The sequence below is a fragment of the Silurus meridionalis genome, chromosome 8 (assembly GCF_014805685.1).
Source record: "Silurus meridionalis isolate SWU-2019-XX chromosome 8, ASM1480568v1, whole genome shotgun sequence".
NCBI classification, from domain to species: domain Eukaryota; kingdom Metazoa; phylum Chordata; class Actinopteri; order Siluriformes; family Siluridae; genus Silurus; species Silurus meridionalis.
Genome location: NC_060891.1, coordinates 8,936,920 through 9,009,008, shown reverse-complemented (window position 1 = coordinate 9,009,008; position 72,089 = coordinate 8,936,920). Strand labels below are relative to the sequence as shown.

Genomic DNA, 72,089 nt, shown 5'->3' with positions numbered 1-72,089 from the left:
GACAAAGAGCGACTGGAGGAACGTGTTGCTCAGTTTGAGCCCATGTTGGATTTTAAAGAAAACAAGAGGATGAAAGAGAGAAAACTAAACTTGACATAGAGGAGAGGAACAACTTACAGCTTCAGACCAACAGGGGGCTCCAGGATACCCAGAATCTCTGTGCGGAAGAAAAGAAGACTTCAGAGAATAAGACAGATCGTTATATGAGAGTCCAAGAGCGATGGGAGGAAATTGTTGCTCAGCTGAGACAAGAGAAAACATTCAAAAGAAAACGAGAAATAGAAAAAAGAAGACAAGAGAAACAGAGAGTCTGAACATGCCTTTTTCCTCTTTCTGTTTCTCTTATTGCTATTTATGATAGTAACACTTATAGTGAATAGTATAAAGCTGAGTGTAAAGCTATTGTATCTTGTAGATCGTTTCGTCTTTTGATCATTTTTTATTTCTGTCTTGTCAAATATACTGATTTTAATCTTTTACTACAGTGAGACGCAATAAACACTATTAAATAAATAAAGATTTTGAATTTCAATCATGTCTAATGTCTCTTCATCACAGAGAGCATTCAATGATGGTATTTTTTTTTCTTGAAATCCACTTCAGTAAAGTCAGTGATGCTTGATGTTCCTTGAAGAAAAAGAATTTGACAGAAACTGAAGTTGAGGTATTTTCTTGCAGCTTTAGTGCTTTGTTCATTTTGAGCTCTGAAAGCAATATAGCTGACAGTTAATGTGGAGCAGAACCTGATTCACTTAAACATCTGTACTTTATAATTAATCGCATGGATTGGCACAAGAAAGTGGATGATCTTTCAGCAGTCATTCTGACAGGGTTTATACTGGATTCATACTGGAACACCTGAACACTACTGCTGGATGGAGCAGTGGGTGCGTGCACGAGCGGCGGTTGGTGAATGGAGGGTGGAGCCTGGGGGAAACGAGCGGTGAGAAGCAGATCTGTGGCTGATGGGACTAATCAGTGTGCTCTTTTTCAGTGACTGGTGATGAGGAGAAAAAAGGAGAAAGACACGAGCAGAGCTGAGCACGTGTGTGTGTGGGTGTTTTCTCCCTTTTCTCCCTCTATACCCACTCCATTGGTGAAGTCATATCCTCACATGGGTTTTCTTATCACTGCTATGCAGATGACACTCAACTCATCTTTTCTTTCCCTCCATCAGATACCACAGCTTCCGCTCGGATCTCAGCATGCTTGTCAGACATATCTTTATGGATGAGGGCTCACCAACTTAAACTCAACCCCAGCAAAACAGAACTGCTGGTCATCCCAAGTGATTCATCTCCAGGTCAAGATCTACAAATAACACTTCATGACTCTCTGCTCTCCCCTTCAGCCACTGCTCGTAACCTTGGGGTAACTATGGACAATGAACTGTCTTTTTTCCCACATATCGCTAATGTTGCTCGTTCTTGTCGATTTCTTCTCTATAACATCCGAAGGATTCGACCATTTCTGTCCATACAGGCTGCCCAGTTGCTTGTTCAGTCTCTTGTCATTTCAAGACTGGACTACTGCAACTCTCTGCTGGCAGGTCTTCCCCTGAACACTATTCGTCCACTGCAAATGATCCAAAACGCAGCTGCACGACTTGTGTTCAATCAGCCCAAGTTTTCCCACACCACCCCACTGCTGCGCTCCCTTCACTGGCTTCCAGTAGCTGCACGTATCAGATTCAAAAAACACTGATGCTTGCCTACAAGGCCAAAAATGGACCAGCGCCATCTTACCTCAGTGACCTCATCACATCTCGCACTGCACCACGCTGTCTGAGATCCTCCAGCACTGCTCGACTGGTACCACCTTCTCTCAGAATGAGAGGTAAGTACAATTTAAGGCTCTTCTCTGTTCTGGCACCAAAGTGGTGAAATGAACTTCCCCTAGATGTCCGTACAGCAGAGTCCCTGATTATCTTTAAGCGACGACTGAAGACCTACCTCTTCCTGAAATACCTAAATTAGCACTTTCCAAGTTTGTAGAATTCGAGTTATATTTATATTGAGTTTGTATTCTTGCATACCAGTGTAGATTTATTCACTACTAGAGATTTAAAGCACGTTTGTACGTCGCTCTGGATAAGGGCGTCTGCTAAATGCCGCAAATGTAAATGTAAATGTAAATGTGTTTGTGTGTGTGTGTGTGCGCGTGTGGGTAACAGTAGTATACGGAAAAGCACAGTTTAATACTGTATGCTCATGTGTGTATCAGTGTTCTGATTTAATTAACAGCAACGTTGGTGTAGGTCACAAGAGTGTTTGTGTGTGTGTGTGTGTGTGTGCGCGTGTGGGTAACAGTAGTATACGGAAAAGCACAGTTTAATACTGTATGCTCATGTGTGTATCAGTGTTCTGATTTAATTAACTGCAACGTTGGTGTAGGTCACAAGAGTGTGTGTGTGTGTGTGTGTGTGTGTGTGTGTGTGTGTGTGTGTATTGGTTCCCCACTGCAAAGTGCAAGTTAAATGCAGTGATGTAAAGTGTTTGAGTAAATGTACTTCATTACTGTACTTGAGTAACTATAAGTGACTTCCTGTCTGATGAACTGTTCTGTATTGGTCCTGTTTACTTTAATAGTAAGGAATGTAGACCTGAGATCCTGATTATTGGTCTTTTATTACCCATAAGGCAGTGGTTTTTAACATTTTTTAAATCATGACTCATTGTTTACATCAAGAAAACACAGTGCATGTAGGGGTACGGCCTCAGGAGCCCTGCAGTAAGTGTGCTGTGTGCATGTGACTGATGAATGTGCAGGTAGAAATTCAAATGAAACTGCATTCAATCTGGTTGATTATTAAGCAAGTTATTTTTTAACTACATTTAAGTTCCCTGTTATAAGATAACTTGCAATTTTGTAAATTCCAACTTTATTTCCATTAATTCCTGTTAATACCTAAATATTCCTGATAATTCATATGGGAAGCTTCCAGTCTTGAAAATTCCTGCAACCACATTCCTAGGAAATACATGAGCTGTTCCTTGGTCTTGGGCACAGGAATATTTTGCCTGCCTTTTTTTTTTTCTTTTAAGTTTTACATTGTTCTGATATCAGATGCCCCAAGAAATTGCAGTTTAGACACAGAAGCTTAGTGTATGTAAGGATCCTCTATAATTATTTGGAGAAAGAGTCTGGTGTCATTATGCCATGGCTTGGGAAGTCGGGATGTTGTTAATAAATGTGAACTGATTTAATGTCATACAGTGTGTCTGTGTTCTACATTACAGTGGGGTCTCAGGTTTGGTTCCCAGCGTGTTGTTTCCTTACATTTTTTTATCCAGGGCCCAAAATCTTTCCACTGATCTCTCACACATTTAGAAAGTGATCTATGCAGAGCTGAACATCTCACCATGAATAGTGAACAACCTCATGCATGTTTGTGAGTTTTACTTAGAATCTACTTCGACTTCACTTCTGTGTTCATTCCTACCTCATTTATTTCGTCAGTCTGATTAGAGAGCAAACAGAGTGTAAGTGACTCTTCACTGCAAGAAAGAAAAGAAGTTTGCAAATGCTGTTAAATCGGTAGAGCAACCATCCAGGTCTGGATTTGTTTTAACACACTAGAAATAGTGAGTTCTGTCCCGTCCCTACCTGTGTTTTTCTTGTTCTGACTTCTGCTTCGAATTCCTACATGTTCTATGAAAACCAATTTACAGTCCTTTTCTTATTCTTCTTTGTCTTCTATTTGTTTCAGTATTTCTTTGACATACAACATACAATACAATACAATAAAATACAGGTGTGAACCTACCTGTCATGATGAGTGTATTTGTAAATTTTCCGCTGGGTGGCAGTAATGGCACCCTTACCGGTAAGCTGTAGAAGAACTCATGTAGAAGTGATGATGTTACAGTGCAGTTGTTGCATGTGCAGACTTGTGATGGAGTAAAAGAGATGTTCCTCACTAAGAGTTTTCTACACTGAAGTAAGAAACATACAGAGAGAGAAGACAATTGTGTCTTGTTGTTGGTGATGTATTTTATTTAAACAGTGTATTTTCAGTCTGTGGTAATGTTTTTTTCTGCAGACTTTCCTGATGCCCCCAAACTGATTATGATGATGGTGACATCATGGCCAAGTATTTTGTCTCATGACGGCTCTTTGACGTAGTTTCTTGTCTTTGACTTGTTTGCCGCAAGTTCCGTGTTTGTTTTTCTCTCAGCGTTTTCGAACAAACTTTACTATTTAAAAAAGCGGCGCTGGAAACATCCCGGACGGACGCTCACTCGTCCAAGGTACATTCCCGGGTTGAACCTAACCCTCCCAGCACCTCAACTCCGCGTGTTTCTCTGCCCAGGCACAGCGCACCTACAACGCGGCCCGCCCAGGTATCGTTCACTCTGGCACCGGTGCACCACGGACCCTGGATGCTGCAGCACCGGAAGACACGAGCCAAGCCCCGGTCGAGGACGTCTCCCCCGCCACCACCACCGGCCTTTGAGATCTCGACCGAGAACCGCTTCGCCCCTCTCCGCGAGAGGGAACGTCATACTGTGATTCTTGGAGATTCCATCGTCCGGCATGTCCGCGCTAACGGAGCCAAAGGTAAGGTGCACACTCGCTGTTTTCCTGGTGCTCGTGTTTTCGATGTCGCTGCGTAGGTACCCGCGATCCTGAACGAGAACTTCATAGCGGTTGTTCTCCATGTTGGAGAGAACGACACCAGGCTGAGGCAAACGGAGATCTTAAAGAGGGATTTCAGGATCCTGGTGGAGACGGTACGCAGCACATCACCCACAACGAGGATCATAGTGTCAGGACCTCTTCCCACTTACCAGCGAGGGGCTAAAAAGTTTAGTAGACTCTTTGCACTAAATGAATGGTTACAGTCATGGTGTCGAGATCACAAACTTCTCTTTATTAATAACTGGAACTGTTTCTGGGAGCGTCCGAGGTTCTTCCTCCCTGATGGCCTGCACCCCAGCAGAGTTGGAGCAGCAGTGCTATCAGATAACGTCTCTAGGATACTTCACACCATCTAACTGGTAAGACATCAGGAAATTTACGACTATGAGAACATTTATACAACAAATCAAATAGTTACAAGTTCACACACAGCCCAGTTTATAGAAACCGTATCTATTCCTCGTGTAGTAAAACCAAGAATTAAATACACAAGATCCAGAAATAATCTTTTTGCAGTTAAAACTGAAAAATACCAGATAAGCAAACACCAAAACGTTCTAAAGTTTGTTTTTTTAAACATTAGATCACTTGCACCCAAAGCTACAGACAGGCGTTAAAAGCTGCTAGAGCTGAACACCTGAGCAAACTCATAGAAAACAACAAAAACAATCCCAGGTTCCTTTTCAGTACAGTAGCTAAATTAACTACAAATCAGGTATCTGAAAAATGTGTTCCATCACAGTTTAGTAGTGAGGACTTTATGAATTTCTTCACTGAAAAAATAGATAACATTAGAAAAACAATTGTGGCGGTCCAACCTCTGACAGCATCTCCTGACACAATCTCACCTACAACTCCACAACTCCACTGTTTTACATGTACAGGACAGGAAGAGCTGTATAATGTTATTACCAAAGCTAAATTAACAACATGTCAGTTTTATCCCATTCCAACTATTCTATTAAAGGAAGTGTTACATACAGCTGGTGAGCCTCTTCTCAATATTATTAACTCCTCACTATCTTTAGGTCACGACCCTAAATCCCTCAAGTTAGCAGTTATTAAGCCCCTCATTAAGAAACCTAATTTGATCCAAATACCATATCGAATTGTTCCACCTGCTTTACTTCACTCCTACTGCTGTAGCGCCCTCTACCTCCACCCCAACCATTATACAGCCTGCACTTTTTTGTAATTTAAAAATACCTTTATATGTCATTATCATCATTATGATTAAGTTCATAATATACAATGTGTCTTTATAACCTGGTAGTCAAAGTCCATCTCCTTCAGCTAGTGATTTGTCTGCATCCAGTCCTTCATCTGCATCCGGTCCTTCATCTGCATCCAGTCCTTCATCTGCATCCAGTCCTTCATTTGCATCCAGTCCCGCTGTTTCTTTCAGTTCTGCTTCTTTAATCATTTCTTGCTGGTGTTTTGAGCGACTCATTTTACTGTTTATTTTTGTGGATTTACTTCTATTATAATCTATCGTTATTTATGATTAGGTTGTTGTTTTAATCCCAATTAGGGACTTTTTTTTTATCATTATACTTGATTATATCTATTGTCAAATAACCTTTATTAATATATACATAGTTTTGTAATATTTGTATTTTTGTGTGTTTGCCTGCTGAACCCATTATCATCTTCATTATTATTATTATTATTATTAAGTAAATAAAACAGAACAGAAATACAAAACATGTCCCATATAATAAACTTTTGTTAAAAGTGTTAAAGGTTAAATAAGTGCATTAAGAAAATAAATATACATCCATTTTATGCCCCTTTATTAGAAAAATTAGTCAAAGTGGGATTCGAACCGGCATCATTCACATCAGAGATTCTCCCTGGGAAGCAGATAAAAAGGCAGTTTGTTATCAAATACAGTGGAACCCGGTTATGTCGATGTCCTAGGGGGTTGCCAAAAAGCATCGAGACAACTGATGATCGAGATAAACGAAAATCAATATGGCGGCAGTATATTAACGTGCTTGAAATTTCTTTATGTTCATCATGTGCGTTAATAAATGAGAATGTGCATGCACGTGTTTTTGGACACGTGTTTTTTACACAACAGCGTTGCCGCGATGTGTTTGATGAAGGCATGCTATAAAAATGTACATACATGTTTGTTAACTGTCAGGAATCCACCTGCCACGCCCCCTTCAGCGCCCTCTTTGGCGTGGCAGGTGTTTTCTCGGCCGCTTTCTCTAAAGCTCCCGGCTTTAATCGCGCACATACGGTGCTCGTTTAGCATCATCACCAGCTCCTATTTAAACTTCCACACTCTCACCGTCCGTTATTGTTGGTATATGTTGGTTCACGGCGGTTGTTGTTATCGCTCATGCGTATCCCGGTGCGTGCCTTCCCACCGGCACTCTCTCAACGGCTGCGCTTTTCTTCCCAAAGCGCATCGCGGATTCCCCCCGATCCTGCCGTTGTTAATTCTATGCTTTTGCTGCTCATCCCATGTTCCGCGCCGCGCTTGGTAGGAGGTATTCGCCTCCCGTTCATCGCATAACATTTAACAAAGGCATATGTAACTAACTAACAGCAGAGATTCACCAGTATACAATACAACACCTGTAGCATCTGTAAGGCTTGATTTTTCCGCCACTTTCACGAGTTCTTTGGCTGCACAGTGCCGATCGACAGAACTGACGTTAAATGGCAAATTTTTCCCCCCTTGTGCTCGAGATATCAGGGTTCGGCGACATAAAAAAGTCGACATAACCGATAAAAAATGCTTGGACAAATGCTTAGAGAATTTGGCGGCTCTACTTCAAAAACGTCGACTTAAAAGGGTTGTCGAGTAAACCGAGGTCGAGATAAGTGGGTTCCACTGTATATACATCAATCTGCCAAAAACCATAACAAATGTCCATCATCTTTCCATTTCCTTGCTTTTTCTTCCATTTTTATTTTTTTTTCTCTTTTTCCTCTATTCCCTTCTTCCCCTTCTTTTTCCCTCTTCCCACCCCTTAACAGACTATTGATCCCCAGCTTCACACAGCTCACATCCTCAACTGTCAGTCTCACACTGCCCTCTAGCGGCACTATCAGGACATGCTTTATGCTCCATTCTGTACTAATGTGACTTCTGTTTGTGTTTTAAGGCAGTGATTCACAATCTTTTTCTGCCATTTACCACTTCAGAGGGGTGGGTTTTTAAACCCACCTGTCCTCCGTTACCTCAAAAAAGGATAATGAAATTCTTCAAGTTGAAAATGTCTAATTTATTGAACTATCCAATTCTAAATGAACATCAACTAGCATCAAAAACAAAAATAGAGAAAATAAAGGTGTAGTTGTGTTATCTCTTGGACTTTGTCACTTTGCAGTCTGTGCAAAAAAAGAGCAAATTCATTTCATAAATCTTTTCAAAACAGGGTTGTAAACTTGATACTGTCACTCTCAAGTCATGTTTAATATTGAGCTGAGATCTGTATTTAGTTTTCAGTGTAGCAACATCTAAAGAGTCTCAGAGATAAGATGTGGCAAAAGGAACAGGATAAAACAAAACACAGTTATATTTTCTTTAAGGCTGAATTTTTGGTTTAAGCTCCTACCATCTACCTTTTTTGTCTGCTTGTGCTGAATTACCTGTTTGTTTGTTTTTTGGTCAATGTCACAAATAAATGAAGAACAAATAAATAAATAAATTAACCCTGCCGTTCATTGCGCCCCACCTGTCATATCTTTGCGTCCCACACTTTGAGAACCACTGAGCTAGGCTAATTAACTGGCTAACTAATCTTAGCTTCAATAGTTTTCATCCTCGTTTTAAATATTCTGCATTTAGTGCGCTATAAATAAACTGTAAGTGTCTTAATAACGAATGTATTTGTCAAATATTCTAAGAAACTAGCTAACACAAAAACAGCGCTAGCAAACACGGCATTATATGCTAATTAGCCTCATTAGCATGAGGCTAATGATGATGTCTCCTACACCATTAGCCAAAATGTCCATTTCTGCTCACTGCAACATTTATGGAAATATTATCCCGTTTCTATTCTTATTTTTTTGTCAAATTTAGACTCAATACATTTGTCCACACAGTGTAGATCATGCGCAGGATGTAGAATCACTGAAAGCATTTTAAATGGGATTCATTGGTCTGTTTTGTGTACATGCAGGATTCATTTTTATTTTTTATCTTATTGATATTTGAAGTTAGTTTTGTATTAAAATAATATTTCTATAGTGTTTGTGATTTAAGTATATAGCATGATTAGCATGTTTTCTACTAACGTCCTGTATTAGATCTGTTTGATATGAATTGTGTGTTGACATGGCGTGTCTCTCCTGAAGGTTGTCCGTTACAAGACGGGGACAAAAGGATATGGATACGTCCAATTTGAGTCTCCAGAGGCGGCGAATTTGGCAAAAGAGAAATTTAATGGCAAACTTCTTAATGGCCATAAAGTGTAAGCTATTAATATAAAGTGTGGGTTTGGTCATATGAGGGCATTTTAGTCAGCATCAGGGGGTAATTTTTCTGGTGTCGGCATAAAGACTAACATCAGTGTGTAAGAGCAGTGTCTCTGTTGTGTTACAGCTCCATCCAACACTTTAAGTCTCGTAAGGAGCGCGAGACTGAGAGGAATCACCACACCCAGGTCTTCATTAACAAGCAGAAGACCTTACTGAGACCAGAACACCAGGATAACCCTGTCCATGCAGAGGATGAAGAATGTGCAGGTGAAGACTGTACCCTAAACATCTACCACCCTGTGCTGTCCACATTAAAATGAGTTGATGCTGAAGTTCAATATTGCAGTTAAATGGATTACTGGCTGAAAAGGTTAAAGACCCTCCTCTAGCTGGTTCCCTCAAGAGCCTCCTGCTAGCAGTGATGATGATCTGATAAAACAAAATGAAATGAAGTGTTAACAGCTGTGTGTGTCTTTGTGTTACAGACTCAGAATATGACTCCCTTCACACCAAGCCAGAAGGTAGAGCCAAATAAAGAAAATGCCCCAGCAGTAAACACAGTTCCTGCTGTAGAAGAGCTTACAACTGTGGATGAGAAACCAGCTCTACCTCAAGTTCCAGCTGAGGAACAGAGTCCAGCTCCACCTCATGTTCCAGCTGTAGAACAAAGTCCAGCTCTACCTCAAGTTCCAGCTGTAGAACAGAGTCCAGCTCCACCTCATGTTCCAGCTGTAGAACAGAGTCCAGCTCTACCTCAAGTTCCAGCTGTAGAACAGAGTCCAGCTCCACCTCATGTTCCAGCTGTAGAACAGAGTCCAGCTCCACCTCATTTTCCAGCTGTAGAACAGAGTCCAGCTCCACCTCATGTTCCAGATGTGCAGGATGTATCCATGGCTGCACCACCTCAGAAGCACTTAACTATTTACATGTTGGAGTCTGCAGATTTTGAAATGCAGATCCAGATGGCACGTAAATCCACCCAGCTGAAGCGAATAAAATTTCATGGATGCTGATTGGGAGTGAAAACAATTTTAAAATCATGAACATGATTTCTGATCCTGATCTTCTGCGAGCAAAAGTGAGCAAACACACACACACACACACACACACACACACACACAGTAATATTATATTTAGGAATTATTTGTAATAAGTGGTTGTAGTAATGAGTGTATTATTATGTTAAATAATATTATATTAATATGATGATTTAGTTTTGGTCATGTGGTAACAAAACCCCACCCACCAATTCCTCATTTACATCTATTCATAATCACACACATCACTCCTCTATTCACTCTTTATATGCACGTGACACACCTGTAATAGAAGTGTATATGTGTTTGTGTGCAGGTGGATGAAATGAACATGATCCTAAAAACAGGAGAAGCAGGAGTCAAGTCGGTGAGTATCCACACACACACACACACACACACACACACGCACACGCACACACATGTATGATTTGTAGACTAAAACTCCTCTGCATTTTTTTTTCAGGAAACAAAGATGCTCTTTGGCACAAAGAAAAAGAGGAAGAACAAGAAGAAAAAAATATATTTATAATAATAATAATAATAATAATAGCAATAATAATAATAATAATAATTTTAAAAATATTATATTAATATTGCATGTTATTATATTTTTTATGTTTATATACTTCTTTTTTTCTTTTTTTATTAATATATTATTTAGGATAATAAATAAAGACAATCCACAATGTAAATGTTTTCGAGTGTTTTGAATCGTGATTATTATACATTTTATAAGAACATTAAGAGGAACTTGTCAAGTGATTGTGATACACATGCATGAAAGAAGAACATTTTAATAAATATTTTCCTGAAACCAGCAACAAATTAACATCACACTTTTAAAACTTTATTTAAACATATTTATAAATATCAAAGCTTTTAATGTATCAATATTTTTTAAACTATAATAGCTCTTTTTTAGCCAGTGACATACAGTGCAGTATTATAGCCTGATTATTTTAATTTATTTCATAGAGATTTTATACAAATAGTTTGTAATTCTTCTTTCTAATTTTATTCTGCAGTTCCTACTGCTGTAACTGTATAATAAAGGCATTTAAAACATTATAAATATATAAACCATTAAATAAAAAGCATTAACGTCCAGCTGGTTCAGCATCTCCATCATGAATTCCACTGATGCTTCTTCTGCTTTAGAGCCACGTACCTTTTTATTTCACTAATTCTCCAGGGCAGACCCCCGAGTAGATGTCAGATGTCTGTGTAGCAATGTTGTAGCACTGGTATCACACCACTGTCTGCGCTACTGGACCAGTTCTAGGTTCTAAGGAGTGGGGGAGCAAAAATCACTACACCAGAGACCGTTACTTTAAATACAAAAGGCCATCTATTTACTGTATGCAAAACACATGAAATATACAGAACCATGAAAATGTAAAAAAAGAAAATATACCCTGCAGGTTCTCAATATTGAGGTAAGTATAAAATATTCAAGAAATAAAAATAAAAATAAATTGTGTTTCACTCTCTTTTTGTTATTCAGTTCACCTAGGCACTTTTAATTAGACTAATCTAAGTTAGACCGGTCTTTTCCTAGGTTGAACCTATTTTTGAATCCCTATTTTTTTCTTCCTGAATAAACCCTTTTTCCTTTTCTTTACAGGCAAGAAAATACCTTCAATTCAAACAATCAAATCAATATTAACCATAAACATTATAAATCATATTTCAAATCACATTTCAAATCACATTTCAACATTTGAACTCAATGTGAAATTAGAAGTGTGTGTCTTTAATTCAGTTCGAGTTCAATGGGAGTTAAATTATTCAGTTCAATGAAGAGTTTCAGTTCGATTCAGTCCGCAAATAATAGTTCAATCAGAGTTCAATTCGATCCAAAACAATTTCTTATACTCCTACCGCTCTGGCAGCGAGTCACTGTACTCAAAAGGTTTCCTCACTGATGTGATGAAGAAGATGATTTGCAAATCTGGGTCTGGCTCGCCATCTTGAATCCGTCCGCACGTGTGCACACCTGCACACTGCAGATCAATCCTCGCTCGAGAGAGCTTCAAATTAAGCACATAAAAACCTGACCTGTATAACAGGTCATAAGCACAAAAATAATTTTAACTCTTCAAATCACACAATTAAATGTTCCACAGTCTCTGAGTTGTAAAGTTACTGCTATGGTGCTTTTCACTCCAAAAATGGCGGCGGAGCGGTCTCCATTAACTCACCGCTCCGTCTCCACATAAATACATAACACATCTTTCATTTACAAAGCATACATTCACTTTTATAACATTCACAGTTTTCATAAACCAAAAATTTTAACTGGTAAACAACTTATGGCAAAACATTTCCTTGTAAACAGCTACGTTTTACTATTAACTCTCTGCTAGAGAAAGTAAAACATGTGACACAGAAAAGTGCAAAAACAACTTAAACTCACCAAAACCGTTGTGGCTTAGTTCTCATAAAATCCCTGTCAATCCCTGATCAGGTAAGTTATGTTTTTTAATTGCAAAATCAACTTTACACTCTTTTCTCTGCTTAATAAACATCATTCTCTCCAATCTCTCTTCTGCTCTCTCCGCAGGTCTCTGCTGCAGCGTCGCTGACATGACGCTCTAATGTCACTAGTCTCTTAAAGGGGTAGTGAACTGAATTTTCTGTCTGCATACTTTTAATCTTTGAACGTTAAATTGCTGTTTTAACATTTTTAACATTTTTAATTCTGATGAATAAACTTCATTAAATGAATCACTTAACTTTTCAAACTTATTTATGCATCTTTTAACTATTTATTCTTATTTAGGTCATATTTCTAACAGGGTTACATCTGCCCTCAAATCTGCCCTTCCCAAGTGATGTTATTGGAGTAAACATGAATAAACCTCTACCTTTTCCCAACTTATTTCCTTAATCCTTTTTTAAAGGAAAGAACAGTATGTACAAATAAAATCCACCCTCCTATAAAATCTACAGCTTTAAACCCAACTTGTAATCTCATTGAACTGAAGCATTGATTTACTTAAATCATAGTACATTTGTATAATTTTTTATGTATTATTAGTGCAGTTGCAGGTAAATGTAGAGCTGCTACTAGATGAAAAGGATTAGAGGTGATGTAGGGCTTTTGTGTGTGTTTTCAGAAGAATCCAGACTCTGGTGAGGACTATGAGGTCTGTGTTGATGATCACTAAATTGACTGAAGATCACGTTCATGTTCTTAGTGGTTTTTGATGAGGAACATAATCAGGATGGCCCCCACTCTGTTCTGATTGAGTTTATAATTGTTTACATCATAAACATATAAAGTTTATATATATACAGTGAGGAAAATAAGTATTTGAACACCCTGCTATTTTGCAAGTTCTCCCACTTAGAAATCATGGAGGGGTCTGAAATTTTGACAATTCCTCACTGTATATATATATATATATATATATATATATATATATATATATATATATATATATATATATATATATAAATAATTAGGATGATAATAATAATGATGATAATGGGTTCAGCAGGTTCACAGAATAATTCACGAGTCACTGTTCTATGTACAATAAAACATTTTATTTTTAATGACTGAAAATGCTACAAAAATGTCAAACGATAAAGTATAATTGATGCAAACACACCAAGGTACAAATACAAATACAAAACAATAGATACAAATAGCAGTAAATCCACAAAATTAAAATCATAACACAACTATATAATATTAGCAAAAATAATTATAAGGACTGGATGCAGATAAAGGACTGAATGCAGATGAAGGACTGAATGCAGATGAAGGACTGGATGCAGATGAAGGACTGGATGCAGATGAAGGACTGGATGCAGATGAATCACTGGCTAAAGGAGATGGACTTTGACTACCAGGCTGTAAAGTGACATATTGTAAATTATTAACTAAAGAATAATAATGATGATGATAATGACATATGAAGGTCTTTTTCAATTACATGAATCTGCATTGGTACATTTACATTAGGTTTGGCTGCTGAATTGTTGCTAAAGGATCCAGCAAACTGTGACTTTGTAAACTAAAAAAGAGGCGACAGAACAGACTGACATTCATGTAAAATCATACGTGTGCTGGAAAAGTAAAGATCTGATTTCCCTTTTGAAGAAAACACAAAATCTTCTATCCAATAAAAGACAATATGACTAAAATATAAAAATAAAGAATGAGCATTGATAATGTAAGTGCAGGCTGTATAATGGTGGGGGTGGAGGTAGGGGGCGCTACAGCAGTAGGAGTGGAGTAAAACAGGTGGAACACTTGCAGCAGGTGAAACACTTACGACCTGGTAAAAGAACAATAAAGAGTGTGGAACACAGGTTTTATTTACCTTTTAGTCTTGATGTTTTTTACAGATCTAAATAAGAAGAAACATTGAAAATCTAACATTCACACATTAACATGTTTAATCCACAATCATCTCTGTACACTAGTGAGAGTCTGAGGGCAGAAGTGAGGTGATATGAAGATCATGAGCTCTTCTACAGCTTACTGGTAAGTGTGCCATTGCTGCCACCTAGCGGATAATTAACAAATACACTCTCAAATACAGGTTGATTCACACCTGTATTGTATTGTATTGTATGCTCAAAGAAACACTGAAACAAATAGAAGACAGTAAAAGAAAAAGGGGAAAAAGAAAATTACTGTAAATTGGTTTTCATAGAACATGTAGGAATTTGAAGCAGAAGGCAGAACAAGAAAAACACAGGTAGGAACCGAACCTTAGACCCCACTGTAATGTAGAACACAGACACACTGTATGACATTAAATTAGTTCACGTTTATTAACAACATCCCGACTTCCCAAGCCATGGCAAAATGACACAAGACTCTTTCTCCAAATAATTATAGAGGATCCTCACATACACAAAGCTTCTGTGTCTAAACTGCAATTTGTACAACAGGTAAAATTCTTGAACAATGAACAATGAAAAACTTTAAAAAATTAAATTAAAAAAAGGCAGGCAAAATATCCCTGTGCCCAAGACCAAGGAACAGCTCATGTATTGTCTAGGAATGTGGTTGCAGGAATTTTCAAGACTAGAAACTTTCCATGGGAATTATCAGGAATATTTAGGTATTAACAGGAATTAATGAAAATAAAGTTGGAATTTACAAAATTGCAAGTTATTCTATAACAGGGACTTAAATGTAGTTAAAAAATAACTTGCTTGATAATCAACCAGATTAAATGCAGTTTCAGTTGAATTTCTACCTGCACATTCATCAATCACATGCACACAGCACACTTACTGCAGGGCTCCTGAGACCGTACCCCTACATGCACTGTGTTTTCTTCATGTAAACAATTAATCATGATTTTAAAAAGGTTAAAAACCACTGCCTTATGGGTAATAAAAGACAAATAATTAGGATCTCAGGTCTACATTCCTTACTATTGAAGTAAACAGGACCAATACAGAACAGTTCATCAGACAGGAAGTCACTTATAGTTACTCAAGTACAGTAATGAAGTACATTTACTCAAACACTTTACATCACACACAGACACACAGACACACAGACACAGACACACACACACACACACACACACACACACACACACACACACTCTTGTGACCAACACCAATGTTTCAGATTATTAAATCAGAACACTGATACACACATGAGCACACACTATTAAACTGTGCTTTTCAGTGGACTGCTGTTAACCCTGCCCCCCACAGATCTGCTTCTCACCGCTCGTTTTACCCCCGGCTCCACCCTCCATATACCGACCGCCGCTCGTGCACGCACCCACTGCTCCATCCAGCAGTAGTGTTCAGGTGTTGTGAAGTGAATCCAGTGTTAACCCTGTCAGGATGACTGCTGAAAGATCATCCACTTTGCTGACGTCCTTAGAATCGTCTCCTGGACAGAGGTTTAAATTTTTCTGCCAATCCATGCGATTAATTATGAAGTACAGATGTTTAATTGAATCAGGTTCTGCCCCACATTTATTAGCTATATTTCTTTCAGAGCTCAAAATGAACAAAGCACTAAACCTGCAAGAAAATACCTCAACATCACTGAATTTACTAAAGTGGATTTCAGGAAAGAAAATGAAGTGATTGAATGCTCTCTGTGATGAAGAGACATTAGACATGATTGGAATTGAAAATCTTTATTCATTTAAATAAAACTTTAAATTAAAATTCAATATAAAATGAAGATGGTGAAACAACATGCACACTAAAGTACATGATACGTTTGAATTTCACCATCTTCCTCTATTCCTGAATCATTTTCCATCTCTTCGAGTTGCTTCAACAGATCTTCGAAGCTGTCGACGTCAAAGACTGGTACAGAATCCAGGATCTCTGTGCTGTTGTGGGGGTCTTCAGTATGATTCTGGGCTCCAGACTGGTTAAAAAAGTCACAATCCTCATTTAAAATGGAAAAGATGTCGTTGTTTAGCAAAGTGATTTCATCCTCGTCCTCGAGCTGAACCTCACTGCTTGTACAGTCAGACCCATAGCAGGTGCTGTAAACAGAAGTGCACAATTTTAGCTGCATATTAAAGTAAATGAGTGGTGATTATGGCGATTATTTAAGATGCAGAGTAAAACTACATTTGCATGTCATTCTTCTGAAACTGTTCCAATGCAGTTTACTAACTCACTTGGTCTGGCAGAAAGTCGACTCAGAAACAGAAGGGAAAAGAGGAGGATCAAAGCAAATGTCTTTAGGAGACAGCCGTTCTTGGTGGCTAAGGCCGGGGAACTGATCACTAACTTCAGACACGAGGTCATGGACTGGTACTTCTTCTGGCATGTTCATGACTATGTGGTGGTTTGGTTGATGATCAGGTCTCCTCTGTGAGTCACTACTCTGCAAACTGCCTTTTCTCCTTCCCTTCTTTGGAAGCGGTTTATAAACCCAATCTACATGATAGAAAAGAAGAATTTAAAAAGTAAGAAGCAACATAAAAACAATAAAAAGAGTCAGAATTGATGCGTTTGTTTTGTTATTTTGCCATTTGTCCATAAAGAAAGTTCACCTACCAGGAAACAACTGTTCATGTTCCTGTTTAAGCCTCCATGATTCAGTGTAGTAGGGTTTCTTCTGTTCTTCACTCAGTTTGTTCCACTGGATCCCAAGCTGCATGCTGATCTCTGCAGAGCTGCTATTTGGATTGGCCTTGGAAAAGATGGGCCGCTGTTTCCTCGCCCAAACCATGTAGGCATTCATTGGCCTTCTGATGTTGCCTTTTTTATCTCTGCACTTGGCAATGTTAAATTTATCTACAAAATAAAAAACAAACTTTAAGTTAAACAGAAATCATTATAAACTTCTAGTTAAAACAGTGAACAGAGTCATGCAATACTGCACCAGTCTTAAACACACACAATGTTGTTAGTACAAATATTTTATAAGTGCTGCATTACTCAGTTAGTACAAAATCATTTTATATTTCCTGCATGACAGATTCATATTTAATGTGGTTTTAGGAACTAAATGATAACTATATTTCATTGTCTCTGTACAATGACAATAAAGTTGAATAAAGTTGACAGCAGGAGAAGCAGCTGTAGCTGTTACCCGTCTTATTATCTGTCATTATTTCTCCTTCTTTCTTCTGAAAGTTGTTCTTCCTGGCTGAAAAATCTTTTTTGGCGTCTTGGAGAGCGGATTGTTCAAAACCTTGACGCTTATCACTAAAAACAATTAAAAACATTTCAGCTGTTTGTTTGCGCTTCATTACTGTGGTCATTAAATGTTTGTGTTGAACTGCAGCACAACAAAGTTGTCATGACAATAAAGCGCTTCCAGGGCGCCATTTCATTGGTGCGTTTACCAAGAAATATGACCAATCAGGGATGTCGACGTCACAAAAGAGGCGGGGCTTCAATTATTCAAACGCGGAAGATGACAACAGGTGGCGTTAAGACAAGGAAGTGGTGTGTGATTGTAAACCCTTTACGAGTTCCTGTAGCGCTCCTCTGTTTATACACAGTAGGGTATTAAAATATTTAGAATTATATTATTTAATAGAAACCACATGTTTGCAGTTTGGAATGTGATTTTGATAGAAATGTGGGGTTTAAGTAGTTTGTACTGCATGTGTTGACGTGTTGTTGTGTTATACTTAAAGTGACCATAGGGGGAGTAGAAGTGCATTGAAAATAGAGAATGAGAGAACACGTGATTAGCGTGTCAGATGTGTTATGAGCTATTAGAAAAGAAATCATTCATTCATGCTACCTGGCCTCTCTTCCTTGTTTCCTGACAACACTGCACTTTTAACAAAGACTTTATTTCATTTTCCTTAGATTATTCATTATACTTACCTTCTCTGAACTCTGAACACAAACAGATTTTTTACTTAAACACATGGTAGTATTTATAGTCTATCATTCTTCAATTATAATCATCTACTTATTAAGACGTTTGTACGCAAGAAATTATCATAAGAATAAAAGAATCACAAGGTAAATTAAACTATAATAAATATTTTTTATCGAATACATTCAAGTCCAAAAATGTATTTAAAAAAGAAAAAACATTAATGAAAGATGTGATTGATTTTGATCTGCCGCCAGTTTTTTTACAAGCACTTAGTGTTTTCTCAACTGGTCCACGACTACACCATAATATGTTTGAGATTTTTATATTGGTATTAAAATAAGAAACTAAACTCCTATAAAATCATCTCAGCAGTATTAAAATCAAGATTTGGTCATTTCTGTAAAAAGCTTGGTGTGGAATGGACGTCTCTGTTCACCTGTGTACAGCAGCACATGGGGAGGACAACAAATAATGACAAGAAACAAAAAAGTGACAAACTTCATTTGGATTTGACTTTTCCTCCATCACCCTTATAGCTGACATGCCATCATTATACACACACAATGAATGTAACACTGATTTGAGGTGATCCATGAAAAAAAACACTTTCTATTAGTCAGTTCTATAAATGTTAGTTTTAAGACTAATGAGGCATAAAAACAATTGAAATGGTTACACGTGAGATTCGTAACACCACTTCCACAAATACAAAGTGCCCTAGTGTAACATTTGATCAGTTCACAGCAAAAACAACTTCCTCCTTTCTGCAAAATCTTGATATTCAAATCCTTGTTTGGTCAATTATTCCCTGGTTCTCCTACAGCTGATGTTCTACTGTATACACAACACATCATCTACAGGAATCTTTGATATCCCCAGGCCTGAGGTGAGATACTGAACAGGAACGAGTGAGATGAGACTTTTGCTTAAACTGTTGCTCAGAGACGAGTCCATAACATCATCTCTTCATCTTCTTCCTCTTGATCTCTTTATCTCGAGTCCTCACAGGGGACGAGCTGCTTGGAGGAGACCGAGTCCTCACAGGGGAAGAGCTGCTTGAAGAAGACCGAGTCCTCACAGGGGATGAGCTGCTTGGGGGAGACCGAGTCCTCACAGGGGACGAGCTGCTTGGAGGAGACCGAGTCCTCACAGGGGACAAGCTGCTTGGAGGAGACAGAGTCCTCACAGGGGACAAGCTGCTTGGTGGAGACTGATGCCGTGTCCTGTCCCCGTCCTTCTGTGTTTGAAGAGACAAACACACAGTGAGACGCGTCTCGTAAAAGGAATCTATAATCAATATTACATTCACCACCAGCTTGTGTGTTTAAACCTGAATAAATCCTCTATTAAACCATTAAAAACATTTTTAACAAGTTATCACAATTTATATTTGAGTGAATATTTGAACACCTTGTCTTTTCCTAACACTGTTTATCAGTTCATTTCTGCTGAACTGAACCCATTTTTCTTTCCTCTCAGTTTAACAGCAGTTACTGAAGCACACAGAGGAACATCTCAGTCATACACTAGGACACATTTCACTACCACATTTATACCTGTTTTTACATCTTTATTATTTCCTAGAGTGTCCATTCACTGTATACATGTAAATAAAAATACAGAAAAGGACATGAAAAGCAAAATACAATTATCTCGCAACATTAGCTAGGCTAACTAGCCAGCTAGCTATTTTTAGCTTTAATAGTTTTCTTCCTCAGTCTAAATATCAGATTTTTAGTGAACTATAAGTAAACTTATGTACTAATGTAACTTATGTTATCTTAATAACTTAAATATAGTTTTATTCACCTTTTAGTCAAAAAGTAGACGTTTCTAATAAACTAACAAACACAAAAGCAGCGTTAGCAAACCCGGCTAGCATGAGGCTAATGATGATGTCTCCTACACCATTAGCCGAAAGGTTCATTTCTGCTCACTGCAACATTTATAGAAATATTATCACTCTTTATTATCATTCTTTACTTATTTTAGTCAAATTTATACACTTTTTCCTGCAAGTCTGTGATCTTTATGCTAATGATCAGGAGTAAACACAAAATGAGGAACATCGCTTTTCCCCTATTCACTCCGGTACCGATGGTTAATAATAATAATAATTATTATTATTATAATAAATGATAAAGTCTCTGTGTTTCTCTCTGTGTTGCTCTGAAACTCACCGTTCCAGGTGTCGTACAGTTCGCTTCATCCCGGCAGAGGGTCTTTCCCGGCAGTACAAAAAGATTCATTTCGGTGAGTTCGACTCATTAGATTCAGTTCAAGTAACTCGGTTCAAGAGAGTTCGGTTCGATCACTTCTATTTAAAACAATGAGGTTCAGGAGAGTCGGTTCCCCGTTTCAGCTCGACCGAGCGACACGCGTGTGTGTGTGTGTGTGTGTGTGTGTGTGTGTGTGTGTGTGTGTGTGTGTGTGTGTCAGATCATGCTTTTGTTTTTCATTCGTGAATTCACTCATTGTAAGTAAAGAGACACTAAAATTGAGCTTTTTAGAAAACTTAAAGAGATTTTTCAAAGCAGGAGACAGAAGAAATATAAACAGATTAAGGAAGAGGAGGAGAAGCTGGAACACATGCAGAAAGAAGTTACAGATTGGGATGCATTTCCTAATATGATAATAGAGAAGATAACAGAAGAGAAAGCCATCCTGGTACAGAAGGTGCAAACTCTGGAGGCTACTTTAGCTATGGAGCGAAAGCAGCGTGAACAGAACATAAATCATAGAAATGACACACACCTCCAGAACATCACTGAGCTCCAGTCTTCCCTGAAACTCCACAAGGAACAGGAGAAATCTGTAGAACGTGAGAGAGAGAGAGAACAAAAGCAACTGCTGGAACGTGTTGCTCAGCTCGAGGCCAGTTTGGAATTTGAGAGAAATAAATGGGAGGAGAAAAGCAAGAAGGACCAACTAGACATGAGGGAGAGGAACAACTTACCGCTTCTGGTCCATCAGAGAGCTCCAGGATTGTCATAATCACTGTGAGGAGAAGAAGGATAGAGCAGAGCATAAGAGAGATCATCTGATGAGATACCAGAAGCTACTGGAGGACATTCAAGAGCTCCAAGAGACCGTGAATCACTGTCGCCTTCTGCTTCAGATGATCAAAAAGACTACAATGAACTCAAACATCCAACTGAGCATATCATTTGAACTCACACCTAGAGGTCGACTGATACAGGATGACCAATATATGTTGCTGATTTCTTTTGTCCGATATGTTTGGCCAATTATCATCCCCCTTCATCTCATAAAATCTAACAGTTAATTCATAAGAAATGATACAGAAAATTGCTCAAATGATGAATTAATTGGTATCGGAAGATTGTGCTGCAAATTATGTCAAATAAACATTTGCCATTAAAAAAATGTCAATGTCCAGCTGGTTCAGCATCTTCAGCATGAATTCCACTGATGCTTCCAGGTGAGCTCTTTTGGGTAATTTTCTTAAAATATAAAATAAATTGACTGTAGATTTAAAAAGTTTGAAGATGCTGAACACAGACACAAACAAGTAAGTTTTTTTTTAACTGTTTATTCTTTATTTTTACTTATTATCCTTCTGTATCCTTCCCATGTATCTATTGAGTCTTTTAACACGCTACAATCCATCACGCTCCCTGAGATCTCAAAACTCTGGACTTCTAGTAGTTCCTAGAATAGCAAAGTCCACACACTCTCCCAGTTTAAGTGCAGATTAAAAAACATATCTTTTTAGCAAATTGGATCCCACTACATGTGTGGAGTTTTGACATTGGACCTCCTGGAGTGTTTAAAAGCTCTGGCAAAGAGAAGCTGATGCTGGACCTGTGATGATCACAAATGTTGAGATATTTTATGAGTTGCTCAGTAGCTCCTAGTTTTATAACCATAAAGACTGTATAAGACTGTAGAAAGAACATTACTTATAATCTTATACTCCAGTGCTCATGATAGTTCTCACTCTCCAGTGTTCTGTATTGCTGAAAGATTTATGATCAAACTCTTGATGTCACCCAAATGAGGATGGGTTCCCCTTTTGAGTCTGGTTCCTCTAAAGGTTTCTTCCTCATAACATCTAAGGGAGATTTTCCTTGCCACAGTCGCCACGGCTGCTCACCAGGGATAAATACACACCATTCACCTTGACTGTTGATTTCTGTAAAGCTGCTCTGAGACAATGTCTGTTGTGAAAAGCGCTATACAAATAAACTTGACTTGACTTGACTGTAAAAACACACCCCCAATGTATTATCTATACTGTAGAATTGTTCATGTCATGTGATTTGGTCACATTGAATCTATTTAAATGTCTGCAACCAAAATCATCCTACAGATAAAGTGCACATGAACATCGTGTTCTATCTGAACGTTTCTTTTTCTTTTTCAAAGGAACTCTGGTATTGAAAACCAGCTTCTGGCACTTAAAGGTGTGTATAGTTTGAATGGTTCTGCTTTCAGTGTGTAAGACCGTACAAGCACATTATTACTGCATGATACAGTTCTATCAAATCAGAGGTGGCAAAAGTACACACATCCTTTATTCAAGTAGAAGTACAGATACTCATGTTTTAAAATACTCGGGTAAAAGTTGAAGTACTGATTATACTTTATTACTCAAGTGAAAGTAAAGAAGTCTTGGCTCTGACAGGTACTTCAGTAAAAAGTAGTTATTACTTCTACCTGTTTTAGTGTCACACTGGTAACTGGACCTCACCTCATATTAATATTACAGTGGAACCCGGTTATGTCAAATGCCTAGGGGACGCCAAAAAGCGTTGAGATAACTGGTGATCAAGACAAACGAAAACCAATATGGCGGCAATATATTAACGTGCTTAAAATTTCTTTATGTGCATGATGTGCGTTAATAAATGAGAATGTACATGCACGTGATTTTGGAGGTTTTTTTACACAACAGCGTTGCCGCGATTTGTTTGATGAAGGCATGTGTGACACTCACAAAATAAGTTTTGTTGAGATGATTACTTTTGTGCTATTTTATTTTATTCTGATGCATATAATTTAATGCTAATGAGAGACTATGGAAAAAAAACACATGGATACATATATTTCATTAAACGGACACAGGGGGGCAGTAACAACGAGTGCCGCGTCACAATTAGCGATGCACAGAGCAAGAGCGCTCATAATCCGAGTGAATGGAGTATGAGCAACAGTTGTCCTGCTTCACTGATTTCTTTGTATTATTTGTAATATTTTCAGGTCAGTTACACACCTTTTTTTGTGATTACAAATGTTTACAAATTAATATGGATCCCCAGTGATGTGTGTTCCATGAGTAAAAAGTATGTTAAATGTAAAACAGTTAAGTTTAATAGCACGCGGTTGAGAAAATGGCGGCCGGCGGCCGCTTGTTGCTTATTTTATGTTTCTTATGGCTCTGAGGCATTTGTGTATTATTCTAGTGTGTGTTTATTTTTCAGGTTTATGTTCTTATAGTGTAAATGTAATACTGCACATGAGGGTTATTCTGTTGTATAAAGTGAACACTTAAAATGTAAAGTTATTACAAAATAACTCTTTTGATAAGAGGATAAAGAGGAAAGATGTCTAAGCGAATGGGTAAATATGATTGATAATAGACTAAAATTAGGACTTAAATGGAATGTTTATTTTTGGTTTCATACTAATGTTAACAAATTGATGTCTGTAAAATGTGTGAAGATACATTTATGTGGAAACAGAACTTCGAAGACTATTTAAATGTCATGTTATCCAAATGTGGATATAACCTGTGTTTCAATGTGGAACAGACAAAGAACAGAATATATTTCATGATTGCAGATACAAAGTTAATAATAAAGATAATCCGAGTGAATGGAGTATGAGCAACAGTTGTCCTGCTTCACTGATTGCTTTGTATTATTTGTAATATTTTCAGAGCACTTGATCAGAAGATTATATATATATATATATATATATATATATATATATATATATATATATATATATATATATATATATATAATCTGCCAGTGGGGACCTAGTCGGGACTCGCTACACATGCTATAAAAATTTACATACGTTTGTTTACACCAAAAGGCATACTAACAGCAGAGATTTACCAGTATACAATACAAACCGTTTTTACAAAAAGCTAACCAGTGTCAAAATTAAATTCTCGAGTCATTTCACTCTGACACACAGCTCTGAAAAGTATCCTACACCTGTTAACAGGTAGCCAGTGCAGGGACGATAAGATTGGGGTTATATGATCATATTTTCTTGACCTTGTAAGAACTCTTGCTGCCGCATTCTGAACTAACTGAAGCTTGTTTATTAATAATGCAGGACATCCACCTAGTAATGCATTACAATAGTCTATTCTGGAGGTCATGAGCGCACGGATGAGCTTCTCTGCATCAGATATAGATAACATGTTTCTCAGCTTAAAAATATTTCTAAGGTGAAAGAACGCTGTTTTTGTAACTTGGTTGATATGATTTTTAAAAGACAAGTTGCTGTCTAAAATAACTCCCAGGTCTTTTACCGTTGAACTAGTAGTTACAGAACATCCATCTAAATGCAGGTTGAGATGCTGGAGCTTCTGTATACTGGTTTTTGGGCCGATGAGGAAAATCTCCATCAGAATTTAATAGTAGAAAGTTATGGGTCATCCAGTCTTTTAATTCTTTAACACACTCAGTTATCTGAGCTAATTGAGCTGTATCGCCTGGTTTTAATAAGATATATAGCTGGGTATCATCACCATAACAGTGAAAGTCATGACTTCTAATAAAATTTCCTAAGGGAAGCATGTATATTGTAAAAAAAGCAGGGGTCCTAGAACTGAACCTTGTGGCACGCCATAATTTACTAGCATTAACCTGGATAGCTCTCCATTTAAGTTTATGAAATGGTAACGATCGGACAGGTAGGATTTAAACCAGCTTAATGCCTGTCCCTGAATGCCAATATAATTTTGTAAGCGCTCTAGGAGGAGATTATGATCTATAGTGTCGAATGCAGCACTAAGATCTAGTAAAACTAACAGTGAGATGAAGCCTTGGTCTGAAGCTAAAAATAGGTCATTAGTGATTTTAACTAGACCAGTTTCTGTGCTATGATGGGGCCTAAAACCTGACTGAAACTCTTTAAAGATGATCTCTTGTAAGTGGGAACATAACTGGGCAGCGACAATCTTTTCTAAAATCTTAGACATAAATGGGAGATTTAAAATGGGTCTGTAATTCGATAGCGTGTTTGGATCCAAATTAGGTTTCTTAATGAGGGGCTAAATAACTTGAGGGATTTATGGACGTGACCTAAAGATAGTGAGGAGTTAATAATATTGAGAAGAGGCTCACCAGCTGTATGTAACACTTCCTTCAATAGATGAGTTGGAATGGGATCTAACTGACATGTTGTTGATTTAGCTTTGGTAACAACAATTTACAGCTCTTCCTGTCCTGTACATGTAAAACAGTGTATTTGTGGAGTTGTAGATGAGATTGTGTCAGGAGATGCTGTCAGAGGTTGGACCGCCACAATTGTTTTTTTTAATGTTATCTATTTTTTCAGTGAAGAAATTTATAAAGTCCTCACTAATAAACTGTGATGGAACATATTGTTCAGATACCTGATTTGTAGTTAATTTAGCTACTGTACTGAAAAGGAACCTGGGATTGTTTTTGTTGTTTTCTATGACTTCTCTCAGGTTTTCAGCTCTAGCAGCTTTTAACGCCTGTCTGTAGCTGAGCATACTGTCTTTATACGCAATTCTAAATACCTCCAATTTAGTTTTCCTCCATTTTCTCTCCGGATTACGGGCTGTTCTCTTGAGGGCATGCGGATAAATATTATACCAAGATGCAGGTGTTTGTTCTCTAACCTTTTTTAACTGGATGGGGGCAACAGTGTCTAACGTGCTAGTGAGGATAAGGTTTATGTTGTAAGTCATTTCATCAAGATTATAAGCAGTTATGGGTTTAGTGAGAAATTGAGATAAATCAGGCAGGTTATTTATGAATCTGTCCTTAGTGGTCGGAACAATAGTCCTACCAAGTCGATAACGTGGTGAAACACGGCTAATCTGCTCTACCGGTAGTGTGTACAGTATGAGGTAATGGTCTGTGATGTAATCACTCTGAGGTAAAATATCTATATCAGTGACGTCTGCTCCGTGGGATATTATTAAGTCTAGTGTGTGGTTAAAATGATGAGTTGGTCTGGTGATGTTTTGTTGAACCCCAAAAGAGTTTAATGAGACCCATGAGAACACATGATAATCCTAGAGCATCGTTTACTTTATCAACATAAATATTAAAATCTCCTACAAGCAGCACTTTCTCAAAATTGATCAAGAGGTCTGAAAGAAAACAAGCAAACTCTTGAAGAAAATCAGCGTAGGGCCCTGGGGGTCTGTACACGGTGACCAGAGCAAGTTTTATATGCATGTCTGAAAGTACAACTTTAAGAACGAGCACTTCAAATGATTTAAAACTGAATCCTAATCTCTGACTAACATTAAGAGAGGCACTATAAATAGTAGCTAAACCTCCCCCACGACCAGTCTGACAGGGCTCATGCGTATAAACATATCCTGATGCTGTAGACTCGTTTAGACCCATATAATCATCTGGTTTAATCCAGGTCTCAGTGAGACAGAGTGCTGAGAGATTATTCTCTGTGATCATCTCATTTACAATCAGTGCTTTGGGTGCAAGTGATCTAATGTTTAAAAGACCAAACTTTAAAACGTTTTGGTGTTTGCTTATCTGGAATTTTTCATTTTTAACTGCAATAAGATTATTTCTGGATCTTGTGTATTTAATTCTTGGTTTTACTACACGAGGAATAGATACGGTTTCTATAAACTGGTCTGTGTGTGAACTTGTAACTATTTGGTTTGTTGTATAAATGTTCTCATAGTCGTAAATTTCCTGATGTCTTACCAGTTAGATGATGTGAAGTATCCTAGAGATGTTATCTGATAGCACTGCTGCTCCAACTGGGGTGCAGGCCATCAGGGCGGAAGAACCTCGGACGCTCCCAGAAACAGTTCCAGTTATTAAATCCTACCTGTCCAAACGTTACCATTTCGTAGATTAAAATGCAGAGCTATCCAGGCTTATGCTGGTGAACTATGGCGTGCCACAAGGTTCAGTTCTAGGACCCCTGCTCTTCACAATATACATGCTTCCCTTAGGAAATATTATTAGAAGGCATGGAATTAGCTTCCATTGTTATGCTGATGATACCCAAATATATATCTCATCTTAACCAGGCGATACAGCTCAATTAACTCGGATAACTGAGTGTGTTAAGGAAATAAGAGATTGGATGACCCATAACTTTCTACTTTTAAATTCTGATAAGACGGAGATTTTGCTCATAGGCCTCAACCTGCATTTAGACGGATGTTCTGTAACCACTAGTTCAACAGTAAAAGATCTGGGAGTTATTTTAGACAGCAACTTATCTTTTAAAAATCATATCAACCAAGTTACAACAACAGCCTTCTTTCACCTTAGAAATATTTCTAAGCTAAGAAATATGTTGTCTATATCCGATGCAGAGAAGCTCGTCCATGCGTTTATGACCTCCAGAATAGACTACTGTAATGCGTTACTAGGTGGACGTCCTGCGTCATTAATAAACAAGCTTTAGTTAGTTCAGAATGCGGCAGCAAGAGTTCTTACTAGGTCAAGAATATATGATCACATAACCCCAATCTTATCGTCCCTACATTGGCTTCCGGTTAAGTTTCGAATAGACTACAAACTACTGCTACTCACTTATAAAGCACTAAATGGTTTGGCCCCCATGTATCTCTTCAGTCTTTTAACATGCTACAATCCATCACGCTCCCCGAGATCTCAAAACTCTGGGCTTCTAGTAGTTCCTAGAATAGCATAGTCCACTAAAGGTGGTAGAGCATTTTCACATTTAGCTCTTAAACTCTGGAATAGTCTTCCTGACAGTGTTCGGGGCTCAGACACATTCACCCAGTTTAAGTGTAGATTAAAAACATATCTTTTTAGCAAAGCCTACACATAACATACGTCTCACATCATAACCTTGTGCTCCAGAACATCTGATCACATCACATTATCAACTTGTGCTGTTAATATCATGAACAGCAGCTACGCTAATTCCTCTCCACTGCTTCTGTTTCTCTCCCCATCCCGAGGCTTCCTGAGGTTTGGCCAGCTCCAGTCACGTCCCACCTCATGGACCTTTTATCATTATGGATCTTAAAGAAGTAGATGCCAAACTCGCAAACATCCTAAACCATCTAGAGATGTACCAGTGCCAATTGGATCCCACTGCATGTGTGGAGTTTGACATTGGACCTTCTGGAGTGTTTAAAGGCTCTGGCATGGAGAAGCTGATGCTGGATCTGTGATGATCACAAATGTTGAGCTCAGTAGCTCCTAATTTTATACCAAAGACTGTAGAAAGAACATTTACTTATAATCTTATACTCCAGTGCTTATGTTAGTTCTCACTCTCCAGTGTTCTGTATTGTTGAAAGATTTATGATCAAACTCTTGATGTCACCCAAATGAGGATGGGTTTCCCTTTCTGTAAAGCTGCTTTGAGACAATGTCTGTTGTGAAAAGTGCTATACAAATAAACTTGACTTGAAAAGTTTTTAACAATTTGGAGTTTTACTAAACAGGATTTGTTAAAGTACCTGTTAATTTTTTTTGCTTGTTAGTTCCAGGAGTATCTTAGATTATAATTTTCCTACAGTAATTGTGCATTCTAATAATGTAAAAAGGGGCTGCATGTACATCACTAGCTGGCATTTTGTAAATCAAACACTTTTGTAAAGTTTTCCTTTTTTTCAATTACATGATGCAGTTTGAAGATGTAGAGTTTCAGCTTTACTGCACAGTTCTGTGCGTAAAATAAGTCAAAGTAATTTTTTTCCAGGAATTTCTTGAATTCAGCTTTTATTGAAATAGAAAAATTTTTATTTTCTTATATCTGCAATTGCATATTTTTAAATAAGGAACATTTAACTTGTTTGAACATTTTTGTAGTTCAAACAGCACCAATAACACTTAAAGCAGCACTACACTACAGAAACAATATAAAATAAAGTTTTAAAAAATTCTCTAATGCTGTCGAGTAACAGTTTACAGGCCTAAGAATGTAACACTAGCTTCAAAATCACAACCTTGTTTCTGCCTGGTGTCGAACCAGGGACCTTTCGCGTGTGAGGCGAACGTGATGACCACTACACTACAGAAACTACCGCAGGGAAAAGCTTCTCGGTCACTGTTTGCACTTTTGCATACATTCGCAGTTGCAGTCGAGCAGGACAATAAACCGGTTTGCTGAGAAGTTCAAAACAACTAACGTTCTTCTAGCATGGATTCATTCAGCAACGTTCGCCCTGCCACAGTAGCGTTGGTGGTATAGTGGTGAGCATAGCTGCCTTCCAAGCAGTTGACCCGGGTTTGATTTCCGGCCCACGCAAAACCTTTAATGATTATGTTTAGTTGCCAAAGTAACAACCTCTAAACAGTCTTGCTTCTATTTGCTTCCCTTGAACACTTGCCGTTTGTGTATTAGATGGACCTGCCCGTCATCATAGACACCGGCAAAACATTTCAAAATCACTTGGCTTCTTCTTCTTCTTCTTCTTCTTCTTCTTCTTATTATTATTATTATTATTATCCAACTCTTTTTTATTGATGTATTCAAACAGAAAGACACTCAGGCGAGAAAGACAATGGAACAGTGGTTAATCTAGTCCAACAACAAGAAATTGTTCACTCTTTCTAAGTTATACACAAAACATAATCATGAATGTGAGCATCAAAACAGGAGAATGAAAGAAAAAATAAATAAATAAATAAAACAAAAAGATTTGCACATAAGTACATTAACACTCTCAAAAATATGTTTTCCTTTCTACATCTACCAAGAAGTCAGGGGCAAGGGGAAGAGCTCAAAAAGGCTAAACAAGGAGAACAGGATTTTACTTTCCTCTTTCTATTAAATATGATAAGAATGGTTGCCAGGTGGTGTAAAACTTTTCCGTAATACCAAGTAATGTAAATCTGATCTTTTCTATTTGAATAAACTGAGACAGGTCATGTATCTAATGAGAAGAACTGGGTGGGTGAGGATTCTTCCAATTCAGTAATATAAGTCTCTTTGCTACTATAAAACAAAAGGCGAGCATGTTTGATTGTAAGGATGACAAGGAGTGATTTGTGGAGTTGAGTCCAAATAATGCTATTAGGGGACATGGTTTAATATCTAAAATGAAGTATTCAGAGATTGATTTAAAAATTGATGTCCAGAAAGAGGTCAAGGCTGGGCAAAGCCAAAAAGTATGATAAAGAGTAGCCGGAGCCTGCCGACACTGATCACAAGTTGGATCCAAACCAGGGTTAATTTTAGATAGTTTGGTCTTTGTCCAATACACTCTATGCAACAATTTAAACTGTATTAACGAATGATGGGCGCATATAGAGGAGGTATGTACACGACCAAGGGCCTTGGACCATTCCTCATCCCTGAAATTATAATTAAGGTCCGATTCCCAGTTACTCTTTATTTTAGAAAGCGATGAAGAGCCCGATTGAACAACGAATGAAAAATTGTTTTATAAATATTAGAGACAGTACCCTTACAAAGTTTTATTTCTAAAACTCGATCAATCTCTTGTTTAGGAGGTGGGTGCGGGAAATGAGAGGATGTGTTCCATACAAAATCACGAATTTGGAGATATCGGAAAAAATTAGTTTTAGGGAGGTTGAATTTTTTTGACAGGTAGGAAAAAGTGACAAATGTATTCTCCTGATAGTGACCTCCAGCTAAGCAATTGCAATTTCCTGATTTCGTATTTTTTTGTATGTTTGTCACACGTTAATGTTTCAGCTCATCAACCTCATTTAAATATCAGTAAACGATAACATAAGTGAACATGCAGTTTTTAAATGAAGGTTTTTATTATTGAGGGAAAACAAAATTTAAAACTACATGGCCTTGTGTGAAAAAGTGTTTGCCCCCTAAACCTAATAACTGGTTTGGCCATCCTTAGCAGCAACAACTGACATCAAGTGTTTGTGATAACTCGCGATGAGTCTGTTACAGCGCTGTGGAGGAATTTTGCTCCACTCATCTATGCAGAATTGTTGTAATTCAGCCACATTGGAGGGATTTCGAGCACGAACCGCTTTCTTAAGGTCATGTCACAGCATCTCAATAGGATTCAGGTCAGGACTTTGACTAGGCCACTCCAAAGTCTTCATTTCGTTTTTCCTCACTAATTCAGAGGTGGACTTGCTGGTGTTTTGGATCATTGTCCTGCTGCAGAACCCAAGTTCACTTCAGCTCGAGGTCACGAACAGATTCTCCTTCAGGATTTTTTAGTAAACAGCTGAATTCATGGTTCTATTTATCACAGCAAGTCTTCCAGGTCCTGAAGCAGCAAAACAGCCCCAGATCACACTACCACCACCATATTTCACTGTTAGTATGATGTTCTTTTTCTCAAATGCGGTGTTACTTTTATGCCAGACGTAATGGGACACACACCTTTCAAAAAGTTCAACTTTTGTCCCCTCAGTCCACAGAGTATTTTCCCAAAAGTCTTGGGGATCATCAAGATGTTTTCTGGCAAAACTGAGCAGAGCTTTTATGTTCTTTTTGCTCAGCAACGGTTTTTGTCTTGGAACTCTGCCATGCAGATCATTTTTGCCAGGTCTCTTTTTAATGGTGGAGTCATGAACACTGACCTTAACTGAGGCAAGCGAGGCCTGCAGTTCTTGGGATGTTGTTATGGGGTCTTTTGTGACCTCTTGGATGAGTCGTCCCTGTGCTCTTGGGGTAATTTTGGTCAGCCGGTCACTCCTGGGAAGGTTCTCCACTGTTCCATGTTTTTGCCATGTGTGAATAATTTCTCTCACTGTGGTTCACTGGAGCCCCAAAGCTTTAGAAATGGATTTATAACATTTTCCAGACTGATAGATCTCAATTACTTCCTTTCTCATTTGTTCCTGAACTTTGGATCTCAGCATGATGTCTAGCTTTTGAGGATCTTTTGGTCGACTTCACTTTGTCAGGCAGGTCCTATTTAAGAGATTTCTTGATTCTGAACAGCTGTGGCAGTAATCAGGCCTGGGTGTGGCGAGAGAAATTGAACTCAGGTGTGATAAATTTAGCACAGTTTTAACAGGGGGGCAAACACTTTCACACAGGGCCATGTAGTTTTGGATTTTGTTTTCCCTCAATAATAAAAACCTTCATTTAAAATCTGCATGTTGTGTTCACTTGTGTTATCTTTTACTAATATTTAAATTAGTTTGACGATCTGAAACATTAAAGTGTGACAAACATGCAAATAAATATACACAGTGGTGTGAAAAAGTGTTTGCCCCTTCCTGATTTCATACTACTACAAAAGTATGTACTTGATATACAATGATATTTTTTTCTTTCTTTGTCTTTCAACAGCCATTTAGTTAAATCTTCTGAGGAGAAGTGGGTTCCACACACCAGCCATCAACCAGAAAAGAGGTTCAAGCAGTCTCCAAACTCAGCACCTGTTTCAGCTCTACCAGTAAGAGTGAGAGACAGAAAATCCCAGTCTTCACCGCACTGTAAAAAATCCAACTTGCAAATTGTTAACTCGGTTTGAAATTATAAGTTAGGTGGACATATTTTTGAGCACAGTGTTGAGTTTACTCATAAAAAAGATTAAACTGCATGTTTAATACTATTTTGTCAAATAAAAAAGAACAATTAAATTGGGAAAAGTGTTTCACTTCCTGTCTTTGCACATGCGCAGTCTGTTTCCGTAGCATTTTGCACAGGGTTTCCCCTCATCAACTGCATTTTAGAGGGCGCTGGATGTTCTCTGGTTTAGGCAAACTTTCTTGTAGTTTTATTATTGAAAATAACCTAAATATATTACACAAATGCTTAACGTATAATGTAACGGTGTGTTTTGGGAAGACTATTTTAAGGAATGTAGTGATATTTTGCAATGAGCTCAGACAGCTAATGTGCTTCATTTAAAGGTCATGTTCAGTTCACTTTGTAAAATTTGAATGAAATGTTACAAAATATACGATTATTGTGCAAGTTATAGTTATTACAATAAACTATATTTAAATGGGTTGTGTGTTGTGGAATCTTTGCTTGATTTGCGTTAGAGGAAGCTTAAAGACCAGACAGAATCCTCTGCCAGCTGGTCAGTTCTATTTCACCATCAGCGTTCTGCTTTCTGTAAATCAGTTTTGGCTAACGTTAATGCTAAACACGTGATTATTGAGTTATAGTTATAGGGTATTCTTAGCCTTGTTAACCTGTGGTTATTTCTGATCTTAGACGTACAACATAACGTGCTTTACATAACATCCGGTCTAAAACACAGAAAATATATCATGTTGAATTATCAGCAAATGTCTAGTATTTCAGGAGCTTAGTGTTTTTTAGCATAGCTCTTCTTAGCACCATTTAACTAGTTCAATGTAATTTGGCATTATTGTTTTGCTTTGTGATTCATCGAATATTCTTTGTTTGTTTTTCTTTTCATAGGTCTATCGAGGGCGATCCTGTCAGCTTGTATGGGGTTGTAACTGCATCTGCACTTTTAAAACTTTAGGTGCGTTAAAAAAAAACATTTGACAAGATCACACAAACACACTGCTGCAGTTACTGACCAATTTAATTTTTCATGTGTGTTATGTGATTTCAAAGATGTTTGTCAGACATCCCAGTTTTTAAACCATCTCAGAAATCGTTTGAGGAGGCATGACACAGTCAGTTGTCCTTTTAAAGATTGTAAGCTGACAACCAATGTCCCTTCAACTTTTAATAGCCACATATCTCAGAAGCATAAAGCTTAAGGATTTAACTTTTTCCGTGTCTTTTAGGCTTGCTGCTCAAAGAAAAGCTACAGCTCTCAAAAGTATACTTTTGTTTATGAGGGAAAAGTCTGGAAACTTCCTGAAGTCTTGCCTGGTAAGTGTGTTATCAGTCTGTTATCAGCATATTCTCTCATACTTGAGGTACAGATCCTGTAAAGGGAAAACAGTTTTGTCTGATGTCTGAAACTAATCTGATAACTGTTCTATAAGCTAAACATCAGGGGAAAGAGTAGAATGGAGGAGGCAAAGTGTTGGCAAAAATGTAATTATTGAATAATCCTAGTTGAATACTTATCAGTAATGAGTCTGACAGCACAAATTAAGTGTTACACTATATTGGAAAAAGTATTGGGACACCCCCTTTTCTATTCTAACATGAAAATACCTCTGTGTATAAGGAAAGGTTCAAAAGGAAATGATTGATTCATTCAGTGTGGAAGAACTTGACTGGTTTCCATAAAGCCAAGTCCTAATCTCAGCTGAACACCTCTGGTGTGACTTTAAATGCAGACCTTGAGCCAAAAACTCAAACCAAACACCAATGACTTGTACATATGGGTAGTCGATTTAGACACTTCCAAAACTGTTGCAACAGAGATGGAAATACAATTTGTAAATACATTAATTATGTTTTCATCTTTGTTGCAACAGTTTTGGAAGTGTCTTTTTTCTGTTCTAAAGAAGGATGTGTCCCAATACTTTTGTCCATATAGTGTAAGTACAAGTCATTGGTGTTTGGTGATGTTTTTGGCTCAGGGTCTGCATTAAAAGTCCCACCAGAGATGTTCATCTGGAATTAAACCTTTGCTTTCTGCAGACCAGTCAAGTTCTTCCACACTGACTGAATCAGTCATTTCTTTTTAACCTTTCCATACACAGCAGCATTGCTATTTTAGAATAGAAAAGGGTCCTGTTCAACTCTTGCTATAAAATTAGAAGCACACAATTCCATCAAATATAATTATATGTTTAAACATTAAGATTTGTGTAAATACTTAATAAGTAAATAAGTAAATACTTTTGGCAACATGGTGTATATCAAGCAAACACAATGGAAAATTGTGGCATGTATGATTTTTGGGTGACCTATCTCAAACAATATAAAAATCTCTTCGTGGTCCAGCAGAATTTAATAAATTATGGGTTATAATTCTGTCTTTATGCTGCTTTTTACTGCAGGACACAGACCCAGAAGACACTCACACAGAAGGGATGAAGAAGGGAGTCTTAACTGTCGTTGAAGATGATGTTGCCACCATCCATTCAAACCCAAATGTAAGGTGCCTGTCTGTGGTTTTAGAGGAGCAAGTTGTGCTGGATAATGTGCAAGACTTCCCTACAGCTGTTGCTCTTCTATTTTACTTGATTTATGCCATCAAAATCCTTCGCTATCCTAAAGAACTAAAATACACGTTTGAAACTATTCAGAAAGTGTTTATTGGCCTTGACCCCCAGTGCTCTGCAAGAGTCCAGTCCTTCAAAAACAAACTGTTACAGGTGAAGTAGCTGCAGTTCATATGGCTGAAAAAGTACAAGTATTGATTTGTTCCTGTTTGGTTAGTAGCTGTATAACAGTGCAACATAGGCCAAAGTCAGTTTCAAAAGCATTTTTTGTATTTTTTCCAACAGTTTAAAAGCATTTGTGTTGTTTTACTCCAGCATTTTAAAGGCATTACAAGATTGCCTTTTTTGTCTTTGATTTTATTAAAATTTTATTAATACAGTGGAACCTGCTTATCTCGACCTCGGTTAACTCGCCAACCCTATTAAGTCGACGTTTTTGAAGTGGAACCGCCAAATTCTCGCTTTGTCTTAGCATTTTTTTAATCGGTTATGTCGATTCTTTTATGTCGACGAACCATAATATCTCGAGCACAAGGGGGGCAAATTTGCCATTTAACGTTGGTTATCTTGATCCGCATGACCAATCGCCGGCTTTTGCCACGTCACCATCTGACTACCGTATTTTCGCATATATAAGACGCGTCTTATAGAAAGTTTTACATACCCCTCACCCAGGGTGCGTCTTATATACGCGAAAATACGGTAGTGAGACGGCACTGTGCAGCCGCAGAAGAACTCGTGGAAGTGGCAGAAAAATCAAGCCTTACAGATGCTACAGGTACAGGATAGTTTTCAGAGCTGTGTGTCAGAGTGAAATGACTTGAGAATTTAATGTTGACACTGGTTAGTTACAAACATATTGGTTTTCGTTTATCTCGATCATCGGTTATCTTGACACTTTTTGGCGTCCCCTAGGCCGGTGACATAACCAGGTTCCACTATATTTATTTTGAATAATTTATTTTATTTTGATGACTGGAGTAAACGTACCGTATATTTCGGACTGTAAGCCACTACTTTTTTCCCACGTTTTGTGGCTTATTTATGGATTTTTCCTGGGTTTTTCCCGGTTCCACAAACTTCAAGCCAAAAAACTGAACCCCATAACATTAGACCAATGAAATTTCCGAACGGAAACAAAAAAAAAGGCACCTCACCTGTGTTCTGAGCTGCATAGATAAACTCCCCAAAGAAATGGACGAGCTCGTATCTCAATTTGCTCGCACATCAAATCAGTTTTCCATATTGAAAATACTTAAAATGGCATTACTCCGTTCCAACCCTCAAAATGACACCCCGTTTTTATGTTTCATGTTATTAAATTGGAAAATACATTTCTAAATAACAAATCTTGTAAAAAACACAATAGAAAGAGTATGTAAAGACATAATAGGGTTTTATTTAGTGTATTTTCCTTGGAGATGAGACAACTTGAGCTAACGAAAACGCCGGTGTGTGTGTGTGTGTGTGTGTGTGTGTGTATGTGTGGGTGGGGGGGGGGGTGTAGAGGCGATTAGCGGAGGCGGAGGGAAAACTCGTTTTTTACTATCACTCCTGTACACTACGTATCCCTTAACTTTAAAATTTGTACTTTTTCTTCTTTGCTTATCTTAATTTTCGTCACAGTCTTCGCTTTCTGGCTTTGCTTCACCATCTAACAGTGGCGTCTCGAGCTCGTACCTCAATTTTTTGCTCGTGTAACAAAGCAAAAAAATCGACCGAGTGACCGCTTGTACCTCGGAAAACTCATACATTAATGCACGCGTAGGTCAAGGTACCACTGTAGTTGTGAAAGGAAGGAGGAAGACAGTAAACAATGACTTACTTGGTAGGCTAGTGTTTAGATACAAGCCGTTGTAGCGCGTTGAGTCTGGGTGAAGGGAGAGCTCACTAAAATTCCAGTTACAACAGAAATCAAATAAGCACAGACAGGTTTTCAAAACTCCAGCTTTTTTATTTTTCTTGGCAACAGCGTTACGGGTCAGTCAAAGAAACTTAGAAATGAGCATCAGAAAATAATAAGGACATTTTCCTCAGTCTCACACGCACACACACGCAGTAATACCGGAAGAACCGGCAGTCTATTCCCAAAATACTGCTATGCTCCTTATAGAAGCGCAACATATTTCACCCGTTACACCGTGTGTAACGTGTCTTTCGTTAAAGCCTGTGTAAAGTACATTAGTGTAGACTTATAGACTTATAGCGGCTTATAGACAGGTGCGGCTTATTTATGTTAAAAATAAAAATATTTGTCAAATTCAGTGGGTATAAGGGTGCGCTTTATAGTCTGGAAATTAAGGTATATCTGAGTCCAATTTTTGCAGTTCATGTTGACAGGAAATGTGTCGCTTGGCAAAATTGTAAAATAAATATTTTTCTCTAAAGAAAATGTCTGAGTTTGTCAGAAAAATCTCTGTGTTTGATTTTTAATGTAAATGCCATACAGGAATTTGTGGAAAAAGTTTGAATGAAAGATTTAAAGCTGTAAATTAAAAGAAGAAAATTAAGTTGAACCAACTTAAAAAATTGAGTTAACTCATGATTACCCAAAGGAACTAAAATTCACTTTTGAAATGATACAGCAGCTGTTTATTGGATTTGGATCAGACTCTTGCACCGCAAAAGTTTACTCTTCAAAGACCAAGTTGCTGCGATAAGACAGAAAACAAACAAAACCTTTTTTCCATTTTGCTACTGTCTAATCGTTGTACTGGTTTAAAGTTTAAGAGCATTGTTGTTTTTAGATCTCATTGTTTTAAGTGGGAAATTGGGATTCTTGAAATCTTTTTAAACTGACTGTTTTCTTGTTAGCTTGTACTGCTTCCTCTTTCCTTGTTTTTTACTATGATTGGGAATTGAAGACAGTTTTTGAACAGTTTAATGTAAAGTTTAACACGGCTTATTGTGAATTATTCATGTACACTTGTTCTTGCAATGAATATACAGTGGAACCCCATTATACGAGCAACCTATAGTACGAGCAAACGGAGATACGAGCAACCTCGCTCAAAAAAATTTTACCCTGTTTCACGAGCAAATTTCGAAGGCACGAGCAAACTCACGCTGCCGGTTCCCCGTTTTCGGCGGAGGGTCGCATCAGTCGCTTAGTTGATGACGTATCACTCGTTTGCTCTCGTTGTTCAGTGCAGCAAAAACGTAACTGTGGCAGCGGGGGCGCGGCCGAACGGGCGGTTTGTGAATGGAGGGCGGGTCCGGGAGCAGATAGGCAGGGGATTGCCTCACCTGAAGTTAATGTGACCTAATGATTGTTCTCCTATTTCCAGTGATCGGAGGGTGCATTTAAGGAGGAGAGCGTGTGCGAGTGTTTGTGTGTGTGTGTGTGCGCGTGTGCGCGCCAGAGACGTGCTGCGTGCGGCACTAAGCAGACCGACACAAAAAAATAAAAATAAAAGTGGATGTGAAGCCTTTGCACCTGACCTGTTGTGGCGTTCCTTATTCCCATATTCATACGCTCTCCCACAGTAACTTTTTTTAGTTTTATATTTTTATTTCACTAGAAATCTTGAAAAATGTCTCCCAATAAAATCAGTGATGGTGCTGTGAAACCGAAAGTAAATAGAATTTACCATGGAAACTGTAAGGCGGGGAACCACCCACTGGTCCAACGACGGTTTCCAGAGGCGTGGCGAAGGATTCTCGCGCGTTCTAATCTTTCCTTTCACATTAGATAATAAGATTTGGATTAATGTATTATTTCATTTTTGTTATTGACCTTTTATCTGACTCCATTTAGATAAAACAATAAATATTTGCATAGGTTGTTAATTTACTAATAGTATAATTTTGATGGATGTTTGTCTAGTTATTCTGATTAAGCTCTGGCATTACACTCGTTCATTCGGTTCACACAGTCGCACAAGATCCTAGTATGGGCCCTATAATTAACATACTGGTCAACGGTCATAAGCGAATCAGTATTGGTCGCTGCCAGAGGTTGGACTATATGCTTGCGCCGCTCTCTGCAAGCTCAACTTTAAACATACTTTATTTAGTCCCCTTAGAGGTGACACTTAATTATTACAATAATTATTTCTAACCACAGATAATGAATAGAATAATATTGAAATAATCAGAGGTTGAGGCTGACCCTATTTAGAGTGATTAGAAATGTTACTCTAAACGGAAATACATATTGTTAGCCTCCACGCTTCTAAGTACACTTAAACTAACGCCAAGTGCTAGTCGTATCTCTAAAATCCTCAGTTGATATTTACTATCTAACTGGGATTTAGGCCGATCCTAGCCTGATTTCCAGTCCTTACGGTAACTGCGGATGCAACGTTATTACTTGCAGTGTCAACATTTACCGAGCAACACAGAATAAAATCAAACATAACAATTTATTAACCAGGTAAGAAAATCACAATTCAAAGCCAATTTATAGTTCAATTAAAATATAACATAAATACAAACCAATAGTATTTACATTTAAACAGGAAATATAAAACCTTTCATACCTGGTGCGAGACTACACACAGTAATCGTGGGATATCTGTTTACAGATTCCCTGAATTGTTGGTCAGTTCTCCTTAAATACCCAGATAGAGTAAGCATTATGTAAACATTATTTAGTCATGGAAGTTTGCATTGATTGGTTCTTACAGACCTGTGGGAGGCACCTCGCCTGTATACATCTGTAGTGGGCACGCCTTGTATAGAGTTATGTTTTCTTTAACTTTATTAAAACCTTTTTTTATTATTTGTTCTATTGCTGTGGGAATGGGACCTGTGTACCAGTCGCGATAAACCTTTGTAAAGAAATGAAACATGAACATTTTCTGTCGTTATTTACATGTGATATGACCTTTCTTACACATAATCATCCGGTGTGCTGTAGAATGTTCTGTGTTGAGGATGTAACAGGAAAAGGAGGGGAAGAGGGGTCAGACACTTGTCTGCAGATCCACCATTTGTATGGAGATGTGGTGGTCAAGACCAAGGGTAGCTCTCCGGGGAGCCTACTGTATTCCAGGAAATGTTCTGGTTCTCGAAAGGGGGGTTGCGGGGTCGTTAGTCCCCTGCCGTGAGTCCTGGAGGAAAACGTGTTGGGGCCCACATCCTGGCCCACACCTCTCGGGCATCCATGCTGTGTTCTCGGGGCCGACCTTTTGGTCAGGATCAAGCAAAAGTCTTACAGGTTTCCCACTTGGCCCGTGGGCGAATTTGAATAGGGTACCTGCGGGGTCAGACAAAGCAATTTATTTATTTATTTATTTATTTTTTAGAGTCTTTGGAACACGGGTATCTGCAGTGGGCTGAGGGCAAGGGCGGCGTGTGTGGATTCTTGTGTAGATCGTATGAGGTGTCTGAAGTAACAGCACTGGAGCATGGTGAAGGTGAAGATCAGGGCACTGCCAATGGCACATCCCCGGAACATCCAGTCCCACCAGGTGTAGGTGTACTGTGCTGACCGAGTGGATGAACTGGATAAAAGTTGTGCCGTCTTCGTGCCAGGTTGGTTTCAACCTGTGCTTGGTTTAGGTGGTATTCAGTTTGCAGGATCAGTCTTTGTGTCAGGTCCATCGCGTCAACCACAGCTTGGGTGCCTTGCTCATAGAAAGTGTCATCCCACCATGGTGAGGTCTCTGTGTCCAGTGGCAATCTTCCTAAAATGTTGACTTGGCCCATTGAAAGTCCTCTGTCACTTCCAAACAGAATGAGTGATTAGCAGAGCAGGTCAGTCCTCCGTAGGTAAAGGAATTCATTTCACTGACAACGCACCACTGTGTGTGAGACACCTGGACAACATCAGAATAACCATGCAGTGACTGAACATTAATAAGTTTGGTGTTGTTGGGAGAGAAAGGTTGCAAAGTGTTACATGTACAGATAACATAATTGTGTGTTTCATGGCAACATGTGCGACTGGTAAACAAGGTCTCAGTACCCTTTTGTGTCATGTATCCAGTGAGGTGATCCCATTTAATTACCTGATCCTTCACTACCACGCCAATCGAGCGTATGGTAGTGGAATTTGGAAAACCTGATCTGGGTGTATCAAAGGAAAACTGACGAAAAATCCAATACATCCATTACATTCATTTCCTGTAAACATCATTATGGTGGATAGTAACTCAGAATATCTTACATTTTCATTTTCCTGATTCATACCACCTATGTAGATCTAAGATGTCTATGAGGTCATTCAAAACATGTCTAGGCGTTTTGTACAGGCGAAGATCTAGGATTTCTTGTCTAGCAGCAGTGAATAGATCTTGTGCATATGTCCTACAGGCTAAGTCACGTTCAATGGTACGGGTTTGATTGAATAATGTGTGGCTGATCGCAAGAAGCGCCTGCGCTTCGGATCGAACCGCTTTTATGATATTTTCATTGCTATTTGTGATATGTTGAAAACCAGTGGCCACCTGGTTCGCAAACCATGTTGAGAATTGTGATTGTTTGGTAATTTTGTAGTTGTTAGCAATGGAATTAACTGAGCCGAAGAGACCTGCTATGTTTCCGAGTAGGTCTCGTTTTGAGCGTGCAGGTGAGATTTGCACGGCAAGTCTGTTTTTGTAGTCATAAATTAAATCATCGATTCGTGACTGTAGCCATGCATAGGTCTTATCATTGTAATCACAGTGATTGATATAAGCAGATAGGATGTTGGAAATATTGTATGATACATGTGTCATCACTAGATTCACATCATGAAATAATGTCTTGTTAATATTCCCTTTAATCAGTCCACCAGGAGGAATAGGATATAGTTTTGGACATTCCTTTGGTTTGCTATATCCACAAGTGGTTAAATTGAAACAATGTTTCATTATCCATGAGCAATTCTGTGGCCCCATGTAATTATCTGGGTCATTGACACATTTTCCCACGCAATACATGCCTTCTCTCCGGCTAGTCCAGACAAAGGCTTCAGGTTGATTGTTATGAGGTACATATGAAGTTATATCAAATTTATATTCGGTATAACTCGTATGCGTAGTGTTGATTGTTTCAGTGTGTGTACACCTATATATTGCGGGTTCTAAATTTTTGGTTAAATAACAGATTTTAGGATCTAATCCATTGTTGATTTTTTCATAGAAAGTGCGCATACTCCCAATTTTTGCTCCTGGTTCTGCTTTAAGTTGATACCAGGCCGTTATGTTGTGAAAAGATGTGCGTGCGGTGTGTCACCTGAAATGTTTACTATAGGGAGATGGTCGGAGCCTACTTTACAGCAAATTTTAGTTGCGCAATTTGGTTCCGTACTACTCCGGGAGGCCACGTGACTAGTTCTCTGGTTGAAAGTGTACTGAAAATGTGGATGACCTCTTAGTGTATTTCCATACCCATCTCCCACATTCCAGTGTGTGTGTGAGTGAAACCCTTTGACCCAGCTTGATGCAAGTGGGTCCAGAAACTTTCCTCTCGTCCGGTCTCCATGGAATTGCTGCAGTCAACCTAGGAGATGAAACAGAGAGAAACTTTAATAATTATTGATTAGCAGAACCTTTGAAGATTTTGCACTGGGACATGTGGTACCATTTCAACTTCCCCTTGACACTTATGGCCACACAGCTGTTGCATAAAGCTTTTATCTCATGTGGTCCATGCCATCTGGGTGTGAATGGACCCTGTTTTATAAACACCCGAATCATGATCATGTCACCCTCGGTAAATTTGATCTCAGAAGTTGGGTTAAATTGTGCATCATTCATTAGGTCAGACTGTTGCTGTTTTAAGGTGGTTTGTGTTTGTAACACTGCCAGTCTTTGTTGTAATTGTGTTAGTACAGTCTGTTGTTTTGCAAGCACAAGGGGTCCCAGATCTGCTGGGGTGATTTCTGGGTCTATGGGTAGTTTCATGACTCTGCCTGTCATGAGTTCAAATGGGCTGATGCCTGTGGCTTTGGATGGGGTTGCTCGCAAGACTGTCAGAACTGTTGGCAGTGCATCAGTCCACCTGTTTTGATGTTGCATTATTTGTTTGGAGATGCTTTCTTTTATCGAACGATTTGCCCGTTCCACCATACCTGAGCTTTGCGGCCTGTATGGAACGTGAAATCTTTGTTTGATATGTAGCATTTCACATATGTGTTTCATTATCTGACCTGTGAAGTGTGTTCCTTGGTCAGACTCGATCTGAGTTGGTGTTCCCCAGATTGGCAGGATTTGATTTGCCATTACTCGTGCCACGGTGCGTGCGCTGTTGTCGCGAGTTGGAATTGCTTCTACCCATTTAGAGAATTTATCAATTATGACGAGACAATAGCGATATCCCCCCTTGGCAGTGGGTAATGGACCAATAAAATCTAGCTGTAAGAATTCCCATGGTCCTTTGGGTGGTTCTGGGCGACACAAGTTTGTACGTCCAGTTCTACCCTGGTTGATGGTGGCACATATGAGACATGTGTTGCACCATCTCTCAATGTCTGATGCCATTTTTGGCCACCAGAAGTTTTTCTGTATCAGCTGTTGTGTTTTGGGAGCTGATACATGCGCATAATCATGGTATAATTTAATCACTGGTTTCTGGAGGGCCTCTGGAATGATGTATTTCCCATCTCTGAGTTTATATTTTGATTTTGTTTCCAGTTTATGGCCCGTGGCAAAATACCAGGATACGTTTTAATTATTGCTCTATGTGAGATTTAGTCCCTATTCTTTTAACAGAACAAGGGTGTTTTTTAGCTTTAACGTGGCTGTTTCTATGAGTTCCTCCTCTATACTGCTTCTATAAGAGAATCCATGTTTCCTCTAAATTCTTATGCCCCACCGGATTTCTACGGTCTCCGTTCTAACAATGGGCATACCGGCCCGTTCTAATTTATGTGTCTATATTGGGTGTGCAAAACTTTCCCTCAACACTTCTAATAGGCAAAAAGGAACGAACTTACCATAGCAGCTGTAGGCAGAGAAGGAGAAGATCAAACCTCATATCTTCTGTGGGAATCCAAACTGAGTAGTCGCGTCGGAAAGATGTCACCGCCTGTGCAGGTAGAGAGATCACGTCGGGTCACCAACTTTGTAAGGCGGGAACCACCCACTGGTCCAACGACGGTTTCAGAGGCGTGGCGAAGGATTCTCGCGTTCTAATCTTTCCTTTCACATTAGATAATAAGATTTGGATTAATGTATTATTTCATTTTGTTATTGACCTTTATCTGACTCCATTTAGATAAAACAATAAATATTTGCATAGGTTGTTATTTTACTAATAGTATAATTTTGATGGATGTTTGTCTAGTTATTCTGATTAAGCTCTGGCATTACACTCGTTCATTCGGTTCACACAGTCGCACAAGATCCTAGTATGGGCCCTATAATTAACATACTGGTCAACGGTCATAAGCGAATCAGTATTGGTCGCTGCCAGAGGTTGGACTATATGCTTGCGGCCGCTCTCTGCAAGCTCAACTTTAAACATACTTTATTTAGTCCCCTTAGAGGTGACACTTAATTATTACAATAATTATTTCTAACCACAGATAATGAATAGAATAATATTGAAATAATCAGAGGTTGAGGCTGACCCTATTTAGAGTGATTAGAAATGTTACTCTAAACGGAAATACATATTGTTAGCCTCCACGCTTCTAAGTACACTTAAACTAACGCCAAGTGCTAGTCGTATCTCTAAAATCCTCAGTTGATATTTACTATCTAACTGGGATTTAGGCCGATCCTAGCCTGATTTCCAGTCCTTACGGTAACTGCGGATGCAACGTTATTACTTGCAGTGTCAACATTTACCGAGCAACACAGAATAAAATCAAACATAACAATTTATTAACCAGGTAAGAAAATCACAATTCAAAGCCAATTTATAGTTCAATTAAAATATAACATAAATACAAACCAATAGTATTTACATTTAAACAGGAAATATAAAACCTTTCATACCTGGTACGAGACTACACACAGTAATCGTGCGGGATATCTGTTTACAGATTCCCTGAATTGTTGGTCAGTTCTCCTTAAATACCCAGATAGAGTAAGCATTATGTAAACATTATTTAGTCATGGAAGTTTGCATTGATTGGTTCTTACAGACCTGTGGGAGGCACCTCGCCTGTATACATCTGTAGTGGGCACGCCTTGTATAGAGTTATGTTTTCTTTAACTTTATTAAAACCTTTTTATTATTTGTTCTATTGCTGTGGGAATGGGACCTGTGTACCAGTCGCGATAAACCTTTGTAAAGAAATGAAACATGAACATTTTCTGTCGTTATTTACATGTGATATGACCTTTCTTACACATAATCATCCGTGTGCTGTAGAATGTTCTGTGTTGAGGATGTAACAGGAAAAGGAGGGAAGAGGGTCAGACACTTGTCTGCAGATCCACCATTTGTATGGAGATGTGGTGGTCAAGACCAAGGGTAGCTCTCCGGGGAGCCTACTGTATTCCAGGAAATGTTCTGGTTCTCGAAAGGGGGGTTGCGGGGTCGTTAGTCCCCTGCCGTGAGTCCTGGAGGAAAACGTGTTAGGGCCCACATCCTGGCCCACACCCCTCTCGGGCATCCATGCTGTGTTCTCGGGAGGGGGCCGACCTTTTGGTCAGGATCAAGCAAAAGTCTTACAAAACCGAGGAGGTTATGAGCGTGGTGTGCGTCTCACACTCGCAATCAACCACTATCACATGAGTAAGTGTTTAATTATGTTTATATTACGGGAATTTGCTGTGTATTTGTTTTTAAAAATAGGCTACAAATACTTTTTAAGTGCAGAAATAAGGATTGGATGAGATCTCGGAACGGATTAAATCACTTTTACATTCATTCCTATGGGGAAAATTAGTTCGAACATACGAGCAAATTGACACACAAGCAATTTTCAAGAACGAATTATGCTCGTACAACGGGGTTCCACTGTATCTGATGACAAGGAGAGTTATTTGTACTATTTTGGCTCGAGGATGGGTCTGTGCATACAGAAGTTTGCGCCTGTTTGTGTGAGCTGTGTATATGTGAAGGTTTTTCTTGTCTAGTGTTTTTATATCTTTGCAAGAGAATTCTTCATGTCTGTGGTTTTGGATGCAGTGTATCTGTTTAAAAAATAAATGCTGAGAGTTTGAATTTTGCAGTTGTGTTGATTTCATAAAAAATCTGTTTAGATTTCCAGAACTACTTGTCAAACCAAAGTCCAGTAAACTCACAGTTATGTTGAGGAAAAATTACTATTGTATGTTAATTAGACCAGATCTATTGTTGTGAAAACATGAAAAATTATGTTTTACCAATAGATTTTTCAGTTGCCTTAACTAAAGATTTTAAATGCTCATTAATTGATTTAGAACGGTGGCTCAATAATTTCAACAAATGAATAAAAGTTGAGTGAACTTAACACCTAATGTATGCTAAACTTAACTGAGTCAATGCAACAAGATGACTTGACTAAGTCAAGTTGTGTCAACAAATCATTTTTTACAGTGTAGGACCACATGCAGCTAAAAGCAAACTTTCTGATTACGTAGCATCTCTGAATGGTGTTTCTGTTTCAGCGTGTACAGCAGTTAAAGACCTTGGTGTGATTATTGACTGTAGACTTTCCTTTAAGGCTCACGTGAATAATATCACCAGGATCGCCTTCTTTCACATTAGAAATATTGCTAAAATTAGAAATATGATGTTGTTACGGGATGCAGAAAACTAGTTCATGCTTTTGTTACTTCTAGATTAGACTACTGTAACGCTTTACTGGGTGTGCGAGTAAGTGCATAAATAAGCTTCAGTTAGTTCAGAATGCAGCAGTAAGAGTCCTCACTAGATCTAGGAAATATGACCACATCACCCCAGTTTTTATCATCTACACTGCTCCCAATCAAATCTCGCATTGATTATAAAATACTACTACTGACGTATAAAGCACTTAACGGTCTCACACCGCAGTATCTGAGTGAACTTCTGTACCAGTATGATCCTCCACGCCTACTTAGATCAAAAGGTGCAGGATATCTGTTGGTATACATCATAAAAATGCACTGAGGTTTGGAGTGATTTTGCCTTTACTTTTCTAAAAACTGTACAGTAAAATTACTTAAAATCTAATGATGTAATAGACAGGGAGAGTCTAAATAAGAATTATTTAAAAGATTGCGCAAACCTAGAAAGCAAAATGTTTAATGAGTGTTTGAATATGTGACATGATTGAAAATGCACTGATGCTTTGAGTGATTTTGCCTTTACTTTTCTTAAAAAACTGCACAGTAAAATAACTTGAAAATTAAAATAAGAATAAAATAAACAGGGAGACTCTGAATAAAAATTATTTAAAAGATTGAGCAAACCTAAAAAAGATTTTTGAATGTTTGAATATGGTGAATAAAATGCACAGATTTCTGTTTCTTAACGGAAACGCCGTTCTGAAGCGTCTTTACATGTATTTTGACCGCTCCCACCACCCATACCGTACGTGTACGATTAGACGCATAACACAAAGAAAAGTGCGGCTGCTTAATTGTGTATTTTAAAGACGTGGCCTTAACCTCAGTGTGGAAAAGCGACTGATCCAAAGCTGCTGCTTTTCAGCTGATACACACTGTGTGGTCAAAAGTATTTGGACACCGGTCTTTTCAAATCAGATGTGGTTCATTCACTATTTATGCTGAGAACCTGCATGAAGGTGGTACTAAATTTATTAAATGTACCATTTACATGTTAGAACTCAACCTGCTCTGACCTCAAATTACGCTCTAAACTGTAGCAGTTCCTTCTCCACCCACACGGAGACTCCTCCATGGAAGTTACGCTGAGTTACAGAAAGTTAGGTTTGGTTTCTGTAGGTTCTGTAGGTGGACGATTTTATTGCATCTCATGTAAAAATTGCAGTAGCAGTTCTACAGAATTCATGTCTCAATGAGAGAAAAAGCTCAGCTTTAGTAACTCATCCTGCTGTTTTAATAAAAAGATTCAATAAAAGGGAATCTCAGCATCTCCAACTAGAAATACAATGTGGATTCTGTTCAGGTTCATACAGCAGGTGATGGAACTCATCATCAGTTTGCATGTTAATTAGCTGGATGAAGCATTTATTCATTAGTTATTTATCCAGTTATCATCTGTTAACCTCTTAGGCTTCGTGGTTGCGTGAACGCAACTAATAGCCGATTGTTCTCAGGTGTTAATGTTTAGCAATAGATTAAATAAATATGGAGAAGAGTAACCATGACAAACAATACATAACAGCATTTCTGCTCCAAACAAACAATAGTGTTGTAATTTAGATGTTTATTCCTTTGTTTACGTCACAGAACTTCGGCTGGTGTTTGTGTTTATATATTTCCGAATAACTTTCACATATAAAAAAACAACATCTTGGTGACAAAAAACAAATATGGCTGGTAGAATATAGTGTCACAAAATGGTTGGGACCACAAAAAAGTAAAAAAAAAAAATGATAAAAAAAAAGTAAAAGAGTATAAATCTTGGGTGGAGTCTCCTCTCTCTCTGCAGGTGTCGCCATGTTTTTTTATGCGCCGCCTTTCATCTCAAACCTTTTATTTCCCAGCCAGTAACATTATGGAAACAAAATGACTGATGGACAATGTAGCCAATAAGTGCAGGATTCTAACGATACATGGGAGGATTTTATTCTCCACGTGTGTGAGGCTTAGTTTTATTACTCTTTACAAACTATTACTGGCTGAAGCAGCGAAGAAGCAGTGACGAACCAGGAAGTGATGCAGCTCTCAGGTCAACATGAACAGCTGTTTATAGCTCGTGCTAACTGGACTTTGTTTACAAAAAAAAAAAAAAACAAGGAACAAAATGGACAATCTAATAAGTTGTTTTATCGGAGATTTGCAAAAAAAAGCAGCGACGTGAAAAATATTTTTGGGGGCGGAGTAACAACAGAGACATGGAGCTCTACATCTGTAAGTTACAATAAATCTCCCCTTATAGCTTTATACGATTTTATTGTTTTTATTGCCTGTTTGTTTTTATAAGAGAAATGCTTGAAAAGTAAGTTTGTGTGTGTGTGTGTGTGTGTGTGTGTGTGTGTGTGTGTGTGTGTATTGTTGAGATTGGAATGGCCAGACATCAATATGAATGGCCATGACTGTAGAACAATAGCTTGTCTGGCTTCCTGGCCATCAATATGAATGCCAAATCAATATCAATAGCCCCAAACATGTATAACAAAAGCTCAAAGTGTCTTCTTTTCAAAGATATATAAATTGTGTATGTAGCACATTTTTATCAGGAACTGTTAACATTTAAAATAAGCTAGATAATTTCAGCCGTGAGTCCTAAATTTTGCGTGGGGAGGGGCGAAACAGACATAGTATCAGATAAATGTTTGTAGGAATCTCATTTTTATGATATCTTCCCATTACTTGCAACCCATTACTTTTCTAGATTGCTATAGGACAGATTTCATGTATTTATATATAAAGAAAAAAAAAAACATTTAAGGATTTTTTTTTTCTACAGTACTTAATCATCTATAACTTGTTTTTTTTTAACAAAATCAACAGTGAATAATGGACAGTAAAGCTCAAAGTGTCTTCTTTTTAGAGATATTTAAATTGTGTATGAAGTTAACATTTAAAGTTAGGTAGGGCATTTTAGCTGTGAGTCCCAAAATCTGTGTCGAAGGCTAACAGGTTAACCTGTTATTTTAACAAAACCAGATTTTCTCCTGCAAACCAAGTTCAAGAAAATGCTACAAGGAATTGACTCCCATGTCGTGTTTGCTGGACTTTAGAATGTAATACTTTATTGCAATTGTGCTTCAGTACCTAAAGGTCTACATTTAATCATATTTATGATTTTATAATGAATAATTTTTATTTTTATTATATGCTGATTTACAAATTAATGAAACCCAAATAGATCAAATGATTAAAGTTCCAATAATTAGTTTGATTAAATGTTATACAATCAGCACATCCTCATTAAAGCAAGAAACATTCATAAATCCCCCCAAAACTATAATAATAATAATAATAATAATAATAATAATAATAATAATAACTGCAGTTGGTTGTCAGATGTCAGTCTCACACTGCCCTCTAGTGGCCCTGCCAGGACTTTCTTTTTACTTAATTCTGTACGAATATTATTAATGGTGTTTTGTTGTCTAGTTATATGTGATGTTGATCTTTTACAAAGCAAAATATTTTCCTTCATAATATTAAACTGTATAAAACTTAAACTGTTTACTGTTTTACATACAGGGGGTAAATGTTTAATTTTTAAGCTGAATTTTTGTGATATAAATAAATGAAACAGAAGTTAAATGAAGATGATTAAAATTAATGTAATGAATAATGTAGAAATAACGAGTACAGATTTAATAACATTTAAACAATTTATTTTGCCAAAAACTTTTTATAAAATCCAGTCTTTATGTTGAGAACCTGCATGAAGTTAGTATTAAATGTATTAAAGTATCATCTACATGCAAGAACTCAATCAAACATGTTAGAAGCCAATATAAACTTGATCAAACCTCAAATCAGACTCCTGAACTGTACGAATGCTATTTGTTCTGTTCTTGAACTAGAAACAGTGAATGTTGAGATGTTTGGGAACTGATTATTGTCTGTTAATATGCAGGTCAGTTGTTTTTCAAGCTGGAACACCATTTATTACAATGAGACGATGATGTAAGATGACGAGCCAAACCACGGAGACGAAGCTAACTGAGGTGAACCCCTCAAACTAACCCAGGAACAGAGAAGGAACTTTCTGACCACCTGCTGGTTTTGCACAAACAGAACAAAAGTTTATTTTTCTTGAGTGAGACGGCTGAAAGAAATATTTTTAAGGAGACAGAATGTTTCATGTTACAGATTTTTCTAGAACTGTGGAATCGAGTCATTTACCAGTGAATCTTTCGATTCAGACTCAATTAAACCAAAACCAGTGAACCGTCTTTTTTGAGTTACACTGTTGCTAACATTATTATCAGATTTATTATTATTATTATTATTATTATTATTATTATTATTATTACTAACACATTATTAGATATTACGTTCATTATAATGAAGTTTTATAGGAAAAATTATAACTAAATGAACAATTCCCTATGTTATGTTATAATTATCTCATTCATACAACTGAGCAGTTGAGGGCCCATGATAGCAGCTCCAACAGGCATTTAGTTGAATCTTCTGAGGAGAAGTGGGTTCCACACACCAGCCATCAACCAGAAAAGAGGTTCAAGCCGTCTCCAAACTCAGCACCTGTTTCAGCTCTACCAGTAAGAGTGAGAGACAGAAAATCCCAGTCTTCACTGGTTGTATCCCCCAACACACCTGAAGAGAGGTGGAATCAGGATTTTATACCCCAGCCAGTCTGTAGACCATCTGTCATAGCACTTGTTGATGAGAAGATGTTGGGAACGGGCTACAAACTGTTCGTTGTTGACTTCTACACAAGTCCAGCACTGTTTAGAGATCTCCTAAAAAAAATAACATCTGGGCATGTGGGAAAATTCAGTCCACAAACCCTCAAACCATCACCAACAAGCTTCTGAAAAAAGCTCCTCGAGGCCTTATCACTGGCTGAGAGAAGAGGATGTGCTGTTTGTAAAATGGAAGGATAAAAGGAAGGTCCAGAGGTGCTCCATCATTCACAGAGGCACTGAAGGAAGCATTGTGCTACTTTTATTTTCATTACTTTCTTCTACTGTTTTTCTAATGTTCAAATACCAGTCTTATGCTTATTGTGTGAATTTTATTATTCCCAGTACATTTGGGTATCAGGCTGCTTTTCCTCCAACAGACGGAGGGAGAAAAGGACTACACACAGTCTCAGAATAATGTTTATAGGAATCTCGCTTTTATTGTATTTTCTTCAAAGTTGAAATATAAACTTATTAGACGTGTGACTTTTAACCCGTCACTATTCTGGATTGTTTCAGGACCGAATTCATGTATCTGTATAATAAAAAACTAAAATATTTTATGATGTACATATTTGTTTCTAAGGAACTTCAGCATCTTTGGATGATGTAAAGCCCAATGTGTCTTCTTTTAAAAGATATGTAAATTGTGTATGTAGCACACTGTTGTCAGGAACTTTTACCATTGAATTTCAGGAAGGTCATTTTCAGCTGTGAAAGTGGGGCTGAAACCGAACAGGGTTTAAGAAACCGGGATTATTTTCATATTAGAAACAGTATTTAGTTCAGTAAACTTAAGTTCATTTAAAGGAGAATTCAGTGCTGTTTAGTTCAGTAAAGTCTTCATTTAATCCAAAACTATTCGATTCAATTATCAATTATCCTCAAATTAATATTTTTACATTCAATAAAAACAAATCATCCAGTTTCATTGATGTTTATTTAGTAAATAATGCATTTATAATAAACAATTGGTTTCAATCAGAATGACATTTTATTTTTTTATAAATAAAAACAATAAAAAAACAATAAACAGCATTTTGCCTAAAATACTCATATACAGGTTTTATAATAATCCCAACTTAAACTCCATTAAAACAATTTTTTTCCCAAATTCTGCCTCCTTATAGTTGAGGGTAAAAAGTAGCTAAAAATGCAACACTCGTTTAAAACAAAACCAATATAGAAACATTTTTTCCAGCTCATAAATCCTATAAAACATGCAGCATTAAACATGAACTTCCAGCAGATGAACATCTCATAATACTGTCTGGAAGTGAGAAATGTACAGGTTGTTTTTACTCCATACACACGAACTTACTTTGATCAGAAACACAATCATACTCCAAATCAATTAATCAATAAAGTAAATAAAAGAATCCCAAACTGCTGTGTGTCTTGTCCTCGCTATTAATTACGTCATTAGAGCTCCACTACTTCTAATTACCTGCTGAGACAGTGAGCTCTAATACACATCACACTGCCACCCACAGGTCATTTATGATTCTGCAACATTCATGGAGTCACTTCGTTCAGCTTTCAGTTCTCAACTCGGATTCACTCGCTTAATACACAGTTTACAGCCGTTTTTATCTTATTTATGACTGTAATATCGCTCTTCTCTCAGGAACAACAGAAAAGCTGTGAAGACATGATATTTTATCCGCTCTTTAAGGTAAGATAAGATAAGATAAGATAAACCTTTATTCGTCCCACAGTGGGGAAATTTCTTTGTTACAGCAGCATGAAAAAAAAAATAATAATAAATTCAAATATATAAAAGAATAGACGAATAAGACATACTATAATATTACAAGTATATACACAACACAATATATAAATACAGATGAGGGAAAGTACGTATTGCAGGTTGTATTGCACACAGGTGGTATTGCATGTATTGCAGGTAAAATTGCACGTATTTCAGGTGATATTTCACATATTGCAGGTAATATTGCACGTATTGCAGGTAATATTGCACACAGTAGTATTATTAAATAGTAAAACAGTAAAAACAGTAACTATTACACCATTGAACAGTAATAGCAGTGTGTATTTTGGTTAATGGTTCACTGGGAGCAGCTTATATTGTACAGTCTAATAGCAGCAGGGAGAAAAGACCTTCTGTATCGCTCCTTCAGACACTTAGGATGAAACAGTCTGTCACTGAAGGAGCTGCTCAACGAGGTAACAGTTTCATACAGGGAGTGGGAGGCGTTCTGCAGTAATGATGATAGTTTTGCTACCATCCTCCTTTCTACCACCTCCTGTACAGTGTCCAGGGGAATCCCTAGGATTGAGCTGGCCTTCCTGATCAGCTTGTCTAGTCTCTTCCTGTCTGCAGTAAAGATGCTGCTACCCCAGCAGACCACACCATAGAATATGGTTGATGCCACAACAGAGTCAAAAAAGGTCTTCAGTAGCTCTCCCTGCACTCCAAAAGACCGTAGTCTCCTCAGCAGAAAGAGTCTGCTCTGCCCTTTCTTGTAGATTGCCTCAGTGTTGTCTGTCCAGTCCAGTTTGTTGTTTAGGTGAACACCCATGTATTTGTAAGAGTCCACTCTCACAATGTCCTTTCCCTGAATGTTTACCAATGGAAGTGATGAAGTGTGTTTGTGCCTACGGAAATCCACCACCAGTTCTTTGGTTTTCCCCGCGTTTATCTGGAGGCAGCTCTGTTGGCACCAGTCCACAAAGTTCTATATAAGTCCTCTGTACTCTCTGTCATCATCATTCGTGATCAGACCGACGATGGCAGAGTCATCAGATAACTTCCGTAGGTGACAGGTTGCTGAGCTAAACATGAAGTCTGCAGTGTAGATGGTGGAGAGAAACGGGGCAAGAACCGTTCCCTGCGGGGCTCCAGTGTTGCAGACAATCATGTCAGACTACAGTCACGAGTCCTTTTAGAGCCTCATCGGTCTCATCAGACCATGTCGTCACTGTGCAGGAGGTAGCTGGTTGCCTGCATACAAGGGGTTTGTACACAGGTAGGAGATGAACCAGGTTGTGATCCGATCTTCCCAAGGGGGGGAGGGGTGTTGATGTATAGGCCTCCTTTGAGTTTGCATAAAATAAATCCAGTGTTTTATTGTCTTTGGTGTGGCATGAAACATACTGAGTGAATGTGGGCAGAGTGGAGGATGGAGGGGCATGATTAAAATCTCCAGAGATAATGAGAAGGGCATTTGGACATTGCATGCCGATTCACCGTCAGCAGAGGGGGGAATATACGCAGCTATCGCGATAACATGCGAGAATTCCCTCTGCAGATAATATGGCCTCATGCTAGCGGCTAACAGCTCATTGTCCTTACAGCAGATCTGCTCTTTAATAGTGATGTGTCCAGTTTTACACCATCTATTATTCACAAACAGTGCCAGTCCTTCTCCCTTTCTCTTACCGCTCTCCATCGCTCTCAACAGTCTTCCTTGAAAATCAATAAGGAACTGGAGAAAACTGTAGAATGTGAGAGAGAGAGCTGGGCGAGAGAACAAAAACAACTGGAGGAACGTGTTGCTCAGCTTGAGTTTATTTTAGATCAGACCACCATGGAGCTCCAGTCTTCCTTGAAAATCAATGAGGAACTGGAAAAAACTGTAGAATGTGAGAGAGAGAGCTGGACGAGAAAGAAAAAGAAATTGGAGGAACATGTTGCTCAGCTTGGGGTCACTTTGGAACAGAAGACCATGGAGCTTCAGGATACTCAGAATCACTGTGAGAAAGTAAAAAATAGTGCAGAGCAGAAGAGAGATCATTTGATCAAAGAGAAAGAACGACTGGAGGAACGTGTTGCTCAGTTTGAGCCCACGTTGAATTTTAAAGAAAAACAAGAGGACGAAAGAGAGAAAACTTAACTTGACATAGAGGAGAGGAACAACTTACAGCTTCAGACCAACAGGGGGCTCCAGGATACCCAGAATCTCTGTGAGGAAGAAAAGAAGACTTCAGAGAATAAAACAGATCGTTATATGAGAGTCCGAGAGCGATGGGAGGAAATTGTTGCTCAGCTGAGACAAGAAAACATTCAAAAGAAAATGAGAAATAGAAAAAAAAGAAGAAGACAAGAGAAACAGAGTGCCTGAACATGCCTTTTTCCTCTTTCTGTTTCCCTAATGGCTATTTATGATAGTTTTACACTTCTAGTCAATAGTATAAAGCTGAGTGTAAAGCTATTGTATCTTGTATTTTAATATAATATTTTATTTCTGTCTTGTCAAATCTTTTTTAAATCTTTTTTTAAATCTTTTAATCTTTTACTACAACGAGACACAATAAACACTTAACAACCATTATTTTTGTCTTCCTTACAAACGCTGTATGACCTCCTCATGGATTCTTACACTTAGTTTATATCCCTCTTGTGGGGCAGGGGGCTGTGGCTCCGGGTTATAATGCTGAGGGGGAGGGAGGTCAGGAGGGAGAGGGAAACTGGTCCACAGTGCCACATTGTGCAAAATGTTGTACACTTTTTCCGGGTGGTATAAAAGTCTTCCACCTGAGACATCCAAAGCTCCACATCTGCATTTAAGAAGGTGAGGAGCGTCTGAATGTTTACAATTTCTACATGTTGTTAAACTCAACAAGAAGCCAGTCATCACGTCCTGCGGCTGCCTGTAGTCTGTTCCCTACACTGCTATGTGTCAGGATGAAGGAATCATGTGCTGAAGCAGGTCAGTGTGCCACAGTGAAGGGAAACATGATGTATCAACTACCCACCTTAATAAAAACATCCAAAAAGACAGGCATTATGGCACTCAGGCACGCAGATACCAGCCCTATAGCATATTTAATAGAATCATTTTATATCCAAATAAGGTCTTTGTGAAAAAGTTGATTATATATAATATTTATATAAAGTCTTTCCCTGTCTGCCATTTCCCACTAGAAACAACCTGTTGTCATTAAACCCAGAGTGGTGAGGACCTGTATTTGGACGGGGATGGCATGGTTCCATCGTGTTGCCCTCTGTAGTACTAGACCCAATTTAGCACATAGATCCAGGAGCACAGCTGTAGGAATCTAAATCAGCTTATTAGCCAGTCATCATCATGGACCAAGAAATCATCATGGTCCCTGGAGACTTTCTCTCCTTAATCTTCCATTGGCACCACAGCTTTTATGTTTTTTTCCAGCTCATTAAGGAAAGATAAAATAAACTGATATTTGGTCCTGTGCCATGAACATAAAAGCAATAATAGCTACAGAAAAGCTCCTGCTTCCCTCTGTACCGGGTATTTAAATCCCATTTTAAATGCTTTCAGTGATTCTACATTCTGTTTATATGAAGTGTTTCACAGTTTGCATGTTAATTGTCTGTATGGTGTATTTAAGTGCATGTGAATTATGTGAATTTATGAACCACATCTGGCTGGAAAAGACACGTGTCCAAATACTTTTGACCACACAGTCTGTATCACCTGAAAAGCAGCAGCTTCGGATAAGTTGCGTTTCCACTGGGATTCAACTCTGAAAGATTACTTTAGATTTTTATTATATGAAATATTTTATATTATACATTTTATATTATTTGTTTGGACTTTTCTTTCCTCAGCATCACTTGGATTTTCCTCCTGTAGCGCCGAGAGACGCCGTGTTTCAGGGGGAGGATGAAGACCCTCTGCCGGGATGAAGTGAACTGTACGACCCCTGGAACGGTGAGTTTCCAAGCTTTATGGATTTTATTCTCTTTAAAACACAGAGTTTATCATTTATCATAATTATAATTATTATTATTGAGAAACAAATCACCCATAAAATCTCCAAACAGGCGGAAAGGTTATCAGGACCATCAGGAGTGAAGAGGGGAAAAGCGATGTTTCTCATTTTGTGTTTACTCCTGATCATTAGCATAAAGATCACAGACTTGCAGGAAAAAGTGGATACATTTGACTAAAATAAAAAAGAATGATAATAAAGATTAATAATATTTCTATAAATGGACCATTCGGCTAATGGTGTAGGAGACATCATCATTAGCCTCATGCTAGCCGGGTTTGCTAACGCTGCTTTTGTGTTTGTTAGTTTATTAGAAACGTCTACTTTTTGACTAAAAGATGAATAAAACTATATTTAAGTTAATAAGATAACATAAGTTACATTCGTACATAAGTTTACTTATAGTTCACTAAAAGTCTGTGTAGTGTATGACTGAGTTGTTCCTCTGTGTGCTTCAGTAACTGCTGTTAAACTGATAGGAAAGAAAAATGGGTTCAGTGCAGCAGAAATAAACTAATAAACAGTGTTAGGAAAAGACAAAGTGTTCAAATATTTACTCAAATATAAATTGTGATAACTTGTTAAAATGTTTTTATTCATTTAATAGGGGATTTATTCAGGTTTAAACACACAAGCTGGTGGTGAAGGTAATATTGATTATAGATTCCTTTTACGAGACGCGTCTCACTGTGTGTTTGTCTCTTCAGACACAGGAAGACGGAGACAGGACACGACATCAGTCTCCTCCAAGCAGCTCGTCCCCTGTGAGGACTCGGTTTCCTCTAAGCAGCTTGTCCCCTGTGAGGACTTGGTTTCCTCCAAGCAGCTCGTCCCCTGTGAGGACTCAGTCTCCTCCAAGCAGCTCGTCTCCTACCAGTCATGAGCCTCACATAGAGATGAATATAAAGCACATAGTGTTTGAACAGCTTTATGTTATAGGTTACAGAGGGATTTATGTCCAACACCAGGGGATCAGGAGGAGAAGGAAAAAGATCAAGAGATCAAGAGGAAGAAGATGAAGAGAAGATGTTATGGACTCGTCTCTGAGCAACAGTTTAAAGTCTCATCTCACTCGTTCCTGTTCAGTATCTCACCTCAGGACTGGGAATATCAAAAATTCCTGTAGATGATGCAGGACATGTCCCCCGCCCTTTTTATAAAAAGTAAATTCGTCCCCCTCCCTTTTTTTTAGTGGAGAGTGTGTGTTCAGGACATGTTGAGGTTTTAATGGAGCAATGTATATAAATGCAGAGTGATTTAAAATTCAAAGAGACAAGATAGTCTATACATGACAGTCGCGTATCCATGGCAATCAGTCACTTGTCACGTCATCATCACGCGCCCTAGTACTGTAGCTCGAGTCGCATCCGCGGCCCTGCGCGTGATCCGACATTCGGTTGCGATGAGCTCAAAGCGGCAAAAAAATGCTTTACTCCTTTTACAAAAAAGTCAAGCAGTGGAAGTTGGCATGATGGGTAATGATGGGTAATGATGGGTAATGATGGGTAATGATGGGTAATGATGGGTAATGATGGGTAATGATGGGTAATGATGGGTAATGATGGGTAATGATGGGTAATGATGGGTAATGATGGGTAATGATGGGTAATGATGGGTAATGATGGGTAATGATGGGTAATGATGGGTAATGATGGGTAATGATGGGTAATGATGGGTAATGATGGGTAATGATGGGTAATGATGGGTAATGATGGGTAATGATGGGTAATGATGGGTAATGTAGTCCGGTAAATGAGGGTAGATGACAGGGGAACGTTACAGTATGCTAATAGGAACTATCTTTATTTTATGGGGTGCTCTATCATTATTGCACTAATTTTACATTTTAGCAGTTTTAAGTAGCTTTATATATTGAGGTATATGTTCGCTTTAACACTGTGTAAAAAGCTACTACTTTTAAACAAACCAGCCAGGAAGCTTAAAAGAAGTGACACTAAATGTTTATTTTAACTCATTGTATAATTGATATCGGGTCTTGACATGTTTGTCAGTTGAGTTCAATACATATTTTCTTTCAATAGTTTGTTTTGAATGACTTGATTTATTCACCTACCTTAGAGTACCAATGTGTAACTTAATGTACAACTATAAATGTTTGGGGTATATAAGGTACAAAGATGTCCTTTTAAGGGCATTGTCCCAGTGGGAAGCTGTTGTATTTCTTTCTTTCTTTCTGTTTTATAATCATATATAATCATAAAGCATATAAGGCAAAAAAATTATGATTAAAAATAAAACCTGTCAATTACGCAAGGGTTAACTGAAAAAAAAAACAGGTAACACTAGACATTTTGTCCCCCCCCACTTTTGAAATGATGGCTACGCCCCTGAGATGATGTGTTGTGTATACAGTAGAACATCAGCTGTAGGAGAACCAGGGAATAATTGACCGAACAAGGATTTAAATATTAAGATTTAGCAGAAAGGAGGAAGTTGCTTTTGCTGATAACTGATCAAATGTTACACTAGGGCACTTTGTATTTGTGGAAGTGGTGTTACGAATCTCACGTGTAACCATTTCAATTGTTTTATGCCTCGTTAGTCTTAAAACTAACATTTATAGAACTTACTAATAGAAAGTGTTTTTTTTTTTTCATGGATCACCTCAAATCAGTGTTACATTCATTGTGTGTGTATAATGAAGGCATGTCAGCTATAAGGGTGATGGAGGAAAAGTCAAATCCAAATGAAGTTTGTCACTTTTTTGTTTCTTGTCATTATTTGTTGTCCTCCCCATGTGCTGCTGTACACAGGTGAACAGAGACGTCCATTCCACACCAAGCTTTTTACAGAAATTACCAAATCTTGATTTTATTACTGCTGAGATGATTTTATAGGAGTTTAGTTTCTTATTTTAATACCAATATTAAAATCCTATACATATTATGGTGTAGTCGTGGACCAGTTGAGAAAACACTAAGTGCTTGTAAAAAGACTGGCGGCAGATCAAAATCAATCACATCTTTCATTAATGTTTTTTCTTTTTTAAATACATTTTTTGACTTGATTGTATTCAATAAAAAATATTTATTACAGTTTAATTTACCTTGTGATTCTTTTATTCTTATGATAATTTCTTATTTACAAACGTCTTAATAAGTAGATGATTATAATTGAAGGATGATAAGAGACTATAAATACTACCATGTGTTTAAGTAAAAAATCTGTTTGTGTTCAGAGTTCAGAGAAGGTAAGTATAATGAATAATCTAAGAAAAATGAAATAAAGTCTGTTAAAAGTGCAGTGTTGTCAGGAAACAGAAGGAAGCGAGGCCAGGTAGCATGAATGAATGATTTATTTTCTAATAGCTCATAACACACATCTGACAGGCGCTAATCACGTGTTCTCTCATTCTCTATTTTCAATGCACTTCTACTCCCCCTAATGGTCACTTTAAGTATAACACAACAACAGGTGAACACATGCAGTACAAAGTAATTACACCCCAAATTAAACCCCACATTTCTATCAAAATCACATTCCAAACTGCAAACACGTGGTTTCTATCAAATAATATAATTCTAAATATTTAAATAGCCTACTGTGTCTAAACAGAGGAGTGCTACAGGAACTCGTGAAGGGTTTACGATCACACACCACTTCCTTGTCTTAACACTACCTGTTTTCAGCTTCATTCAGTAGCCCCTCCTCTTTTGTGACGTCGGCATCCCTGATTGATATTTCTTGGTAAACGCACCAATGAAACGGCGCCCTGGAAGCGCTTTATTGTCATGACAACTTTGTTGTGCTGCAGTTCAACACAAACATTTACTGACCACAGTAATGAAGCGCAAACAAACAGCTGAAATGTTTTTAATTGTTTTTAGTGATAAGCGTCAATGTTTTGAACAATCCGCTCTCTAAGACGCCAAAAAAGATTTTTCAGCCAGAAAGAGCAACTTTCAGAAGAAAGAAGGATAAATAATGACAGATAATAAGACGGGTAACAGCTACAGCTGCTTCTCCTGCTGTCAACTTTATTCAACTTTGTCATTGTGCAGAGAACAAGTACAGAGACAATGAAATATAGTTATCATTTAGTTCCTAAAACCACATTAAATATGAATCTGTCATGCAGGAAATATAAAATGATTTTGTACTGACTGAGTAATGCAGCACTTATAAAATATTTGTACTAACAACATTGTGTGTGTTTAAGACTGGTGCAGTATTGCATGACTCTGTTCACTGTTTTAACTAGAAGTTTATAATGATTTCTGTTTAACTTAAAGTTTGTTTTTTATTTTGTAGATAAATTTAACATTGCAAAGTGCAGAGATAAAAAAGGCAACATCAGAAGGCCAATGAATGCCTACATGGTTTGGGCGAGGAAACAGCGGCCCATCTTTACCAAGGCCAATCCAAATAGCAGCTCTGCAGAGATCAGCATGCAGCTTGGATTTGAGTGGAACAAACTGAGTGAAGAACAGAAGAAACCCTACTACACTGAATCATGGAGGCTTAAACAGGAACATGAACAGTTGTTTCCTGGTAGGTGAACTTTCTTTATAGACAAATGCCAAAATAACAAAACAAACGCATCAATTCTGATACTTTTATTGTTTTTATGTTGCTTCTTTCTCTTTAAATTCTTCTTTTCTATTATGTAGATTGGGTTTATAAACCGCTTCCAAAGAAGGGAAGGAGAAAAGGCAGTTTGCAGAGTAGTGACTTACAGAGGAGACCTGATCATCAACCAAACCACCACATAGTCATGAACATGCCAGAAGAAGTACCAGTCCATGACCTCGTGCCTGAAGTTAGTGATCAGTTCCCCGGCCTTTGCCACCAAAAACTGCTGTCTCCTAAAAACATCTGCTTTGATCCTCCTCTTTTCCCTTCTGTTTCTGAGTCAACTTTCTGCCAGACCAAGTGAGTTAGTAAACTGCATTGGAACAGTTTCAGAAGAATGACATGAAAATTAAGTTTTACTCTGCAACTTAAATAATCGGCATAATCGCCACTCATTTACTTTAATATGCAGCTAAAATTGTGCACTTCTGTTTACAGCACCTGCTATGGGTCTGACTGTACAAGCAGTGAGGTTTAGCTCAAGGACGAGGATGAAATCACTTTGCTCAACAACGACATCTTTTCCATTTTTATTGAGGATTGTGACTTTTTTAATCAGTCTGGAGCCCAGAATCATACTGAAGACCCCCACAACAGCACAGAGATCCTGGATTCTGTACCAGTCTTTGACGTTGACAGCTTCGAGGATCTGTTGAAGCAACTTGAAGAGATGGAAAATGATTCAGGAATAGAGGAAGATGGTGAAATTCAAACGTATCATGTACTTTAGTGTGCATGTTGTTTTACCATCTTCATTTTATATTGAATTTCAATTTAAAGTTTTATTTAAATGAATAAAGTTTTTCAATTCCAATCATGTCTAATGTCTCTTCATCACAGAGAGCATTCAATCACTTCATTTTCTTTCCTGAAGTCCACTTTAGTAAATTCAGTGATGTTATAAGAGATCTTTCTCTTATAAAGCCCCACAGTTATGGAACAGCCTTCCAACCAGTGTTTGGGACTCAGACACAGTCTCAGTGTTCAAGTCAAGGTTGAAAACTTATTCATTTAGTCAAGCCTTTGATCAGTAGATTTTTATTAGGTAAAGGCTCAGATCTGGAGGGAGCATGGATATAGAGTGTTTGGTGAACTGGGATATTTGTATGCTGTCGTCCCCTCACATTCACACGTTCACTCGGGTTTGTTGACGGTGGTGTGGTGGGTCGTCTCTTATCCCAGAGATCCCTCATGTCTGTGTTACCTTCTGGTTCTCCCTTTTAGTTATGCTGCCATAGCGAGTCTTGCCGGAGTCCAAACTGCACAGTGACATTAACTTTCATACAACAATAAGGACACTTAATAATCCATATCCTTCTCTTCCTGTCACCCTCTTCTCTCTCTCTCTCTCTCTCTCTCTCGGTTGAGTTAAACATGCTCCTGAGGCTCCAGGGACCACTGTTCCTGCCCCTCTCCCCTCCGTGGATCTTCACACTTCTGTGCAGCTTGGGACGGTCTCTTATCAACACCTTGGGTGGTTCCATGTAATCCCGGAGTAGAACGGGCGCTTTGAGGATGGATTGGACTGTAGTTAATGTCAACAGTCTGCTACACTGACTCAGGAATACAGTTTGCTTATGATCATCATCACTGTACCCCACAACATTGTATATCTGCTTCAAATGGACATTTGGTGCAACCCAGATGAGGATGGGTTCCCTCTTGAGTCTGGTTCCTCTCAAGGTTTCTTCCGTATGCCATCTCGGGGAGTTTTTTCTTGGCACAGTTGCTCATCAGGGACAAACATACTTACAAAGAACATATTTACATTTAATCACCACATTATCTGTGTAAAGTTGCTTTGAGACAATGTTCATTGTTAAAAGCGCTATACAAATAAAAATGAATTGAATTGAATGTCCTTAAAGAAAAGGAATTTGACAGAAATTGAAGTTGAGGTATTTTCTTGCAGCTTTAGTGCTTTGTTCATTTTGAGCTCTGAAAGCAATATAGCTGATAAATGTGGGGCAGAACCTGATTCACTTAAACATCTGTACTTTATAATTAATCACATGGATTGGCACAAAAAATTGAAACCTCTGTCCAGAAGACGATTTTAAGGACGTCAGCAAAGTGGATGATCTTTCAGCAGTCATTCTGACAGGGTTAACACTGAATTCACCTCACAACACCTGAACACTACTGCTGGATGGAGCAGCAGGTGCGTGCATGAGCGGCGGCTGGTGAATGGAGGGTGGAGCCAGGGGGGAAACGATTATTCATTATACTTACCTTCTCTGAACACAAACAGATTTTTTACTTTAACACATGGTAGTATTTATAGTCTCTTGTCATCCTTCAATTATAATCATCTACTTATTAAGACGTTTGTAAGCAAGAAATTATCATAAGAATGAAAGAATCACAAGGTAAATTAAACTGTAATAAATATTTTTTATTGAATACAATCAAGTCAAAAATTTATTTAAAAAAGAAAAAACATTAATGAAAGATGTGATTGATTTTGATCTGCCGTCAGTCTTTTTACAAGCACTTAGTGTTTTCTCAACTGGTCCACGACTACAACATAATTTGTATAGGATTTTTATATTGGTATTAAAATATGAAACTAAACTCCTATAAAATCATCTCAGCAGTAATAAAATCAAGATTTGGTAATTTCTGTAAAAAGCTTGGTGTGTAATGGACGTCTCTGTTCACCTGTGTACAGCAGCACATGGGGAGGACAAAAAATAATGACAAAAACCAAAAAAGTGACAAACTTCATTTGGATTTGACTTTTCCTCCATCACCCTTATAGCTGACATGCCATCATTATACACACACAATGAATGTAACACTGATTTGAGGTGATCCATGAAAAAAACCCACTTTCTCTTAGTCAGTTCCATAAATGTTAGTTTTGAGACTAACAAGGCATAAAAACAATCCAAATGGTTACACGTGAGATTCGTAACACCACTTCCACAAATACAAAGTGCCCTAGTGTAACATTTGATCAGTTATCAGCAAAAACAACTTCCTCATTTCTGCTAAATCTTGATATTCAAATCCTTGTTTGGTCAATTATTCCCTGGTTCTCCTACAGCTGATGTTCTACTGTATACACAACACATCATCTCAGGGGCGTAGCCATCATTTCAAAAGTGGGGGGGATCGAAATGTCTAGTGTTACCTGTTTTTTTTTTTTCAGTTAACCCTTGCGTAATTGACAGGTTTTATTTTTAATCCAAATTATTTCGCTTTATATGCTTTATGATTATATATGATTATAAAACAGAAAGAAAGAAAGAAATACAACAGCTCGCCACTGGGACAATGCCCTTAAAACACATATTTGTACCTTATTTACCCCCAACATTTATAGTTGTACATTAAGTTACACATTGGTACTCTAAGGTAGTAATGTGACAAAGTACAAAAATGTCTTTATAATAGTACTAAGAGTATATTGTTTAAATATTTCTAATTGTATTTTGTGTATGCACAGTACACGGCACACAGTAATGGAGACTTGCACATTCAAATAATACTTCATTTAGTTCTCTTCTACAGTCCATGTTTCAGGAATAAAACAAGTCATTCAAAACAAACTATTGAAAGAAAATATGTATTGAACTCAACTGACAAACATGTCAAGACCCGATATCAATTATACAATGAGTTAAAATAAACATTTAGTGTCACTTCTTTTAAGCTTCCTGGCTGGTTTGTTTAAAAGTAGTAGCTTTTTACACAGTGTTAAAGCGAACATATACCTCAATATATAAAGCTACTTAAAACTGTTAAAATGTAAAATTAGTGCAATAATGAAAGAGCAGCCCATAAAATAAAGATAGTTCCTATCAGCATATTGTAACGTTCCCTGTCATCTACCCTCATTCACCGGACCACATTACCCATCATCCTTTGCACCCCGTCATCCACCATGTTTGTTTCCCTTCTTCACCTGTCTGTTCACCTGGACTCTGTTTATACTCATCACTACTGTCTTCACTCATTGTCGCTTATCGTCTTTACTACGTTGTATGTAGGTGTGATTTACCTGCTCCTTATTATTAAAATCACATCTTTAATGTTACTATTTGTGTCCTCGTCTCTCCGTGTAAAACCATAATCCTTTAACACAATCCTGCAACAGGCAGAGCTACTAAACATTGTGCAACACAATTTGGATGCCATATGCCAACTTCCACTGCTTGACTTTTTTGTAAAAAAAAAAAAAAAAGGAGTGAAGCGGTTTTTTGTCGCTTTAAACTCATCGCAACCGAATGTTGGATCGTGCGCGGGACCGCGGATGCGACTCGAGCTACAGTACGAGGGCGCGTGATGATGACGTGACAAGTGACTGATTGCCATGTATAGACTATCTTGTCTCTTTGAATTTAAATCACTCTGCATTTATATACATTGCTCCATAAAACCTCAACATGTCCTGAACACACACTCTCCACTAAAAAAAAGGGAGGGGGACGAATTTACTTTTTATAAAAAGTGCGGGGGACATGTCCCCCGCGTCCCCCTCGTAATCTACGCCCCTGCATCATCTACAGGAATCTTTGATATCCCCAGTCCTGAGGTGAGATACTGAACAGGAACGAGTGAGATGAGACTTTAAACTGTTGCTCAGAGACGAGTCCATAACATCTTCTCTTCATCTTTTTCCTTCTCCTTCTGATCCCCTGGTGTTGGACAGAAATCCCTCTGTAACCTATAACATAAACACTAACACTATGTGCTCTATATTCATCTCTATGTGAGGCTCATGACTGGTAGGAGACGAGCTGCTTGGAGGAGACTGATGCTGTGTCCTGTCTCCGTCTTCCTGTGTCTGAAGAGACGCGTCTCGTAAAAGGAATCTATAATCAATATTACCTTCACCACCAGCTTGTGTGTTTAAACCTGAATAAATCCCCTATTAAACCATTAAAAACATTTTAACAAGTTATCACAATTTATATTTGAGTAAATATTTGAACACTTTGTCTTTTCCTAACACTGTTTATCAGTTTATTTCTGCTGAACTGAACCCATTTTTCTTTCCTATCAGTTTAACAGCAGTTACTGAAGCACACAGGAACATCTCAGTCATACACTGCACAGACGACTTTTAGTGAACTATAAGTAAACTTATGTACTAATGTTATCTTATTAACTTAAATATAGTTTTATTCATCTTTTAGTCAAAAAGTAGACGTTTCTAATAAACTAACAAAGACAAAAGCAGCGCTAGCAAACCCGGCTAGCATGAGGCTAATGACGATGTCTCCTACACCATTAGCCGAAAGGTCCATTTCTGCTCACTGCAACATTTAAGTCTGTGATCTTTATGCTAATGATCAGGAGTAAACACAAAATGAGGAACATCGCTTTTCCCCTCTTCACTCCTGTACCGATGGTCCTGATAACCTTTCCGGCTGTTTGGGGATTTTATGGGTGATTTGTTTCTCAATAATAATAATTATAATAATCATAAATGATAAACTCTGTGTTTTAAAGAGAATAAAATCCATAAAGCTCAGAAACTCACCGTTCCAGGGGTCGTACAGTTCGCTTCATCCCGGCAGAGGGTCTTCATCCTCCACCTGGAACACAGCGTCTCTCAGCGCTACAGGAGGAAAATCCAAGTGATGCTGAGGAAAGAAAAGTCCAAACAAATAATATAAAATATTTCATATAAAATATTTCATATAATAAAAATCAAAAGTAATATTTCAGAGTTGAATCCCAGTGGAAACGCGACTGATCCGAAGCTGCTGCTTTTCAGCTGATACAGACTGTGTGGTCAAAAGTATTTGGACACGTGTCTTTTCAGCCAGATGTGGTTCATAAATTCACATAATTCACATGCACTTAAATACACCATACAGACAATTAACATGCAAACTGTGAAAACACTTCATATAAACAGAATGTAGAATCACTGAAAGCCTTCTACCCAAATGATGGCAATACTCGCTTTGATGTCCTGTGTAAAGTGGTGCTTATTTACAGCGTGCTTAAGTGCAAAGTCCAAAATATATATAATACCCCAGAAAAGAAAAAGTGGCAAAATAACAAAACAAGGACAATTACGAGGAAAGTAAAGAAAACTATATACAAAATAGGCGCACCTGCTCATGTGCATTCACTACAATAGTGCTCAGACTCCGTTATCTCCACAATGCAGCACTCCTACAACTCCACAGTGCAGCACTCCTACAACTCCACAGTGCAGCACTCCTACAACTCCACCCTGAGTTGAAGTGGGAGGCTGGTTTATAAAGGGTAAGCCCCTCCCCTTGGACTCAACCATTTCACCCAAAGGGGTTTGGTAATTTGTAGCCCGTCACAGAATGGCTAAATAACATTATAAATGTCATAATAAATAATAAACATGATAACAACAATAATAATACTAATATAGCAATAATAAAAACAGAAATTATAAAAAAAAAATCAAGAATAATAATAATAATAATAATAATCACACAAAAAAAAATGTCCCTTCAACATAAGCTGCCCACATGTGCACCCACAGCGCTGTAGCAAGAAACAGAGGAGAAGTGAAAGTGTAGTGTGTGTTGTCATGCCGACCATAGGGACAGTTCACTCTGTCACATCACCTTCCCCCTCTGCAAGCCGCGAGCTTGCCGGGTGGCGAGACAGGTAGTCAGCAGTCAGGTTCTGTTTCCCTGGACGATGTCTGATCCTGAAGTTGTATGGCTGCAAGGAGAGGTACCACCTGGTCACCCGAGCATTGTGGTCCTTCATGGTGTGGATCCAGGTCAATGCTCTGTGGTCTGTTTCCAGGGTGAATTCTCTTCCTAGCAGATAGTACTTCAGGCTCTCCAGGGCCCACTTGATTGCCAGGCATTCTTTTTCAATGGTGGAGTACCGGGTTTCACGTGGCAGCAGTTTCTGACTCAGAAAGGCGACTGGTCTCTGGTTGCCTTCCTCACCCTGGGTCAAGACTGCTCCAATGCCCACCGTAGACGCATCAACCTGGACGGTGAAACGCTTTGTGAAGTCTGGACTGCGCAGGACAGGCTCTGCACACATTCTTTCCTTCAGTGTGACGAAGGCTGTCTCACAGTCATCAGTCCACCGTATAGGGTTCTTCACCGCCTTTCCCAGCAGGTTGGTCAGCGGCCCTGCGGTGGTGGAGAAATTTGGGATGAACCGCCGGTACCATCCAACCAGTCCTAAGAAGGACCTGACCTCCTTCTTAGTTGTAGGCCTTGGGCTTTTGCGGATGGCTTCTACCTTGTCCACTTGCGGCCTCAGCTCCCCGTCCCACCCAAGCGGTAACCCAGGTAGTCTGCTTCAGCCTTGGCCCACACGCATTTAGCCACGTTCAGCGTCAGGCCCGCCTCCTGGATCCTCCTCAGGGTCTGTTCGAGGTGGTTAAGGTGATCCGCCCAGGTCTCGCTATCGACCACCACATCGTCCAGATACGCGGCCGACCATTCTTCCCCGCCTTGCAGCACTTGGTCCATCAACCTTTGGAACATTGCTGGTGCCCCGTGTAGGCCGAAGGGAAGAACCGTGAACTGGAACAGTCCTAGTGGGGTCCTGAACACTGTGTAAGGTCTGGACGTCTTTTCCAGAGGCACCTGCCAATATCCCTTACACAGGTCTAATGTGGTCACGTACTTGGCTCCCCTGATCTTTTCCAGCAGATCATCAATGCGTGGCATCGGGTATGCGTCGAACTGGGACTGGGAGTTTAATCGATGGAAGTCAATGCAGATACGGAGGGTGTTGTCCTTCTTCGGTACAATGACCACCGGACTACTCCATTCACTGCTTGACGACTCGATTACTCCCATCTCCAGCATAGTCCTAACTTCTGCCCTTAGTGGTGCCACCAGCCTCTCAGGTACCCGATACGGTCTCTGTCGAGATAGGGTTGTATTGGTCAGGCGGATCTTGTGGTGTACCAGGTTGGTCCGTCCAGGCCTCTGACGAAACAACGCCGGGTATCGACCAAAGAGCGTTTGCAGCTCAGCCTGGTTGGGTGCCTCCAGGGGTCCGAGGTCTACCTCTGCTGGCTGTGTCTGCCCGCTAGACTTTGGTTCCGGGTGATCCTCCTCCTGATCTTCCTCCACCTTTTGAATGAGCAGTACCGGGTCCGCCTTTTCGCTGGAAAGCTCTTTCCACTCCTTCAGCAGGTTAATATGGTAAGTTTGCTTTGCCTTGCCTTTGTCAGGATGATAGATCCCGTACGATGCCTGCCCCATCGTCCATACCACACTGTAGGGCCCCTGCCACTTCATAAGGAGCTTACTCATGGACGTTGGCAGCAACAACAGTACTTTCTGTCCTGGTCGTAGCTCTCTGCTATGGGCTTGCTGGTCGTACCACGTCTTCTGGTACTTTTGAGCCTTTTGGAGGTTCTCCGCTGCCAGCTTCCTGTAGTTTTCCAGACGATCCCTCATCTCTAGGATGTACTGGACTATGCCCTTTTTAGCCTTATTTTCTGAACAAGGGTCCTCCCAGTTTCTCCGGAGGAGATCCAGAGGTCCTTGGACCTGCCAACCATACAGGAGCTCGAAGGGTGAGAAGCCAGTCGATGTTTGTGGCACCTCCCGGTAGGCAAATAGCAAGAAAGGTAGCCATTTGTCCCAGTCCCTTCCAGTCTCCGACACAAACTTCCGCAGCATGCTTTTGAGCGTTTTATTAAAGCGCTCCACCAGTCCATCTGTCTGAGGGTGGTATGGACTGGTCTTGATAGCGGTGATCCCCAGCTGTCGGTGTAACTGTTTCATCAGCTTTGAGGTGAAGTTAGTCCCTTGGTCCGTGAGGATCTCTTCTGGGATTCCCACGTGAGAAAACAGCTGAATAAGAGCATTTATTATCTTAGGGGTGGTGATGGAGCGGAGAGGAAATGCCTCTGGGTACCTAGTGGCGTAGTCGCTGATGACGAGGATATACTGATATCCTGTACTGCTCTTTTCCAGTGGCCCTACTATGTCCATAGCGATGCGTTGGAATGGGACGGAGATTACGGGCAATGGTTGTAGAGGGGCCCTGTCTTGTATCGCACAGCACTAGTCTGCTGACAGGTGGGGCATGTGGTGCAGTACTTTTGTACATCCGTGTACAACGCCGGCCAGACGAATCGTGAGCTGATATGTGCGTAGGTCTTCTGCAGAGCCAGATGTCCTGCCCAGGGAACTGTATGTGCTAGATGCAGCACCACGGGGCGACATCTCGGCACCACCAACCTGGTTACATCCGAGGCTTGCATATATAGGATATTGTTGTTAATGACGTACTGCTCCCCACACACGTCCGCTTGCTTGCCTTGCATTAAAGGTTTTAATGACTCGTCTGCGCGCTGCAGCTCCACGATGTTCACCGGTACAGTCCATCCACTGACCTCCAGTCCTTCGGTTTCAATCTCCGGCACCGGGGTACCAAGTCCTTTCTCTAGCCGACGTTGGCGACGTGATTTTCTGGGCTCCTTGGTCCCGCCCTGCAACAAGCTACTGTCCATGTCAGGCAACGGCTGCAGTCCCATCTTAGCTTGGGCCAGAGTGACGACTGGACAGGCTAGCAGGACGTTGGATCTCGCTCGTTCTTCCTCCCAGTTTGCTTGTACCAGTTCGGGTAATACCGGTACATCACGTCCCAAAATAACATCTGCTGGTAGGGTTTCCACAACAGCCACCGTGAGTAGGTAGGTCTGCCCGTTTATGGACACATTCACCTCAGTTTGGGGGTACTGTTTTACCTCTCCATGCACACATTGTAACTTTGTGTGATGCGTGAAAGACACACTGGTCACGTGACATCTTTTCACCAGTGACATTGAACTCCCAGTGTCCAACAAAGCCTTCAACTCCTTCCCATTCACGGTCACTGGAACGAGTTGGGGGTTCCCCATA

The 72,089-nt window shown here is 38.7% G+C and overlaps 2 protein-coding genes, 2 long non-coding RNA genes, 1 other non-coding gene and 1 pseudogene across 6 annotated transcripts in view; 3 read left to right on the top strand and 3 right to left on the bottom strand.

The window, feature by feature from the left end:
* LOC124390066 (polyadenylate-binding protein 1-like 2) overlaps positions 1-9,045 on the top strand; it is a gene marked incomplete at its 3' end in the record, with an annotated part of 369,871 nt that extends 360,826 nt beyond the window's left edge. The window contains exon 3 of the mRNA XM_046855759.1: positions 8,962-9,045. Coding sequence (XP_046711715.1) covers positions 8,962-9,045 — 84 coding nt within the window. The remainder of the gene's footprint in view (positions 1-8,961) is intronic.
* Positions 9,046-9,048: 3 nt separating this feature from the next.
* LOC124389751 lies at positions 9,049-9,741 on the top strand. Its single transcript, XR_006926633.1, has 3 exons — positions 9,049-9,077; positions 9,209-9,351; positions 9,570-9,741. It is a non-coding gene; the product is annotated as an uncharacterized LOC124389751 (long non-coding RNA).
* Positions 9,742-19,194: 9,453 nt separating this feature from the next.
* On the bottom strand, positions 19,195-20,729 carry LOC124390506 (mucin-7-like). Of its 2 annotated transcripts, none has more exons than XM_046856487.1 (2): positions 20,598-20,729; positions 19,195-19,654 (listed from the first exon to the last, which is right to left on the bottom strand). In XM_046856487.1, exons 1-2 carry the CDS (start codon positions 20,664-20,666, stop codon positions 19,376-19,378), a joined length of 348 nt encoding a protein of 115 aa, XP_046712443.1. In that variant the 5' UTR covers positions 20,667-20,729; the 3' UTR covers positions 19,195-19,375. The 2 variants fall into 2 exon arrangements, with proteins under 2 accessions (XP_046712443.1, XP_046712444.1); XM_046856488.1 differs by having other exon boundaries at positions 19,195-19,651.
* An 8,839-nt stretch (positions 20,730-29,568) lies between these two features.
* On the bottom strand, positions 29,569-29,641 carry trnav-cac. Its single transcript has one exon. It is a non-coding gene; the product is annotated as a tRNA-Val (tRNA).
* Positions 29,642-33,963: 4,322 nt separating this feature from the next.
* LOC124389631 lies at positions 33,964-35,741 on the top strand. Its single transcript, XR_006926603.1, has 3 exons — positions 33,964-34,012; positions 34,284-34,371; positions 35,457-35,741. It is a non-coding gene; the product is annotated as an uncharacterized LOC124389631 (long non-coding RNA).
* Positions 35,742-40,804: 5,063 nt separating this feature from the next.
* Positions 40,805-42,695, bottom strand: LOC124389630 (annotated as a pseudogene).
* Positions 42,696-72,089: the final 29,394 nt, after the last annotated feature.

Coding starts and splice junctions, on each gene's coding strand:
- LOC124390506 (XM_046856487.1), bottom strand. CDS start 20,666: ATGAATCTTTTTGTACTGCCGGGAAAGACCCTCTGCCGGGATGAAGCG. Junction 19,655..20,597: donor ACTGTACGACACCTGGAACG/GTGAGTTTCAGA, acceptor CTTCAAACACAG/AAGGACGGGGACAGGACACG.